Genomic DNA, 63,096 nt, shown 5'->3' on the forward strand with positions numbered 1-63,096 from the left:
TTCACCGGAAAAGTATAATTAGTACTACACACTAAACATACCAATCGGTACTACACACGGAACACACCATCGGACTGCTTGTAGCGCACATGATATCATACACAAGTAAACACGCTGCAGGACTGTTTGTATCGCACATGATATCACACATCTTAAGCAAGCACATATCACATACTTGTTTTTTTGCTTGTATCAAATCGATATGCAATATCAAGATCAGATTGCGACATCCCAAATAACAACTCCTTAATGTCACTTAGGCACTTGATAGAACACAAGTTGTATAAAACACATTTAAACATGTTTAAAGTTGTATAAAACACTTAAAGTTACATTTTTTAAAAGGTTTGAAAAGGAATGTGTGTGAAATGCTAAGTCCATGTATAAGTGGTATGTGTGTGTGTGTGTGTGTGTGTGTGTGTGTGTGTGTGTGTGTGTGTGTAATAAGAGACAGATGGGACACAGGATGCTTGCATGTTTGGCAGTAAAAACAAACCTATATAAAACACATTTAAAGCAAAACATGTGTAACATTCCAAGTGTGTGTGATGAGAGACTTTTAAAGGTACATTTAAAGTTGTATAAAAGACCTTCAAAGTTACTTTTAAAGTTGTATAAGACTTTAAAAGTTATATATAAAGTTGTATAAAATACTTTTAAAGTTACATTTGAAGAAGTTTAAAAATGTATTGTCTTTGCATTGTATCAGTGTGTGTGTGTGTGTGTGTGTGTGTGTGTGTTCTTGTACTTCTACCCTTCTTGAGACATGAAGAAGGAAAAGTATCTTCCATATGAGGAGGTGTGAACAAGTGATGACATAAATCATGGTCCCAATAACGTTGCATCTAATAGAGAATGTCTCATTTGCACCCCTGCTGGTGACATCTATCAAAATGAGGGTGGTCCCAAAAAGGAGGGATTTTTCTAATTGACTGTGTGTCGCTTTTAAAAGTGCTCCCCCTCTGGTCAACATATGAAATAACAAGTGTGTGTAAGAAATTGAAATGCGCCCCCTTTGGTCAAAATGAATTTTAAAAAAAATATATATGTATATAGGGACATACTATAATAACTTGAAGTAAATAATGAAGATTAAAAACCAATTACAAACAAAAAATTTACGAAAAGCAGTCTTTTTCTCACAGTGTCAACTTTTTTCTTATAAAATTGGGGGGAAAAATTCATATTCTTTCTTTTTCTGTAATATTGCAATATTTTCTCGTAAAATTATTAGTTTTTTTTATTTAAAATGATTACTTTTTAATGCAAAATGGTGATATTTGTCATATAAAATTCTGACTTTTATCACATTATTGCCAAATATTTTGTTGTTGTTCTTGTAAATTAGTGACATTTTTGGAGTAAAATTATGACTTTTGTCATAATTTTGCCAAGTAAAATTCCGATTATTATTATAATATTGCCAACATGTGAAAGTTTTCTCATAAAATTCTGACTTTTATCACATTATTGCCAAATATTTTGTTGTTGTTCTTGTAAATTAGTGACATTTTTGGAGTAAAATTATGACTTTTGTCATAATTTTGCCAAGTAAAATTCCGATTATTATTATAATATTGCCATCATTTGAAAGTTTTCTCATAAAATTGTGACTTTTGTCGAGGAAAATTACGACTCTTTTCATAAAATTGCCAGAACGTTAAGCTTTTTTTGTAAAATTTTGACTGTTATTGAGTAAAATTCCAACTTTTATCATAATATTGCACAAATTGTAAAATTTTGACTTGCGTCAAGTAAAATTCTAAGTTTTTCTTGTGAAAAAGCATTTTTATATTTGCATAGTAGGTATATGTTATTAATGTTGTGAATACACATCTTTATATATCTAGAAAAGGTGGTCCTAAAGAGGTAGGCATTATTCTCAGGTCTATACAAGGTAACAAATACAAGAACGTGTGTGTGTGTGTGTTTGTGTGTGTGTGTGTGTGTGTGTGTGTGTGTGTGTGTGTGTGTGTGTGTGTGTGTGTGTGTGTGTGTGTGTGTGTGTGTGTGTGTGTGTGTGTGTGTGTGTGTGTGTGTGTGTGTGTGTGTGTGTGTGTGTGTGCGTGTGTTTAGTGATGAGAGACAGATGGCACGCAGGATATTTGCATGTCTGGCAGTACGTCAAGGCCTGTAAGACATCAATGTGCAGTACAGCAAGTACATGTTGTACTTTCAATAATGTACAGGAAACTAAAGAACAAAAATAAAAGTCCTGAATGTTTGCATGGTGACAAATTATATTTCTTTTATTCTTATCATCCTAAGAAAATATGTGTTGAATGCTAGGGAAATATTGTTAAATAAGATAGAATTATTAGTACAGAACAAAAGGCGATCATAATGTATTTTTGCTTGAATGCTCTTCAACATTCATTATATTGATGATAATAATAATAATAATGAAAGTGTATTCACTTCCATGTAAACCTGAAAAACAAAACCAAGCAGTATACTTTAAAACAACTACAATACTTCTTGTATATTTTAAAACTACTACAATACTTCTTCTTAACAAGAAGTATACTTTAAAACAACTACAATACTTCTTGTATATTTTAAAACAACTACAATACTTCTTGTGAACAACAAGTATACTTTAAAACAACTACAATACTTCTTGTGAACAACAAGTATACTTTAAAACAACTACAATACTTCTTGTGAACAACAAGTATACTTTAAAACAACTACAATACTTCTTGTGAACGACAAGTATACTTGAAAACAACTACAATACTTATTGTATATTTTAAAACAACTACAATACTTCTTGTGAACAACAAGTATACTTTAAAACAACTACAATACTTCTTGTGAACAACAAATATACTTGAAAACAACTACACTACTTCTTGTGAACAACAAGTATACTTTTAAAATATACAAAAAGTATTGTAGTTGTTTTAAAGTATACTTGTTGTTCACAAGAAGTATTGTAGTTTTAAAATATGCAGGAAGTATTGTAGTTGTTTCAAACAACTACAATACTGTTTACCAAAAAGTAATGTGGTTGTTTTAAAGTATACTTGTTTATGAAAAATATTGTATACTTGTTTACAAAAAGTAATGTGGTTGTTAACAAGTATACTTTAAAACAATGTAGTTGTTTTGAAGTAAACAAGTATACTTTAAAACAACTACAATACTCTTTGTAAACAACAAGTATACTTGAAAACAACTACAATACTTCTTATATATTTTAAAACAACTACAATACTTCTGGTATATTTTAAAACAACTACAATACTTCTTGTGAACAACAAGTATACTTTAAAACAACTACAATACTTCTTGTGAACAACAAGTATACTTTAAAACAACTACAATACTTCTTGTGAACGACAAGTATACTTGAAAACAACTACAATACTTCTGGTATATTTTAAAACAACTACAATACTTCTTGTGAACAACAAGTATACTTTAAAACAACTACAATACTTCTTGTGAACAACAAGTACACTTGAAAACAACTACACTACTTCTTGTGAACAAGTATACTTTTAAAATATACAAAAAGTATTGTAGTTGTTTTAATGTATACTTGTTTACAAAAAGTAATGTGTTGTTAACAAGTATACTTTAAAACAATGTAGTTGTTTTGAAGTAAACAAGTATACTTTAAAACTACAATACTTCTTGTGAACAACAAGTATACTTTAAATTTTAAAGTATACTTGTTCTTCACAAGAAGTATTGTAGTTGTTTTAAAGTTTAAAAAAACTACAATACTTCTTGTGAACAACAAGTATACTTGAAAACAACTACACCACGTCTTGTATATTGTAAAACAACTACACTACTTCTTGTGAACAACAAGTATACTTTTAAAATATACAAAAAGTATTGTAGTTGTTTTAAAGTATACTTGTTGTTCACAATAAGTATTGTAGTTTTAAAATATGCAGGAAGTATTGTAGTTGTTTCAAACAACTACAATACTGTTTACCAAAAAGTAATGTGGTTGTTTTAAAGTATACTTGTTTATGAAAAATATTGTAGTTGTTTTAATGTATACTTGTTTACAAAAAGTAATGTGTTGTTAACAAGTATACTTTAAAACAATGTAGTTGTTTTGAAGTAAACAAGTATACTTTAAAACAACTACAATACTCTCTGTAAACAACAAGTATACTTTAATACAACTACAATACTCTTTGTAAACAACAATTATACTTTAAAACAACTACAATACTTCTTAACAACAAGTACTCTATAAAACAACAACAATACTTCTTGTAAACAACTATTATACTTGAAAACAACTACAATACTTCTTATATATTTTAAAACAACTACAATACTTCTGGTATATTTTAAAACAACTACAATACTTCTTGTGAACAACAAGTATACTTTAAAACAACTACAATACTTCTTGTGAACAACAAGTATACTTGAAAACAACTACAATACTTCTTGTATATTTTAAAACAACTACAATACTTCTTGTATATATTAAAACAACTACAATACTTCTTAACAACAAGTACACTGTAAAACAACAACAATACTTCTTGTGAACAACAAGTATACTTGAAAACAACTACAATACTTCTTGTATATTTTAAAACTACAATACTTCTTGTGAACAACAAGTACACTTTTAAAATATACAAAAAGTATTGTAGTTGTTTTAAAGTATAATTGTTTATGAAAAATATTTACGTTGTTTTAAAGTATACTTGTTTACAAAAAGTAATGTGGTTGTTTTAAAGTATATTTGTCGTCTACAAAAAGTATTGTAGTTGTTTTAAAGTATAATTGTTTATGAAAAATATTTGCGTTGTTTTAAAGTATACTTGTTTACAAAAAGTAATGTGGTTGTTTTAAAGTATATTTGTCGTCTACAAAAAGTATTGTAGTTGTTTTAAAGTATAATTGTTTATGAAAAATATTTACGTTGTTTTAAAGTATAGTTGTTTACAAAAAGTAATGTGGTTGTTTTAAAGTATATTTGTCGTCTACAAAAAGTATTGTAGTTGTTTTAAAGTATAATTGTTTATGAAAAATATTTACGTTGTTTTAAAGTATACTTGTTTACAAAAAGTAATGTGGTTGTTTTAAAGTATATTTGTCGTCTACAAAAAGTATTGTAGTTGTTTTAAAGTATACTTGTTTACAACAAGTAATGTGGTTGTTTTGAAGCAAACAAGTATACCTTAAAACAGGGGTCACCAACCTTTTTGAAACCAAGAGCTACTTCTTGGGTACTGATTAATGCGAAGGGCTACCAGTTTGATACACACTTAAATAAATTGCCAGAAATAGTCAATTTGCTCAATTTACCTTTAACTCTATGTTATTATTAATAATTAATGATATTTACACTTAATTGAACAGTTTAAAAGAGGAGAAAACACGAAAAAAATGACAATTAAATTTTGAAACATAGTTTATCTTCAATTTCGACTCTTTAAAATTCAAAATTCAACCGAAAAAAAGGAGAGAAAAACTAGCAATTTCGAATCTTTTTGAAAAAATAAAAAAAATAATTTATGGAACATCATTAGTAATTTTTCCTGACTAAGATTAATTTTAGAATTTTGATGACATGTTTTAAATAGGTTAAAATCCAATCTGCACTTTGTTAGAATATATAACAAATTGGACCAAGCTATATTTCTAACAAAGACAAATCATTATTTCTTCTAGATTTTCAAGAACAAAAATTTTAAAAGAAATCCAAAAGACTTTGAAATAAGATTTAAATTTGATTCTACAGATTTTCTAGATTTGCCAGAATAATTTTTTTGAATTTTAATCATAATAAATTTGAAGAAATATTTCACAAATATTCTTCGTTGAAAAAACAGAAGCTAAAATGAAGAATTAAATTAAAATGTATTTATTATTCTCTACAATAAAAATTTTTTTTTACTTGAACATTGATTTAAATTGTCAGGAAAGAAGAGGAAGAAATTTAAAAGGTAAAAATGTATATGTGTTTAAAAATCCTAAAATCATTTTTAAGGTTGTATTTTTTCTCTAAAATTGTTTTTCTGAAAGATATAAGAAGCAAAGTAAAAAAATAAATGAATTTATTTAAACAAGTGAAGACCAAGTCTTTAAAATATTTTCTTGGATTTTCAAATTCTATTTGAGTTTTGTCTCTCTTAGAATTAAAAATGTCGAGCAAAGCGAGACCAGCTTGATAGTAAATAAATAAAATTTAAAAAATAGAGGCAGCTCACTGGTAAGTGCTGCTATTTGAGCTATTTTTAGAACAGGCCAGCGGGCTACTCATCTGGTCCTTACGGGCTACCTGGTGCCTGCGGGCACCGCGTTGGTGACCCCTGCCTTAAAACAACTACAATACTTTTTGTAGACGACAAGTATACTTTAAAACAACCACATTACTTTTTGTAAACAAGTATACTTCAAAACAATTACATTACTTTTTGTATGCAACAAGTATACTTTAAAAACAATGTAAATATTTATATAAAACAACAAGTATACTTTAAAACAACTACAACATTTTCATTAACAAGTATACTTTAAAACAACTACAATACTTTTTGTAGACGACAAGTATACTTTAAAACAACCACATTACTTTTTGTAAACAAGTATACTTCAAAACAACTGCAATATTTTTCATAAACAAGTATACTTTAAAACAACCACATTACTTTTTGTAAAGAAGTATACTATAAAACAACCACATTACTTCTTGTATACAACAAGTACACTTTAAAAACAACATGAATATTTATTGCAAACAACAAGTATACTTTAAATCAACTACAATACTTTTTGTAAACCAGCATGTTGTGATTTAAATTAGGATTTTTCTTACATTGTAATTTTGAGTACATTTTGCTTTGTTTAACTTGTGTATTTCATCACCGGGGTATTATGGGTTATTATTATTATTATTATGATTATTATAGAGTAAAGGGTTTGTTTACCTTGTGCATTTCATCATTGGGGTATTATGGGTTATTATTATTACTATGATTATTATAGAGTAAAGGGTTTGTTTACCTTGTGTATTTCATCATCGGGGTATTATGGGTTATTATTATTATGATTATTATATTTGTTTACCTTGCGCCTTTCATCATCGGGGTACGTCCAGTAGGAGATGCAGTACCCTGACAAGACGCACCATCTTCTGTGCCAGGCTCCAAAACCGCTAAAGTCCTCAAACATTGTCTGCAAAAAGAACAAAAGAGCATTAATGAGTCAATGCAAGAGAAATGAAGTCTGAGATAAACATTAGCAGAATTTACAGTAAATGACTTGATGTAATAAAAATAGTTAGTTGGAGATGTGCTCATGCATTTTCAAGATTCAGTTTCCAGTGCACTTTTGCATAAAGTGCACATGCTTCATTTAATCCATCTTCCAAACATGACGTTGTTGGTGATATTAATTTCACACTGTCATCTGGAAGTGCAACAATTCATGTAAAATTGCAAATAACTGGAATATTGTGGATTCATTTAAACCACATTCCTTTACTTATGCTCAGAATGTGAAACTGGGCTGTTGTCTCCAAACTGTAGCAAAAAGGGCCAATTTTTACTGACCCTTGGCAAAAATGTGAATTATTAATGAGCTATTCTATTAGCTATGACAGCAATTAGTTTTGTCAGGAAGAACACAAAGCTGAGGTGTCGATGTTTTTTTTCCAGGCACATTGATTGTTTTTATCATCTTTATTATACAAATTGTATCAAACTTGCCTCCATTCTAACTTTGGACATGTAAAATAAAGTTTTTAAGAAAAAGTTTGGACAAGTAAAATAGTTAGAACATGTAAAATAAAATACAAGTTAAATTAAGTAAAAAAAAAAAAAAAGGATGGTCATATTGAATAAAGTCAAATGAACTAAAAAGAAGTTTGGAATTGTAAACTAAAATAAATAAATATAAATAAAGTTTGGACTTGTAGAATACAGTTTTGAAAAGTTTGGATATTTAAAATAAAGTTAAAATTAAAAATGTTTAGACATGGAAAATATGACTAAATAAAATAAAGTATAAATAAAGTTAAAAACAAGTTTAGACATGGAAAATAAAGTATAAATAAAGTTAGAACATGTAAAATATAGTTAAATAAAAGTTTTTTAAAAAGTTTGGAAATGTGAAATAAAAAGTATAAATTAAGTTTGGACATGTAAAATAAAGTTGAAATAAAATGTTTGGATATGGAAAATATGACTAAATAAAATAAAGTATAAATAAAGTTAAGACAGGTAAAATCAAGTTTAAATTTTTTTTAGACAAGTAAAATAAAGTATAAATAAAGTTAGAACATGTAAAATAAAGTTTTTAAAAAGTTTGGACATGTAAAATAGAGTATAAATAAAGTTTGGACTTGTACAATAAAGTGTAAATAAAGCTAAGACATGTAAAATAAAGTAAATAAAAAGTTTAAACACGTAAAGTACTTTTAAAACTTTTAAAAAGTTTTAAAAAAGTTTGGAGATGTAAAATAAAAAGTGTAAATTAAGTTTGGAAATGTAGGATAAAGTTTTAAAAAGTTTGGACATGTAAAATAAAGTTAAAATAAAATGTTTAGATATGAAAATATGACTAAATAAAACAAGGTATAAATAAAGTTTTAAAAAAGTTTAGACACGTACATTAAAGTATAAATAAAGTTAGAACAGGTAAAATAAAGTTAAATAAAAGTTTTAAAAAAGTTTAGACACGTAAAATAAAGTATAAATAAAGTTACAACATGTAAAATAAAGTTAAATAAAAGTTTTAAAAAAGTTTGGCCATGTAAAATAAAAAGTATAAATAAAGTTTGGACTTGTACAATAAAGTATAAATAAAGTTTAGACATGTAAAATAAAGTTAAATAAAAAATGTTTGAAATTGGACAAGGACAATACAATAAAATGCAATAAAGTATAAATGAAGTTTGGACATGTAGAATTAAGTTTTAAAAAGTTTGGACATGTAAATGAGAGTATAAGTAAAGTTTGGACATGTACAATAAAGTTAAAGTAAAAAAAAAAAAGTGTGGACATGTAAAATTCCTGGGGCCGTACTTATCAAGCTTCTTAGAGTGCCATTTTACACTTAAGTCCTGAGAATTTGCGAAATTTAGTCCTACTCTCAAACTTAAGAATAAAAGCTTTTTATCAACGTTCTTAAGTCTAAGAATCACTCCTACTCTCCACGATATTTAAGAGACCTTCAGAGGTGTCTTAAGTGGTTAGGAGTTGCCAGCAGGGGATGGCACTGAGGCGAGAGAGACGTGCGCGAACGTTCAGGGAACGGAACAATGTTTTTTTTTTTTTGATGACGAGCAGCTGATCAAACGGTATCGTTTAGACAGAGCGGATATTATTTTTGTCACAGATTTAATACTTTTCGATTCCTTGTTGATTTCTGCATGTGTCTGCAGTGGGCTAGTATATATAGAGCCACCCACACCAGTTTCAAATTAGTTGCCTAATAAATGAATTGGAAAGAAAATGTTATGACAGTAGCGTATGTGTGTGGCCGTGAGGTGAGTGACGTCAGTGAGTGTAAGGGCGAGAGAAGAGAAGAGAGGGAGCGGTAGCGTGAGTGCCGGCGGGGACTAGTTTGTTTTGTATTATTTTGTAGTTTATTGTCAAAATATACACTCCCATTGTCCAATTAAATATTTCCAAGATATTTCTTTATTCTTAGACAACGGATTCCCTTCCGTGATTGGTCATTTCTATGGACACAGAAATGACGTCACCTAAAATTCCATTTACGGCACATAGTAATGTCGTAATTCAGCTCTGAGTGTGACACTTAAGATTCAGTCCTACACTTCGCTGAAAGTGTGAGTAAGACGCTTGATAACTAACTTTTAAGTGCAGCTTTCAGCGAAGAATTTATTTACTCTTAAGTCAACTCTTAGCAGACTTCTTACGAGTAATTCTGAGAAGCTTGATAAGTACGGCCCCTGATCTATTGTGTTCATTTTAAAGATGCAGCATAAGATCCTACAACCAAGTTAGCTCCAAACATCAACATAAGGTCTCGTTACAAAAGCGTATGATTTCACTCGCATTTTTACGTCATTTCGATCCCAATTCTCAAGCATCTCTTACGAGTACATGTGCGCACATGAGAGGCATGATTGACAGCCTGAACGCCAATCATCTTATTTGCTGTGTTTTTACAAGGTCTAACCAATATAGCAATTATTTATTACATCTGTCCTCTTAAAGTGATACTGCTAATATACCGCATGTTCCAAGTCTTGTATCAAATGTCACCTTCTGCAACTTTTATCAAATAAATGGAGAGCATTTCAGGGCTTGCACTCACCAGGAAGCCTTTTTCCTCCACGTTGCATCCAACCTCACATTGCATCTTCAGGTAGACGTGTCCTTCCAGAGGACACAAGAACGGCACCTTGAACATAAGCAGACGTACTCGCTTATTAAAAGCATTTCTTTTTTATTTGCTCTTTCATCATCATTTGCTCTATTATTAGAAATGTCCACACAATGCTGGTGATGAAATACAAAACCAACATCAGTGAAGTTGTCACGTTGTGTAAATGGTAAATAAAAAGAGAATACAATGATTTGCAAATCCTTTTCAATTTATATTCAATTGAATAGACTGCAAAGACAAGATATTTCATGTTCACACTGAGAAACTTCTTTTTTTTTTTTTTGCAAATAACCATTAACTGAGAATTTAATGGCAGCAACACATTGTAAAAAATGAATTTTTACCAGTGTGATACATGGCCTTTCATTTTAACAACACTCAGTAAAGGTTTGGGAACTGAGGACACATTTTTGAAGTGGAATTCTTTCCCATTCTTGCTTGATGTACAGCTTAAGTTGTTCAACAGTCTCCCTTCTCATATTTTAGCCTTCATATTGCACCACACATTTTCAATGGGAGACACGTCTGGACTACAGGCAGGCCAGTCTAGTACCCGCACTCTTTTACTATGAAGCCACGCTGTTGTAATACGTGGCTTGGCATTGTCTTGCTGAAATAAGCAGGGGCGTCCATGATAACGTTGCTTGGATGGGACAGACAACGTGGAGAAAATTATAACTGGGGATCTGAACACAGATATTCAACGCAAAGATGCGCCTGTCTTCAGATCCTTCAGCAAGTTTTGTAATCTGCACGGTCTTTCCCAGCTAATAGCGCTACCTACAAGGGTGTGTGATTCCACCCAATCAACCATAGATCTCATTCTCACTTCAGACCGGCCTAAAATAAAAAATAGTGGGGTCATGATCTGTGGTCTTAGCGACCACTATCTAACCTTCTGCACCCGCAAAATAGCTTAACCTAAAGCCAATGGCCACATAACAGCCCAATCCAGATCCCTCAAAAAATACTCCAATGACAATTTCAATTTAAAATTAGATGAGTGGGACTGGTCCCCTGTGCTCGCGAGCAACCTGGTCGATGTTGCTTGGGTTCGCTTCAAAACGGCGTTCCTAAAGATACTAAATGACATGGCTCCCGTGAAAACAGTCAGGATCAAAGCCCGCTCGGAACCATGGATGAATCCGGACCTATTAGCTGCCATAAAAGACAGAGACAGGAAATACTCTGAATACCAAAAATGTAAAACAGAAGTAGATAAACAACCCAATAATATCAACCTCAAATTACTCCTTTCAACTCTCAAAAAGCAATGCAATAAATTAAGAAATAAGTCAACCAACCTGACTAAATCCTTAAAAAAAAATTACATTAACGACAAAATAGAGGAAAACATAAATAAGCCACGTGAGCTCTGGAAAATTCTCAACAACCAGCTTCCTGGTTGCAGCCAGAAACTTAAAACAAGACTCACCAACATCAGCATCAAGGAGGGTGACTCCCTCATTACAGACAAAATGGAGGTAGCTAGCAGACTTAACATCTTTTTCACCAGCATAGCCGCAACCCTTGTCAACAAGCTGTCCCACCACTCTGGTCGCTTTGGTGTAGAACACATTAAAGCCTTCTACAGAAAGCTAGGAGTATCCAACGATGATTTCAAATTAGAAATGGTCACAGCTGATGAGGTGTTTAAAAAATTGAGCGCGCTCCACCCTAACAAGGCCACCGGCCTTGATAATATTCCCTCCAGATTCCTCAGGGACTCTGCCTCCATCATTGCCCCGATCATCGCGCACATAATAAACCTATCAATTACACAAGGCCAAGTACCAAAAGATTTTAAGATTGCAAGAGTAACTCCCCTCTTTAAAAAAGGAAGCAAATTGGAACCTGGCAACTACCGACCTGTTTCTATTCTCAGTTCCATTTCGAAAGTAATGGAAAAAATTGTTTATGAACAGGTCGATAGTTACCTTGCCACTAATAAACTCATGTACAAATTCCAATCCGGCTTCAGAACTAACCACTCCACTGACACATGCCTTCTCTATCTGAGCGACCACATCAAACATGAGGTGGACGCGGGCAAATACTGCGGCATGGTCATGCTGGACCTTCAGAAGGCCTTTGACACCGTTAACCACGCTATACTGTTGGATAAGCTCAGAGCAATCGGATTTAACAAAAACTCATGGAGCTGGATGCAATCTTACTTGGAGGGGAGGGAGCAGGTGGTAGAGGTGAACGGCACCGTGTTCCCCCCCCTCTCGGTGAGCTGTGGAGTCCCCCAAGGCAGTATATTGGGACCTTTACTGTTCCTAATATACATAAACGACATGTCATCGGCATGCGACTGTGAATTGTTTTTGTTTGCGGATGACTCGGCCTTGCTGGTATCAGACAAGGACAAGGTGGAGAAAATCCTCAGTGCTGAGCTCTGTAGAACTAGCACCTGGCTCGCTGACAACAAGCTATCCATACACTTGGGTAAAACAGAATCCATCCTGTTTGGGTCCCACATCAACCTCAAGAAAGTCAATGACTTCACCATAAAAGTGGGTGACATTGTTATCACCAGGAAAGATGAGGTCACCTACCTAGGTTCCATTCTAGAGGCTAACCTTTCCTGTGATAAAATGGCAACCAAGGTAATCAAAAAGGTTAACCAACGAACGAGATTTCTCTACAGAATCTCCTCTCTGGTCAACAAAAGCACCTTGAGGATTCTGACGGGAACTCTCGTTCAACCCTTTTTCGATTACGCATGCACCTCCAAAACCCTCAAATCTAAACTCCAAACATCTCAGAACAAGCTAGTCAGGTTACTACTAGACCTCCACCCCAGATCCCACCTCACTCCTACCCACTTCTCCAAAGTGGGCTGGCTCAAGGTGGAGGACAGAGTTAAACAACTAGCACTGAGCCTAGTCTATAAAATCCACTACACCTCCCTGATACCGAAGTACATGTCAAACTACTTCCTTAACGTAAATGACCGCCATAACCACAACACCAGGGGGAGCTCCACTAACCACGTTAAACCCAGATTCCGAACTAACAAAGGTCTTAACTCATTCTCTTTCTATGCCACATCAATGTGGAATGGACTCCCAACAGGTATAAAAGAAAGGGCATCTCTATCCTCCTTCAAAACCGCAATAAAAGTTCACCTCCAGGCAGCTACAACCCTAAACTAACACCCTCCCCGGATTGCTAACAATCAAATGTAAACAATCAAATGCAGATACTTTTTCTTATGCCTTCTGATCTCTCTCTCTCTCTCTCTCTCTCTCTCTCTCTATGTCCACTACTTGATGTCCATATCCTAACACCCCCCACCCCCCTCCACACCCCTGATTGTAAATAATGTAAATAATTCATTGTGATGACTGTATTATGATGATAGTATATATGATAGTATATATCTGTATCATGAATCAATTTAAGTGGACCCCGACTTAAACAAGTTGAAAAACTTATTCGGGTGTTACCATTTAGTGGTCAATTGTACGGAATATGTACTTCACTGTGCAACCTACTAATAAAAGTCTCAATCAATCAATCAATCAATGGCAACATATGTTGCTCCAAAAGCTGTATGTACCTTTCAGCATGAATGGTGCCTTCACAGATGTGTAAGTTACCCATGTATTGGGCACTAATACACTCCCATACCATCACACAAGCTGGCTTTTACACTTTGTGCCTAGAACAATCCGGATGGTTCTTTTCCTCTTTGGTCCGGAGGACACGACATCCACAGTTTCCAAAAACAATTTGAAATGTGGACTCGTCAGACCACAGAACACTTGTCCACTTTGCATCAGTCCATCTTAGATGAGCTCGGGCCCAGCGAAGTTGTTTCTGGGTGTTGTTGATAAATGGCTTTGGCTTTGCATAGTAGAGTTTTAACTTGCACTTACAGATGTAGCGACCAACTGTAGTTACTGACAGTGGTTTTCTAAAGTGGTCCTGAGCTCATGTGGTGATATCCTTTACACAGTGATGTTGCTTTTTTGATGCAGTGATTGAAGGTCACGGGCATTGCCGCTTACGTGCAGTGATTTCTCCAGATTCTCTGAACAATTTGATGGTGAAATCCCTAAATTCCTTGCAATAGCTTGTTGAGAAATGTTGTTCTTAAACTGTTCAACAATTTGCTCAGGCATTTGTTGACAAAGTGGTGACCCTCGCCCCGTCCTTGTTTGTGAATGACTGAGCATTTCATGGAAGCTGCTTTTATACCCAATCATGGCACCCACCTGTTCCCAATTAGCCCGTTCACCTGTGGGATGTTCCAAATAAGTGTTTGATGAGCATTCCTCAACTTTATCAGTCTTTTTTGCCACCTGTGCCAACTTTTTTGAAACATCTTGCAGGAATCAAATTCCAAATGAGCTATAATTTGCAAAAAATAACAAAGTTTACCAGTGTGAACATGAAATATCTGGTCTTTGCAGTCTATTCAATTGAATATAAGTTGAAAAGGATTTGCAAATCGTTGTATTCTGTTTTTATTTACCATTTACACAACGTGACAACTTCACTGCTTTTGGGGTTTGTACATCACATAGAAAACAAATGTTACTCATAATGTGAAAGATGCGTATAAATGGTAAATGTGCTTTTTAAAACAATGTACATGTAACCTAAATTGATATAAAATCATAGAAGTGCTGACATTTATCGAGTTTATTTTTAGCATATTGTGACAAAAACGTCACGTCAGACTTTCGTAACAATTTTTATGCTAAAGCTTGTGGTATTTTGCTTGTTTTCTAAGAATTCATTGACAAATATAGTAAGGGAATTGGACTTGTAATATTTATTCAAGTGTTAAAAGGATTTAGAAGGAAGCATGAGCTAGTGACAACATTGAGAGTGTTCTTGGGAGCTATTGTGTCAAAGATACTTGAGAGCGGGACAAATATGGAAGAAGAAAGGCTGCATTACCTTCTCTAAGGGAAACTTGCTCTTCCCAAAGGACGAAAGTGTGAGCTTGTGAGATCCAACCAGGACAAAGTTGCTGCTTCGAACGGCGTTAGGACCTCCTGGACTGGCAACAACTAGGAAGAAACAATTTGCTTTCATCAGTCAGAAATCCTTACGGTCAATAATTAGGAATCAAAAGAAGTCGATCACAATCAATGAGAGGATTCAAGATAATGAATCAAATGGAGTAAAAAACACAGCAGATGTAATCAGGTGAAACAATTATTACAATAAATACATTACTAAGACGATAAATGAAAACAAATGAATAGAAAACAAAATAGTTGAACAAACTAAAGTGATTAAATATGAATGAAAACAAATAAATCTCGGTGTATAGAAGAATATTTTGCATTTTCTTCATTTGTTGGACGTACCTGGTGTTTGGCTGCTTTTCTGGAAAACAAAAGACATTTGCATGTGTCAGCTGATTATTGATTTGATTGACAAATACACATTAAACATGTTTTTGTTGCCATTCAGTGGATGAACATGCCACTAAACACACAGAGGTTATCTCTAGAGCAGTGCTTGTCAAACTTTTTTCACAAAGTAACACCCATCTTAAAGACCCACTTTAAAATAATGCCGTACATGCTAGTATTAATAAACAATATCAATATTTAGAAACTTTTTGATTGATTGGTTGAAACTTTTTTTAGTAGATTGCACAGTGCAGTACATATTCCGTACAATTGACCACTAAATGGTAACACCCCAATAAGTTTTTCAACTTGTTTAAGTCGGGGTCCACGTTAATCAATTCATGGTACAAATATATATTATCATCATAATACAGTCAAATATATACTATCAGCATAATACAGTCAAATATATACTATCAGCATAATACAGTCAAATATATACTATCAGCATAATACAGTCATATATATACTATCAGCATAATACAGTCAAATATATACTATCAGCATAATACAGTCAAATATATACTATCAGCATAATACAGTCATATATATACTATAAGCATAGTACAGTCATATTTACTATCAGCATAATACAGTCAAATATATACTCTCACCTTAATACAGTCAAATATATACTATCAGCATAATACAGTCATATATATATACTATCAGCATAATACAGTCAAATATATACTATCAGCATAATACAGTCATATATATACTATCAGCATAATAGTCAAATATATACTATCAGCATAATACAGTCATATATATACTATCAGCATAATACAGTCAAATATATACTATAAGCATAATACAGTCAAATATATACTATCAGCATAATGTAGTCAAATAAATACAATCAGCATAATACAGTGAAATATATACTATCAGCCTAATACAGTCAAATATATACTATCAGCATAATACAGTCAAATATATACTATCAGCATAATACAGTCATATATATACTATCAGCATAATACAGTCAAATATATACTATCAGCATAATACAGTCATATATATACTATCAGCATAATACAGTCAAATATATACTATCAGCATAATACAGTCATATATATACTATCAGCATTTTACAGTCAAATATATACTATCAGCATAATACAGTCATATATATACTATCAGCATAATACAGTCAAATATATACTATCAGCATAATACAGTCAAATATATACTATCAGCATAATACAGTCATATATATACTATCAGCATAATACAGTCAAATATATACTATCAGCATAATACAGTCATATATATACTATCAGCATAATACAGTCATCACACAAGTTAATCATGAGAGTATATACATTGAATTATTTACAAGGTCGGGTATGCAAAACCAAAATGACTCCGTACATTAGGCGCACCGGGTTATAAGGCGCACTTTGAGGGGAAAAAAATAATTTTAAGTGCGCCTTATAGTCCGGAAAATACGGTAGTTGATACTGCAGATGAAGTGTCCTATATTCCTGTTATTTCTTGTAAGGGAATCATGTATGAATGAATGATGGATACAAACAAGCAAGTAAACAACAATTAATGGCCAATGCATGCACATCTTATTTGAATGAAATGCCACCAGCACTTTAGGTTAAATTAACAAGATGAAACATTTTCTGCTCACATTTAAACAATTCAAGAAGTTAAAAAAAAAAGAAAAAAAAAGTACACCAACCAACATTTTAGGAGTAGATTTACCTGCTAAATGAAGTTCCCCGACCTGGCCATACAGCATCTGTTCTCCGCACAATGAAGGACAGCGTGCCAGGTGTGTGGAAGCACGTATGCTCCCTCCTTCCTGTTGATTGATTGATTGATTGAGACTTTTATTAGTAGATTGCACAGTACAGTACATATTCCGTACAATTGACCACTAAATGGTAACACACCAATAAGTTTTTCAACTTGTTTAAGTCAGGGTCCACGTTAATCAATTCATGGTAAACCTGTGCGATGCCGTACATGCTAGTATTAATAAACAATATCAGTATTTATAAACCTGTGCGATGCCGTACATGCTAGTATTAATAAACAATATCAGTATTTATAAAGATGTGCGATGCCGTACATGCTAGTATTAATAAACAATATAGATATTTATAAACCTGTGCGATGCCGTACATGCTAGTATTAATAAACAATATAGATATTTATAAACCTGTGCGATACCATACATGCTAGTATTAATAAACAATATCAATATTTATAAACCTGTGCGATGCCGTACATGCTAATATTAATAAACAATATCAGTATTTATAAACCTGTGTGATGCCGAACATGCTAGTATTAATAAACAATATCAGTATTTATAAACCTGTGCGATGCCGTACATGCTAGTATTAATAAACAATATCAGTATTTATAAACCTGTGTGATGCCGTACATGCTAGTATTAATAAACAATATCAGTATTTATAAACCTGTGCGATGCCGTACATGCTAGTATTAATAAACAATGTCAGTATTTATAAACCTGTGCGATCCCGTACATGCTAGTATTAATAAACAATATCAGTATTTATAAACCTGTGCGATGCCGTACATGCTAGTATTAATAAACAATATCAGTATTTATAAACCTGTGCGATGCCGTACATGCTAGTATTAATAAACAATATCAGTATTTATAAACCTGTGCGATGCCGTACATGCTAGTATTAACAAACAATATCAGTATTTATAAACCTGTGCGATGCCGTACATGCTAGTATTAATAAACAATATCAGTATTTATAAACCTGTGCGATGCTGTACATGCTAGTATCAATAAACAATACAGATATGTATATTTTGTTAGTTTGTCAGAAAGAAGTCGTCTTACCTTAAGATATTGTCGGCGTATGTAAGTGACAACTTGCACACATCCAGGAAGACATCCTTAGAATTGTCACATAATTGAGTGACTGCTGGCGACAAAGTCATTTTTCTTCTTTTAATCGCCTTTTCTGTCAAATGTTGACTGCTTCGCTGCTAGCTCGTTAGCTAATAACTACAAGCTACTGCGTCTTCCTGTGGTGATGAATCAACATGTTGGTGCGCAGTGGCGCCACCTGCTGGACTGGAGGCTCTACTTTTTTGTTATTATTGTACAATGATCATATTTATTATTATAGGATGACAATACACTTCCACAACAATACGATATTTACCTCCAATGTTTTACATCACGATTAACAATGCATGTAATAAATAAATAAAAAGAATAAACAATTCTCGTACAAACAAAACCTGTTAAAGAAAGTAAGACAAATTACTACAATAATTGTCTTTATAATCAATTTTTCAACTTTTAGTCTAAAACACACAGTACTTCATTAAAAAAGTACTTCTAAGTTCAAACACACAGTACTTCATTAAAAAAGTACTACTAAGTTAAAACACACAGTACTTCATCAAACAAGTACTACTAGTCTAAAACACACAGTACTTCATCAAACAAGTACAATCAGGAGAAAACAGTACTCCATCAAACAAGTACTTGTATAGTCTAAAAAACATAGTACTTCATCAAACAAGTACTACTAGTCTAAAACACACAGTACCTCATCAAACAAGTACTACTAAACTAAAACACACAGTACTTCATCAAACAAGTACTACTAAACTAAAACACAAAGTACTTCATCAAAAAAGTACTACTATGCTAAAACACACAGTAATTCAGCAAACATGTACTATTAAAATAAAACCCAGTACTTCATCAAACAAGTACAATCAGGCTAAAACATAGTACTACATCAAACAAGTACTTGTATAGTGTAAAACACACAGTACTTCATCAAACAAGTACTTGTATAGTGTAAAACACACAGTACTTCATCAAACAAGTACTTATATAGTGTAAAACACACAGTACTTCATCAAACAAGTACTTGTATAGTGTAAAACACACAGTACTTCATCAAACAAGTACTTGTATAGTGTAAAACACACAGTACTTCATCAAACAAGTACTTGTATAGTGTAAAACACACAGTACTTCATCAAACAAGTACTTGTATAGTGTAAAACACACAGTACTTCATCAAACAAGTACTTGTATAGTGTAAAACACACAGTACTTCATCAAACAAGTACTTGTATAGTGTAAAACACACAGTACTTCATCAAACAAGTACTCTGTTGACACAATAATTCCATCTGGTGTTTAGTGAAGTAGAAAATATTTATTAGCTTACTTTAGATGACAAAATGGTGTAAACAATTAAGAAAATAATAAAAAATGTTCCATGAGTGACTTTTATTGCCAAAGTGAATCTAATGTGATTAGATAGTCACACCACAAGGTGGCGCCTTGACTACAAACACTTTTATTTGCTACTAGTCTTGAAAAATAACATTAGACTGTCATTCCAATCATTTCACATAAAGATGGAAATATTCCACCAAGTCAGAGAAAAGGTAGTAAAACATCAAAGGTGGTGGAAACATCTACCTGTGAACGCAGGCCAGCAGGGGGCAAAATACTCCATGACGTCATCCACTACAAAATGCACATGCACGTGATGATGTCATCATGTACATGTATTTTGTATGTAAGAAAATGTAAGAAAATGCATATTTTCAGATTTTTTTTTTTTGCTAAAATGTCGTAAGGGGGGACCCTTACAAAAAATTCCAAAAACCGGACTTGCTTCAGCAGTACAATTCTGGTGCTGTAGTTGTAGGAGATGTCTCAAAACGTCATCAGGAGTCCCGACTAAACCCGTAAATGTAAGAAAATGTAAGAAAATGCGTATTTTCAGAAAAATTTTTTTTGCTAAAATGTCGTAAGGGGGGACCCTTACAAAAAAATCCAAAAAACGGACTTGCTTCAGCAGTACAATTCTGGTGCTGTAGTTGTAGGAGATGTCTCAAAACGTCATCAGGAGTCCCGACTAAACCCGTAAATGTAAGAAAATTTAAGAAAATGCATATTTTCAGAAAATTTTTTTTTTGCTAAAATGTCGTAAGGGGGGACCCTTACAAAAAATTCCAAAAAACGGACTTGCTTCAGCAGCACAATTCTGATACTGTAGTTGTAGGAGATGTCTCAAAACGTCATCAGGAGTCCCGACTAAACCCGTAAATGTAAGAAAATTTAAGAAAATGCATATTTTCAGAAAAATTTTTTTTTGCTAAAATGTCGTAAGGGGGGACCCTTACAAAAAATTCCAAAAAACGGACTTGCTTCAGCAGCACAATTCTGGTGCTGTAGTCGTAGGAGATGTCTCAAAACGTCATCAGGAGTCCCGACTAAACCCGTAAATGTAAGAAAATGTAAGAAAATGCATATTTTACGGAAACATTTTTTTGCTAAAATGTCGTAAGGGGGGAACCTTACAAAAAATTCCAAAAAACGGACTTGCTTCAGCAGTACAATTCTGGTGCTTTAGTTGTAGGAGATGTCTCAAAACGTCATCAGGAGTCCCGACTAAACCCGTAAATGTAAGAAAATGTAAGAAAATGCATATTTTCAGAAATTTTTTTTTTGCTAAAATGTTGTAAAAAAATTCCAAAAAACAGACTTGCTTCAGCAGCACAATTCTGGTGCTGTAGTTGTAGGAGATGTCTCAAAACGTCATCAGGAGTCCCGAATAAACCCGTAAATGTAAGAAAATGCATATTTTCAGAAATTTTTTGCTGTTCGAGATAATGGACAGTTTCCTCAAAGAACACGACCTTAAATGGGAAAACTGTGTGGGCTTTTGCTCTGATGGCGCACAGACCATGGCAAAGTCAAGAAACGGGCTGCAGGCTCTAATAAAGAGGGTTGCGCCAAATGCGCATTGGACACACTGTGTGTCATTCACCGGGAAGCACTCGCGTCAAGGCAGCTCAGCCCCGAACTCAAAGAGGTTTTAACAGTGGCAGTGTCAAGCCTGCAACCCCCATTTGAAAAGCTGTGCAGTGCAAAACAGGCTCATTGCAGCCACTAATGCTGGAGTACTGTAAAACTCATGTTCACTTGCCCTGTCTTGCCAAATGCATAGCTCCTCCTTTTTTTTTTGCAAAGATTGCAAAGTGGCACTTTTATTTTTATTTATTATTGAACTTAATGCAAGTTATTTGGGTTTATTATTGAACTTGATGCAAGTTATAACACTTTTATTTGATTTATTATTGAACTTGATGCAAGTTATAACACTTTTATTTCAATCAATCAATCAATCAATCAATGTTTATTTATATAGCCCTAAATCACTAGTGTCTCAAAGGGCTGTACAAGCCACAACGACATCCTCGGTGTCGAGTGGGTCTGATATAATATTGTGAAAGTCCAACACATCAGCGAAAGTCCAGTCCATGGTGGGGCCAGCGGGAACCATCCCGAGTGGAGACGGGTCAGCAGCGTAGAGATGTCCCCATCTGATGGGCAGGCTAGCGGTCCACCCCGGAGCAGAGTAGAAAAGAAAAGAAAAGAAACGGCAGATCAACTGGTCTAAAAAGGGAGTCTATTTAAAGGCTAGAGTATACAAATGAGTTTTAAGATGAGACTTAAATGCTTCTACTGAGGTAGCATCTCTAACTTTTACCGGGAGGGCATTCCATAGTATTGGAGCCCGAATAGAAAACGCTCTATAGCCCGCAGACTTTTTTTGGGCTCTGGGAATCACTAATAAGCCGGAGTTCTTTGAACGCAGATTTCTTGCCGGGACATATGGTACAATACAATCGTCAAGATAGGCAGGAGCTTGACCGTGTAGTATTTTATACGTAAGTAGTAAAACCTTAAAGTCGCATCTTAGGTGCACAGGAAGCCAGTGCAAGTGAGCCAGTATAGGCGTAATATGATCAAACTTTCTTGTTTTTGTCAAAAGTCTAGCAGCCGCATTTTGTACCATCTGTAATCTTTTAATGCTAGACATAGGGAGGCCCGAAAATAATACGTTACAGTAATCGAGACGAGATGTAACGAACGCATGGATAATGATCTCAGCATCGCTTGTGGACAAAATGGAACGAATTTTAGCGATATTACGGAGATGAAAGAAGGCCGTTTTAGTAACACTCTTAATGTGTGACTCAAACGAGAGAGTTGGGTCGAAGATAATACCCAGATTCTTTACCGAGTCGCCTTGTTTAATTGTTTGGTTGTCAAATGTTAAGGTGGTATTATTAAATAGATGTTGGTGTTGAGCAGGACCGATAATCAGCATTTCCGTTTTCTTAGCGTTGAGTTGCAAAAAGTTAGCGGACATCCATTGTTTAATTTCATTAAGACACGCCTCCAGCTGACTACAGTCCGGCGTGTTGGTCAGCTTTAGGGGCATGTAGAGTTGGGTGTCATCAGCATAACAGTGAAAGCTAACACCGTATTTGCGTATAATGTCACCTAGCGGCAGCATGTAAATACTAAAGAGTGCAGGGCCAAGAACCGAACCCTGGGGAACTCCGCACGTTACCTTAACATAGTCCGAGGTCACATTGTTATGGGAGACACACTGCATCCTGTCAGTAAGATAAGAGTTAAACCAAGACAAGGCTAAGTCTGACATCCCAATACGCGTTTTGATACGCTCTAATAAAATATTATGATCAACAGTATCGAAAGCGGCGCTAAGATCAAGAAGCAGCAACATAGATGAAGCATCAGAATCCATCGTCAGCAATAGATCATTAGTCATTTTTGCGAGGGCTGTCTCCGTAGAGTGATTTGCCCTGAAACCGGACTGAAAAGGTTCACAGAGATTGTTAGTCACTAAGTGTTCATTTAGCTGCTGTGCGACAATTTTTTCGAGAATTTTCGAGATAAACGGTAGGTGGGACACCGGCCGGTAGTTTACCATGAGGTCAGGATCGAGGTTAGGTCTTTTGAGTAGAGGATGAATAACCGCTTTTTTGAATGCTAGAGGAACAGTACCAGAGGAAAGTGATAGGTTTATAATATTTAACACTGATGGACCTAATAAAACAAAAAGTTCCTTGATAAGTTTCCCAGGAATTGGGTCAAGTAAACATGTTGTTTGTTTTGTCCCATTTACACATTTTAACAATTCCTCCAATGTTATTTCATCAAAGAGAGAGAAACTATTTTGGAGGGCAATGTCCGTCGTATATACAGTCATATTTGTGTTAATAGAACCCAGTTGTGGCTGGGATGCATTGTCTTTAATCTCTTTTCTGATGAGTTCAATTTTCTTATTAAAGAAATTCATAAAGTCATCTGCCGAGTGGGTGGAGCTACTGGGAGGAGTCCCTTGTTGGGTTAGCGATGCTACTGTACTAAACAAAAATTTAGGATCATTTTTGTTGAGGTGGATGAGATTTGAGTAATATTTAGCTTTAGCTGAGGTAAGCATGCGTTTATAAGTTATTAAACTATCACTCCATGCTTGATGGAAAACCTCAAGTTTAGTCGCACGCCATTTGCGTTCCAGCTTTCTACATGATAATTTCTGGGCTTTAGTTTCTTCTGTAAACCATGGGGTACGCCTTTTAGGGGCCCTTTTTAGCTTTAGCGGTGCTACAATATCAATGGTGTCGCGCAGGGCGTCGTTAAAGTTGTTAGTGAGGTTATCAATAGAGCCCACATAATTTGGGAAAGGTGCCATTACTGAAGGCAGTAGGTCAGTAAGAGTCGTCGTTGTGGCAGTATTAATGTTGCGGCTGCTATAGTAGTTATTATTATTATTATTAGTTTGTTGACAATGAGTCCGAACTTCGAATTTTATAAGGTAATGATCGGACATTACTTTAGTGTACGGGAGTATCGTAACTTTAGAGGTGGTGACACCCCTGACAAGCACTAGATCTATCGTATTACCGTTGCGATGCGTGGGTTCATTTATTATTTGTGTAAGACCACAGCTATCAATTATAGTCTGGAGCGCCACGCATGGAGGGTCCGATGGGGTATTCATATGGATGTTAAAGTCTCCCATTATGATTATATTGTCGGCGTGCGTCACTAGATCAGCAACGAACTCTGAAAATTCATTGATAAAGTCCGAATAGGGCCCAGGGGGGCGGTAGATGACAGCCAGGTGGAGAGGCAGCGGTGTGACAAACCTCATAGTGAGCACCTCAAACGAGTTATATTTATTATTTAGGTCCGAGGTAAGGCTAAAGTTTTTGTTGTATATTAGTGCAACACCCCCACCCCTTTTAATGGGGCGGGCAATATGCGTTCCCGCATAGCCAGGAGGAGACGCCTCACCCAGCGCAAAAAATTCGTCTGGTTTGAGCCAGGTCTCGGCTAAACCAACGACATCAAGATTGTTGTCTCTGATGACTTCATTAACTAATAACGTTTTGGAAGACAATGACCTTATGTTTAAAAAGCCCATATTATAGGTAGTGGGCTGTTTTGAGGAGTTTTTGTTGAAAGTATCCGTAGTAGCAATATTAATAATGTTACGTTTATTATGCATAGTGCACTTTAAATAATTTCGACCATATCTAGGAATTGATATGACAGGAATTTTTAGATTGTTTGCCACCTCAGTAAAATGCATGTCCACCTCTGACGCAGAAAAAACATTATGTGAGTTGTATATTATTCTAGAAGAATTGCTATGTGTGCAGGGATTATCCAGCCTGGCGCTGGCTAGTTCTAGCTTAACAGACTCCTTATTAGCGCTTCTTTGTGGATTAGCATTTAGCTTTTTCGTTAGCCCCGCTAACAACAAAGCATTTAGCTTTGTTGTTAGCCCCGCCCGACACCCCCGCTTCTGCTTCCGAGCGCACCGCTTACGTCTCTTTCGCTGACCGTCTCCGCTGGAAGTCGACGCCGCTGCTTCAAAGGCCACTGCTGGATGTAGCTCGCGAAGAATTCCCAAGCTAGCGAGCAGGTCCATCGTACACGCATCTATCAGCCCAAAATGGCCCGATCTCTCCACATCCAGAATTGTAAGTCGGTCGTAAGTGATCACGGAGTGAACACGCTGTGAGCCAGCCATGAAATTGACTGAATTGAGGGGTATTTTTGCCCTCACTTCCAGGAGCGCTCGCACGAAGCCGCTGCTCTGAAGCGCAGCCATCTTGGAAGTCCCAATTATTGATTTATTATTGAACTTGATGCAAGTTATAACACTTTTATTTGATTTATTATTGAACTTGATGCAAGTTATAACACTTTTATTTGATTTATTATTGAACTTGATGCAAGTTATAACACTTTTATTTGATTTATTATTGAACTTGATGCAAGTTATAACACTTTTATGTGATTTATTATTGAACTTGATGCAAGTTATAACACTTTTATTTGATTTATTATTGAACTTGATGCAAGTTATAACACTTTTATTTGATTTATTATTGAACTTGATGCAAGTTATAACACTTTTATTTGATTTATTGTTGAACTTGATGCAAGTTATAACACTTTTTTTGATTTATTATTGAACTTGATGCAAGTTATAACACTTTTATTTGATTTATTATTGAACTTGATGCAAGTTATAACACTTTTTTGATTTATTATTGAACTTGATGCAAGTTATTACACTTTTTTTTATTTATTATTGAACTTGATGCAAGTTATAACACTTTTATTTGATTTATTATTGAACTTGATGCAAGTTATAACACTTTTGTTTTATTTATTATTGAACTTGATGCAAGTTATAACACTTTTATTTGATTTATTATTGAACTTGATGCAAGTTATAACACTTTTATTTGATTTATTATTGAACTTGATGCAAGTTATAACACTTTTATTTGATTTATTATTGAACTTGATGCAAGTTATAACACTTTTGTTTGATTTATTATTGAACTTGATGCAAGTTATTTTATTTGATATTGAACTTGATGCAAGTTATACCACAGCTGCACAGTTATTTTATTTATTATTGAACTTGATGCAAGTTATACCACAGCTGCACAGTTATTTTATTTATTATTGAACTTGATGTTATTTTATGTTATTGAATGTATACAACTTGATGTTACTTGATGTTCAATAAATTTGAAAATGTTAAGCTTGGCATTAGCGTTCTATTGGGGCGATGGGGGCAGGTCGGGCTTGAAAACTCCCCCTTGTCCAAAGTGGGGGATGACAAAAAAAAGTTTGAGAACCACTGGATTAGATGAGTGTGTGGCAAACTGAGCAGTAAAAAGGCCTGAATGGTTGATTCATTCATTATTTTATTTTCAAATGTATTAGCCTGTGGAAAAAGTTATTTACCTCAGAAGGCTGCAAATAGAAAAGAGGCATTCAATTTTTTATTTAAATTTTATTTAATATGCCTTTAATGTTTTTTTGTTTGTTTTTTGAAAGTTGATTTTGCACTATTAAGTGATATAAGCGTTGCTTGTTCCACATTCAGTGTTATATATATATATATACATATATATATATATATATATATATATATATGTATATATATATTTAAAAAAAAAAAAAAATATATATATATATATATATATATATATATATATATATGTGTATGTATATATGTGTATATATATGTATATATATATGTATATATATATGTATATACATATATATATATGTATGTATGTATATATATGTATATATATGTGTATATATATATGTATATATATATGTATATATATATGTATATATATATATATATATGTATGTATGTATATATATGTATATATATGTGTATATATATATGTATATATATATATATATATATATATATATATATATATATATATATATATATATATATATATATATATATATATATATATATATATATACATATATATATATATATATATATATATATATATATATATATATATATATATATATATATATATATATATATATATATATATATCTTTTTCCATTCCAATTCGTAAAGGTTTTAGTGTATTTTTGAATGATAAAAGATCTGTATCAGTGGTCTGTGGGTTCATCAAAATCTTCTCAGTCACGGGTTTTACCATTTTCATTTAAAACGGTAATACGAACTGTCGATGATCGTTACATCCCGAGCTGCAACGTAACAACATGTGGGAACAGTGAAGTGCTGTGAATACTTTCTGCATGCATGTCAAGTATTATGTCGTTTTTTTGCAACTAAAAACACATCAAAATGGGGGAGAGGTCCGCAAAACCAAATCGGACTCTTTTTAACGATGGACACGCCAAACTGGACTTGGAAACAAAGTCTGTGGAAGTGGATTATTTTTATTGAGCCTGAAAGGTGATTTTGAGTCTGGTTGCAACACGGCAGGGTTGCCAGATGCTGGTCTTTGTTGCAGCACGGCAGGGTTGCCAGATGCTGGTCTTGTTGCAACACGGCAGGGTTGCCAGATGCTGGTCCTGTTGCAACACGGCAGGGTTGCCAGATGCTGGTCCTGTTGCAACACGGCAGGGTTGCCAGATGCTGGTCTTTGTTGCAACACGGCAGGGTTGCCAGATGCTCGTCTTTGTTGCAGCACGGCAGGGTTGCCAGATGCTGGTCCTGTTGCAACACGGCAGGGTTGCCAGATGCTGGTCCTGTTGCAACACGGTAGGGTTGCCAGATGCTGGTCCTGTTGCAACACGGCAGGGTTGCCAGATGCTGGTCTTGTTGCAACACGGCAGGGTTGCCAGATGCTCGTCTTTGTTGCAGCACGGCAGGGTTGCCAGATGCTGGTCTTTGTTGCAGCACGGCAGGGTTGCCAGACGCTGGTCTTTGTTGCAACCCGGTAGGGTTGCCAGATGCTCATCTTTGTTGCAGCACGGCAGGGTTGCCAGATGCTCGTCTTTGTTGCAGCACGGCAGGGTTGCCAGATGCTCGTCTTTGTTGCAACACGGCAGGGTTGCCAGATGCTGGTCCTGTTGCAACACGGCAGGGTTGCCAGATGCTGGTCCTGTTGCAACACGGAAGGGTTGCCAGATGCTGGTCCTGTTGCAACACGGCAGGGTTGCCAGATGCTGGTCTTGTTGCAACACGGCAGGGTTGCCAGATGCTCATCTTTGTTGCAGCACAGCAGGGTTGCCAGATGCTCGTCTTTGTTGCAGCACGGCAGGGTTGCCAGATGCTGGTCTTGTTGCAACACGGCAGGGTTGCCAGATGCTCATCTTTGTTGCAGCACGGCAGGGTTGCCAGATGCTCGTCTTTGTTGCAGCACGGCAGGGTTGCCAGATGCTGGTCTTTGTTGCAGCACGGCAGGGTTGCCAGATGCTGGTCTTTGTTGCAACACGGCAGGGTTGCCAGATGATCGTCTTGTGGCAACACGGCAGGGTTGCCAGATGCTGGTCTTGTTGCAACACGGCAGGGTTGCCAGATGCTGGTCCTGTTGCAACACGGCAGGGTTGCCAGATGCCGGTCCTGTTGCAACACGGCAGGGTTGCCAGATGCTGGTCTTGTTGCAACACGGCAGGGTTGCCAGATGCTGGTCTTGTTGCAACACGGCAGGGTTGCCAGATGCTCGTCCTGTTGCAACACGGCAGGGTTGCCAGATGCTGGTCTTGTTGCAACACGGCAGGGTTGCCAGATGCTCATCTTTGTTGCAGCACGGCAGGGTTGCCAGATGCTCGTCTTGTTGCAACACGGCAGGGTTGCCAGATGCTCGTCCTGTTGCAACACGGCAGGGTTGCCAGATGCTGGTCCTGTTGCAACACGGCAGGGTTGCCAGATGATCGTCTTGTGGCAACACGGCAGGGTTGCCAGATGCTGGTCTTGTTGCAACACGGCAGGGTTGCCAGATGCTCGTCTTTGTTGCAACCCGGCAGGGTTGCCAGATGCTGGTCTTGTTGCAACACGGCAGGGTTGCCAGATGCTCATCTTTGTTGCAGCACGGCAGGGTTGCCAGATGCTCGTCTTGTTGCAACACGGCAGGGTTGCCAGATGCTCGTCCTGTTGCAACACGGCAGGGTTGCCAGATGCTGGTCTTTGTTGCAACACGGCAGGGTTGCCAGATGATCGTCTTGTGGCAACACGGCAGGGTTGCCAGATGCTGGTCTTGTTGCAACACGGCAGGGTTGCCAGATGCTCGTCTTTGTTGCAACCCGGCAGGGTTGCCAGATGCTGGTCTTGTTGCAACACGGCAGGGTTGCCAGATGCTCAGCCAACTCTCCACAATCCTCTTTCACGCTCCAGCGGCTCTTTAGTGGCCGCCGCGCCTCACGCACACACTCGAGTGGCCTTTTGTTGCCCCTCATGCAAATTGTTTACTTGTCCAACGTCCCGAGTCGGCCATCTGCCCTCTGGAGCAGCAGCTGGGAGGACAATAGGTCATCACGCCACTCTTCTTCTCCGTCATGCTGCTTCTTCAGCAGGAAGTCTGCGCCACGACTTCATTTCCCTGCCGGCGGAAAGACGCACAATCATCTCGCGTTTTTGTCGACACTTCTTCTGCTGCTCGGGACTTACACGTTGCTGCTGGGCACGATCGTCTCTTGACGACGTTTGCTCAGCCTCAGCTTCCTGAAGAACGTGCTCAGCCTGCGCTTGCTTCTGGACACGCCGTCATGGGCCGTGCTGGGGAACACAGTTACCTTCTTCATCATGCCGTACATGCCGTACGCATGGGGCACGTGGTGTATGCAGTGCATGCCGTACTCGCCGTACTCATGGTACATGTAGTGTACTTATGATACAAGTAGTGTACTTATGGTACATGTAGTGTACTTATGGTACATGTGCTATACGTGGTGTATAAGGTACATGCCGTACTTATGGTACATGCACTACATGTGGTGTATGCGGTACATGTCTTTCTTATGGTACATGTAGTGTACTTTTGGTACATGTGCTACACATGGTGTTGTGGTACATGCCATACTTATGGTACATGCACTACACGCGGTGTATGCAGTACGTGCCATACGTATGGTACATGCACTACATGTGTTGTATGTGGTGTATGCGGTATATGCTTTACTTATGGTACATGCGCTACACCTGGTGTATGCGGTACATGCCGTACTTATGGTACATGCTCTGCACGTGGTGTATGCAGTATGTGCCGTACTTATGGTATATGCACTACACCTGGTGTATGCAGTATGTGCCGTACATATGGTACATGCACTCCATGTGGTGTATGCGGTACGTGCCATGCTTATGGTACATGCACTACACGTGGTGTATGCGGTACGTGCCGTACGCATGGTGCACGTGGTGTATGCAGTACATGCCGTACGCATGGTACATGTAGTGTACTTATGGTACAAGTAGTGTACTTATGGTACATGTAGTGTACTTATGGTACATGTGCTATACGTGGTGTATAAGGTACATGCCGTACTTATGGTACATGCACTACATGTGGTGTATGCGGTACATGTCTTACTTATGGTACATGTAGTGTACTTTTGGTACATGTGCTACACATGGTGTTGCGGTACATGCCATACTTATGGTACAATGCACTACACGCGGTGTATGCAGTACGTGCCATACGTATGGTACATGCACCACATGTGTTGTATGTGGTGTATGCGGTATATGCTTTACTTATGGTACATGCGCTACACCTGGTGTATGCGGTACATGCCGTACTTATGGTACATGCTCTGCACAAGGTGTATGCAGTATGTGCCGTACTTATGGTATATGCACTACACCTGGTGTATGCAGTACGTGCCGTACATATGGTACATGCACTCCATGTGGTGTATGCGGTACGTGCCATGCTTATGGTACATGCACTACACGTGGTGTATGCGGTACATGCCGTACGCATGGTGCACGTGGTGTATGCGGTACATGCCGTACGCATGGTACATGTAGTGTACTTATGGTACAAGTAGTGTACTTATGGTACATACAGTGTACTTATGGTACATGTGCTATATGTGGTGTATAAGGTACATGCCGTACTTATGGTACATGCACTACATGTGGTGTATGCGGTACATGTCTTTCTTATGGTACATGTAGTGTACTTTTGGTACATGTGCTACACATGGTGTTGTGGTACATGCCATACTTATGGTACATGCACTACACGCGGTGTATGCAATACGTGCCATACGTATGGTACATGCACTACATGTGTTGTATGTGGTGTATGCGGTATATGCTTTACTTATGGTACATGCGCTACACCTGGTGTGTGCGGTACATGCCGTACTTATGGTACATGCTCTGCACGTGGTGTATGCAGTACGTGCCGTACTTATGGTATATGCACTACACCTGGTGTATGCAGTATGTGCCGTACATATGGTACATGCACTCCATGTGGTGTATGCGGTACGTGCCATGCTTATGGTACATGCACTACACGTGGTGTATGCGGTACGTGCCGTACTTATGGTACATGCACTACACGTGGTGTATGCGGTACAAGCTTTACTTATGGTACATGCACTACACGTGGTGTATGTGGTACATGCCGTACTTATGGTACATGTAGTATACTTATGGTACATGTGCTACACCTGGTGTGTGCGGTACGTCCCGTACTTATGGTACATACTCTGCACGTGGTGTATGTGGTACATGCTGTACTCATGGTACATGTAGTGTACCTGTGGTACATGCGCTACACATGGTGTATGCGGTACATGCCGTACTTATGGTACATGTGCTCCATGTGGTGTATGCGGTACGTGCCGTATTCATGCATGGTACATTAAGTGTACTTATGGTACATGTGCTACACATGGTGTTGCGGTATGTGCCGTATTTATGGTACATGCACTACCCATGGTGTATGCGGTACGTGTCGTACTTACGGTACATGCACTACACGTGGTGTATGCGCTGTATGTGGTACAAGCTTTACTTACGGTACATGAGCTACACCTGGTTTATGCGGTACATGCCATACTTATGGTACAGGCACTACACGTGGTGTATGTGGTAGGTGCCATACTTAATGGTACATGCACTACACCTGGTGTATGCGCTGTATGCGGTACAAGCTTTACTTATGGTACATGCGCTACGCCTGGTTTATGAGGTACATGCCGTACTTATGGTACATGCTCTACATGTGTTGTACGCAGTACGTGCCGTACGTATGGTACATGCACTACATGTGCTGTATGCGGTACATGCTTTACTTATGGTACATGTGCTACACCTGGTATATGCGGTACATGCCGTACGTATGGTACATGCGTGACATGCAGTGTATGCTTTACTTATGGTACATGCGCTACACCTGGTGTATACGGTACATGCCGTACTTATGGTACATGCTGTACTTATGGTACATACACTACATGTGGTGTATGCGGTACATACCTTACTTATGGTACATATAGTGTACTTGGGTACATGTGCTGCACATGGTGTTGCGGTACATGCCATACTTATGGTACATGCACTACACGTGTTGTATGCGGTACATGTGGTGTATGCGGTATATGCTTTACTTATGGTACATGCACTACACGTGTATGCGGTACGTGCCATACATATGGTACATGTACTACACGTGTTATATGCGGTACACGTGGTGTATGTGGTATATGCTTTACTTATGGTACATGCGCTACACCTGGTGTATGCGGTACATGCCATACTTATGGCACATGCTGTACTTATGGTACATGCACTACGTGGTGTATGCGGTACATGCCGTACTTATGGTGCATGTAGTGTACTTACAGTACATGTGCTACACATGGTGTTGCGGTACATGCCATACTTATGATGTACTACACGTGCAGCCTTAATATGTCAATCATTCATAATATTGATTATGATGCATTATTATTTTTGGAGCAATGACAGTTAAAAAACAAACACTAGAGTTCTCAGGGACCCAAAAGGGTCCCCAGGAATAAAAGCATATCTTACAAAGTAAATGATGTACCATTCTGCTGCCGCCGTCTCGTTTCCGGTGCCGCCTTCCGGCGAGTGGTCTTCGCCGCCGTGGTCTATCTGCTCCCACACGCCGCTGTCCACCCACAGCGCCTCCTGCAGGCTGAGGCCCGCCCGGATGCAGGTGACCCGGCGACACAGCGGGCAGCCCACGGTGAGCAGCCCGCTCTTGGCCCGCGTCTGCAGGGTCTCCAGGCAGGGCTGGCAGAAAGTGTGTTGGCAGTGCAGCTGACGCGGGATGCGCTCCGCCCGCGAGAACGCCAGCAGGCACACGCAGCAGTCGCCCTCGCCGCACAGAACCATGGCGGGGGGTGGAGAACCACGCCTCTGTGGGGTGATGTCATTCCAAAAACTCAGCATATTCACTTTTGTTGCTTGACAAATAATACCTGTTAGCATGCTAACGTTAGTATGCTAGTTTTTTTATTAGCTCATTTTGTAGTACTTGATGCATGCTAGCATTTCAACTACATTTTTCAGCTACCGCAGAGTAATATATTTTGGTACTTGACTCGCTACAGTTAGCATTCTAATATTAGCACGCTAGCTTTTTTTTGTGCTAATTTTGCAGGCATACACCTCAGCGTCAAATATTTTCATACTTGATAAATAATACCTATTAGCATGCTAACGTTAGTGTGTTAGTTTTTTTGTTTTAGCTCATTTTGTGGTACTTGATGCATGCTAGCATTTCAACTACATTTTTCAGTTAGCACAGAGTAATATATATTGGTACTTGACACGTTACAGTTAGCATTCTAATATTAGCATGCTAACTTTTTTTGATAATTTTGCAGGCATACACTTTAGCGTCAAATATTTTTATACTTGACAAATAATACCTGTTAGCATGCTAACGTTAGTATGCTAGGTTGTTGTTTTTTTAGCTCATTTTGTAGTACTTGATGAATGCTAGCATTTCAACTACTTTTTTCAGCTACCGCAGAGTAATATATTTTGGTACTTGACACGCTACAGTTAGCATTCTAATATTAGCATGCTAACTTTTTTTGATAATTTTGCAGGCATACACTTTAGCGTCAAATATTTTCATACTTGACAAATAATACCTGTTAGCATGCTAACGTTAGTATGCTAGTTTTTTTATTAGCTCATTTTGTAGTACTTGATGCATGCTAGCATTTCAACTAAATTTTTCAGCTACCGCAGAGTAATATATTTTGGTATTTGACACGTTACAGTTAGCATGCTAGATTTTTTTTTTTTTGCTAATTTTGCAGGCATACACCTCAGCGTCAAATATTTTCGTACTTGACAAATACCTGTTAGCATGCTAACGTTTGTATGCTAGTTTGTTTTTTATAGCTCATTTTGTAGTACTTGATGCATGCTAGTATTTCTAGCATTAAATCTCTAAATCAACTTCAGATTTATCCGTTGATTATAAGTTAATATTTTTATGTTTTATTTTGTTCAATGCCCATTTAGTCATAAAAAAACTTCGATTTTTATGGCAAAAACACAAAAATATACAGTATTTTCCCCAATAAATGTTTCAAACTGTAATATTTAATTTGAAGTAATTAGAGCCCTAAATAGGTCAATAATTCATAACATTGATATATTTTGGTAGTACAGTTAGCATTTTAGCTCGATTTTTTTTTAATGTAATTTAGCAAGTATAGTTAGCATTTTAGCTCGATTTTAATGTAATTTAGCAGGTATAGTTCGCATTTTAGCTAGATTTTTAATGTAATTTAGCAGGTATAGTTAGCATTTTAGCTCGATTTTTAATGTAATTTAGCAGGTATAGTTAGCATTTTAGCTACATTTTTAATATAATTTAGCAGGTATAGTTAGCATTTTTGCTCGATTTGTAATGTAATTTAGCAGGTATAGTTGGCATTTTAGCTCGATTTTTAATGTAATTTAGCAGGTATAGTGTCATATACTTTGGTATTTCACTAGTGCTAAGAGTGAACAGTGTTATTATTATTAAAATAGTACTGTTAGCATGCTAGCCGTTTTAGCTTATTAAAAAAAAATTGAATTATACCGGTTTTGAAGGTGAAAACTACTGAAATGGCCCCGACATCATTTGATTAGTCAGTCTGTGGGCTTAGTGGAAAAAAGTTTGGGCAAACCTGTTCTACTCGATGTATCGCTTCTTTTTACACTTTACCGGTAAACAGTCTCTCATCCGAGTGGGCTTTGATTAAAAGTGGGAAAAGTCTCCTTCTGACAAAAACAAAATTGAAGGCCTAAAATGTAAACACTTCAAAGTATGAGACCAAAAAAATAGAGCACTTACAGTAAAGTTGAGGAGAAGAAACAAAGATGGTCCTCAGGAGGTTTTGATCCGGGAGTGAGTGGAGGTGGTCTTCACCAGAAGGTGGTGTTGGTAGGGTTGGTGGGGGTGGGACTCCTTTGTTTGTATAAAAGGAGAGCAGGTGGGAACAGTGACATGGGATTATGATGATGATGATGATGTGGGAGGTTTCATGCTTTCCAGAGCAGGAAAGGGCGGGGCTATCACTTTTGAACGTGAATAATACTTTTCACCACCAAAAAAAAAAAAAAGTGGGCTCGTCCGGGATTTGAACCCGGGACCTCTCGCACCCAAAGCGAGAATCATACCCCTAGACCAACGAGCCGCTGTGTATCACTATGTCCCGATCTCGGCTATATTTCGGTCAGTGTGCTGACGGTTACCGGGTACGTTAAGTGACACGCACCGTCACGTATTAGTCAAGGCCAACGGATCTCTTCAGATCCGGTTCCTAATCAGGTTTAACCGAAACGAAGATGACTCCTCAACTGACTTCGTTGGAAAAGGGGCGGGAATAAAATGTCAAAGAAATGGGCTCGTCCGGGATTTGAACCCGGGACCTCTCGCACCCGAAGCGAGAATCATACCCCTAGACCAACGAGCCACGTGTTCTATCCTTGCAATAAATTACGATATAAAAGCATCCATACGTACTAAATGCCCGTGAAATGTGGTGTTTTCGTAAATTCTTGCCTCGAATTTGCTACATTTAAATCTATGTTGGGCTAAAGCTGTACTCCATTATTCTACTTTTTAAAGCTAAGCCTCTTTTAGCTAATCGCTGCTTCCCGAGCCACAAGCTCCTCCTTTACGTACGACGTGATGACGCCACAAGCTCCTCCTTTACGTACGACGTGATGACGTCTCCGTCCTTTTACAAACGCCACAGCGCTCCTGTCAAATAGAGGGTCTTTAAAACATGTTTTTCTTCACAACAGATACTTCTTACACAAAGCTCCTGTTTTCTGGAACATCTTGAACTCACGTGTTTGTGGACATCTTTCAAAGACAGCAGAGCACTCTCGCTATTTAGAGGATCTTTGAATAGTGCCCCCCAACCCCACCTCAATAAGCTCTTTTTAAAGATCTTTGATGTACTTTTTGCAGCACATCTTTAAAAGCAGAACACTCTGACATGTTCTTACAGACATCAGAGATCTTCTGTCAAATAGAGGATCTTTTTTTGTAGTAAATGCTTTTACTTAGCAGGCGGTTCCTGTTACATAGACGATCTTTGACACAAGTTTTTGCAGCACATAGTTAAAAACAGTTGAGTAATTATGTTATGCAGAGGATCTTTGACAACTTGTTAAGCAGAGCACTCTTCTCAAATAGAGGATCTTTGACATGTTTTCCCTAGTCGATTCTTATACATACAATTTTTGTAGGTATGTTTAAAAAGCAGAGCCCTACAGGATCTTTGGCATACATTTTGCAATAGCTGCTTGCAGACAGCAACGCGTTCCTGTGAAATAGAGGATCTTTGAAAAACTTATTTTGTATAGTAGAGCCCAGATCAGGGGTGTCCAAACTTTTTCCACTGAGGGCCGCACACTGAAACATCAAAGCATGCGGGGGCCATTTATATATATATATATATATATATATATATATATATATATATATATATATATATATATATATATATATATATATATATATATATATATATATATATATATATATATATATATATATATATATATATATATATATATATATATATATATATATATATATATATAATTTTAGTGCTCCCGTCAAGCTTGGTCCTGCAGGGGACCCAGAAGGGTCTCAGTCATAAATAAGTTAAAAATAAGTCATTTATATTAAAAATAATCAATGCTTACAATATGTAGATCAACTTCAGATCTATTTGTTGATATAAAATGGTCATGTTTCTTGTTTTATGCCTTTTTTTGTTCAAGAAAACCCTGTTTTTATAAACCCCCCCCCTCCAAAAAAAGATCAAAGTTGTAAGATAATTGCAGTCTTGTATATGTCAATCATTCATGACATTTATTCTGATGCATTATTATTTTTTTGAGCAATGACAGTTAAAAAAACAACAACTCTGAAATTCTCAGGGATCCAAAAGGGTCCCACTGATAAACGTTAATAAGTCATATTTACACAGAAGTCTCCAGATCAACTTCAGATCTGTCGATTATACATTTTTATTATTATTTGGTATTATTTTTCATGCCCTTTTAGTCATTGATTGAAAAGGCAATATTTTTTTAATGACAAAAACACAAAATGTGCAATATTTACCCCCCCCCCAAATAATATTTCAAAGTGTAATATTTTGATGTGAAGTAATTGGAGCCTGAAAAGGGTCAATAATTCATAGTAACACTGATTTTTTTGATTTATTATTATTTTTTGGACAATGATTGTTCAAAAAAGAAAAATAATCCCACTACAGTTCTCTGGGATCCAAAAGGGTCCCACTGATAAATGTTGATAAGTCATATTTACGCATAAGTCTTCAGATCAACTTCAGATCTGTCGATTATAAGTTTTTATTATTATTTGGTATTATTTTTCATGCCTTTTTAGTCATTGAAAAGGTAATATTTTTTTCATGGCAAAAACACAAAATGTGCAATATTTACCTCCAAAAAAATATTTCAAAGTGTAATATTTTGATGTGAAGTAATTGGAGCCTGAAAAGGGTCAATAGTTCATAATAACACTGATTTTGATTCATTATTATTTTTTGGACAATGACTGTTCAAAAAAGAAAAAGAATCCCACTACAGTTCTCGGGGATCCAAAAGGGTCCCCCTGATAAATGTTTAAATTTACACATAAGTCTTCAGATCAACTTCAGATCTGTCGATTATAAGTTTTTATTATATTTTGGTATTATTTTTTAAGGCCTTTTTAGTCATTGAAAAGGTAATATTTTTTTCATGGCAAAAACACAAAATTTGCAATATTTACCTCCAAAGTGTAATAATTTGATGTGAAGTAATTGGAGCCTGAAAAGGGTCAATAATTCATAATAACACTGATTTCGATTCATTATTATTTTTTGGACAAAAAAAAAATCCCACTAATGTTCTTGGTGATCCAAAAGGGTCCCACTTAAAAAATAAAATAAAAAGTTAATATTATTTGTTATTTTCACTTTCAACACTTAAATCTGTAGATCAATAGTATAATAATTTATAATAATAGTTGATAATAACATTGCAATACTTAAAACCAGCAAGCTACGTCATGCACGGCACCCGGATGTTGGGCCATTTGACGCCTGTACTCTTTACAACCAGGCGGGGGCGCTGTTCTTCCAGTTTCCCCCCTCCTTAAATGTGATGTTACTTCATTTAAAAGTAGAACCAGCACCCCCCGCCACCCTGAATGGAACAAGCGGAAGAAAATGGATGGATGTAACTAATGTGGTCATGTTTAATCGTAGCACAATGTGACTTTATGTAGCTTTAAATACTTTTGGTACGATTGTTTGTCCTAAGCCACCTGGCAACACAGGGGGGGCGGAGCCAATGGCTTACACTTGGCAAACAGCGAGCGCCTTCTTTACCAAGTTCCTCCAACATGTCCGCTTTGCGTACCCCGGCGAACATTTGACGAGTTATCGCACATTTATTTAAATGAGCCTCTCTCCGTCATTCTGTCCTGCTTTGAAGCTTCCATGGCGCCACGGAGGTTAGCTTCCGGCTAACTGACCGCCTTTCTTCCCCGAGAAAGACGACTTCCGGCAGTCAAAAGATGGAGGCGCGCAATTTGGACCTGAGGTACAAGACAAGACAACACCCCGCCGATTATTCACTCGACTAATCGATGGCTGTTTTTGGTAGTTTCAGTCTCCTCGCACAAAACAGTTCCGTGTTGTCCGACTGCGAGCCGGAGCTCCAGGAGCTCATGCGGCAGATCGACATCATGATCTCGCACCAGAAGAGCGAGTGGGAGGCGCGGATGGAGGACATGCGGCTGCAGCTGCACAGTGGCCGGGAGGAGATGGCTGCGTCCCGGGTGCTCCTGCAGCGCAAGGACCTGGAGGTGGGACGGCACTTTAAAAAAAAATAAAAAAATGTTTAGGCCCCTTCTACACTAAGGTCACAGGCCTGGAATTTGAGCTTTTTAAGGTCAAGGCAAGTGTTGCCTTAAAGCAGTTTTTGATTGATTGATTGAAACTTTTATTAGTAGATTGCACAGTAGACTACATATTTTTTGCGTTGAAAAAATCCGGAGGCATTGAAGTTTTTTGCACTTTAGTTTTTACACACTGAATTTTTTACACCAATTTTTTTTATACACTGAATTTTTTATACATTTATTTTTTTTACACTACATTTTTATACACTCAATTTTTTTTACACTACATTTTTTTACATTAAATTTTTATGCACCGAATTTCCATACACTGAATTTTTTTTTACACTTAATTTTTATACACAACATTTTTTTACACTGATTTTTTATGCACTGAATTTTTATACATTTATTTTTTTTACACTGAATTTTTATACACTAAATCTTTATACAAGGGTGCAACAACTAATCGATTAAATCGATTATAAAAATAGTTGCCGATTAATTTTGTCATCGATTCGTTGGATCTGTGCGATGCGCATGCGCAGAGGCAATTTTTTATTTATTTTTTATTTTACATTTTTAAATTTCTATATAAACCTTTATTTATAAACTGCAACATTTACAAACAGCTGAGAAACAATAATCAAAATAAGTATGGTGCCAGTATGCTGTTTTTTTTCAATAAAATATTGGAAAGGATAGAAATGTAGTTTGTCTCTTTTATCCGATTATTAATCGATTAATCGAAGTAATAATCGACAGATTGGTCGATTATCAAATTAGTTGTTAGTTGCAGCCCTACTTTATACACTGATTTTTTTCTTACACTGAATTTTTTTACATTACATTTTTATACACTTAATTTTTTTTACACTTAATTTTTTTACATTACATTTTTATGGACTGAATTTTTATACACATAATTTTTTTTTACACTGAATTTTTGTACACATTTTTTTACACTGATTTTTTATACACTGAATTTTTTTATACATTTATTATTTTTTTTACACTGAATTTTTATACACTAAATCTTTATACTAGGCTGCAACAACTAATCGATTAAATCGATTATAAAAATAGTTGCTGATTAATTTTGTCATCGATTAGTTGGATCTATGCGATGCGCATGCGCAGAGGCAATTTTGTATTTATTTTTTATTTTTAAAAATTGTTTTATTTTTTATTTTTTTATGAACCTTTATTTATAAACTGCAACATTTACAAACAGCTGAGAAACAATAATCAAAATAAGTATGGTGCCAGTATGCTGTTTTTTTTCCAATAAAATACTGGAAAGGATAGAAATGTAGTTTGTCTCTTTTATCCGATTATTAATCGAATAATCGAAGTAATTATCAACATATTAATCGATTATCAAATTAGTTGTTAGTTGCAGCCCTACTTTAGACACTGATTTTTATACACTTAATTTTTTTTTACACTGAATTTTTTTACATTACATTTTTATGCACTGAATTTTTATACACAATTTTTTTTAACACTGAATTTTTGTACACATTTTTTTACACTGATTTTTTATACATTTATTTATTTATTTTTTACACTGAATTTTTATACACTGAATTTTTTTTTACACTGAGTTTTTGTACACATTTTTTTACACTGATTTTTTATACACTGAATTTTTTATACATTTATTATTTTTTTTACACTGAATTTTTATACACTAAATCTTTATACTAGGCTGCAACAACTAATCGATTAAATCGATTATAAAAATAGTTGCCGATTAATTTTGTCATCGATTCGTTGGATCTATGCGATGCGCATGCGCAGAGGCAATTTTGTATTTATTTTTTATTTAAAAATTGTTTTATTTTTTATTTTTTTATAAACCTTTATTTATAAACTGCAACATTTACAAACAGCTGAGAAACAATAATCAAAATAAGTATGGTGCCAGTATGCTGTTTTTTTTTCAATAAAATACTGGAAAGGATAGAAATGTAGTTTGTCTCTTTTATCCGATTATTAATCGAATAATCGAAGTAATTATCAACATATTAATGGATTATCAAATTAGTTGTTAGTTGCAGCCCTACTTTATACACTGATTTTTATACACTTAATTTTTTTTTACACTGAATTTTTTTACATTACATTTTTATGCACTGAATTTGTATACACATCATTTTTTTTAACACTGAATTTTTGTACACATTTTTTTACACTGATTTTTTATACACTGAATTTTTTATAATTTTTTTTTTTTACACTGAATTTTTTATACATTTATTTTTTTTTTTTTTACACTGAATTTTTATACACTAAATCTTTATGCACTGAATTTTATTTTTTTTAGGCCCCTTCTACACTAAGGTTACAGGCCTCGAATTTGAACTTTTTAAGGTCAAGGCAAGTGTTGCCTTAAAGCAGTTTTTGATTGATTGATTGAAACTTTTATTAGTAGATTGCACAGTACACTACATATTTTTTGTGTTGAAAAAATCCAGAGGCACTGAAGTTTGCATTGAATTTTTTTGCACTTTAGTTTTTATACACTGAATTTTTTTACACTGATTTTTTTTATACACTGAATTTTTTATACATTTATTTTTTTTACACTAAATTTTTATACACTTAATTTTTTTTTACACTTAATTTTTTTACATAAAATTTTTATGCACCGAATTTTCATACACTGAATTTTTTTTACACTTAATTTTTATACACATAATTTTTTTACACTGATTTTTTATACACTGAATTTTTTATACATTAATTTTTTTTACACTGAATTTTTATACACTAAATCTTTATACTAGGCTGCAACAACTAATCGATTAAACCCGATTATAAAAATAGTTGCCGATTAATTTTGTCATCGATTCGTTGGATCTGTGCGATGTGCATGCGCAGAGGCAATTTTGTATTTATTTTTTATTTAAAAATTGTTTTATTTTTTATTATTTTATAAACCTTTATTTATAAACTGCAACATTTACAAACAGCTGAGAAACAATAATCAAAATAAGTATGGTGCCATTATGCTGGTTTTTTTTCAATAAAATACTGGAAAGGATAGAAATGTAGTTCCTCTCTTTTATCCGATTATTAATCGATTAATCGAAGTAATAATCAACATATTAATCCATTATCAAATTAGTTGTTAGTTGCAGCCCTACTTTATACACTGATTTTTATACACTCAATTTTTTTTTACACTTAATTTTTTTACATTACATTTTTATGCACTGAATTTTTATACACATCATTTTTTTTAACACTGAATTTTTGTACACATTTTTTATACACTGAATTTTTCATACATTTTTTTTTTTTACACTGAATTTTTTATACTTTTTTTTTTTTTTTTTTTACAATGAATTTTATACACTAAATCTTTATGCACTGAATTTTATTTTTTTCAGGCCCCTTCTACACTAAGGTCACAGGCCTCGAATTTGAACTTTTTAAGGTCAAGGCAAGTGTTGCCTTAAAGCAGTTTTTGATTGATTGATTGAAACTTTTATTAGTAGATTGCACAGTACAATACATATTCCGTACAATTGACCACTAAATGGTAACACCCCAATAAGTTTTTCAACTTAATCAATTGTGTTTTTCAACCACTGTGCCGCGGCACACTAGTGTACCGTGAGATATTGTTTGGTGTGCCGTGGGAAATTATGCAATTTCACCTAATTGGTTGGAAAAATATTTTTTGCAAACCAATAATTATATAATCCGCAAACAATGTGTCGTTGTAGAGTGTCTGTGCTGTCTGGAGCAGTGTTTTTCAACCACTGTGCCGCGGTACGCTAGCGCAGTGTTTTTCAACATTTTTTGAGCCAAGGCACATTTTTTGCGTTGAAAAAATCCGGAGTCACTGAAGTTTGCATTGAAGTTTTTTGCACTTTAGTTTTTATACACTGAATTTTTTTACACTGATTTTTTTTTATACAGTGAATTTTTTATACATTTATTTATTTTTCACTAAATTTTTATACACTTAATTTTTTTTTACACCGAATTTTTTTACATAAAATTTTTATGCACCGAATTTTCATACACTGAATTTTTTTTACACTGAATTTTTATACACATTTTTTTTACACTGATTTTTTATACACTGAATTTTTTATACATTTATTTTTTTTACACTGAATTTTTATAAACTAAATCTTTATACACTGATTTTTTCTTTACACTGAAATTTTTTACATCAAATTTTTATACACTTAATTTTTTTACTTTACATTTTTATACACTGAATTTTTATACACAATTTTTTTTACACTGAATTTTTGTATAATTGATGTTCAAACTAGTTTCACTCTATTTAGTATAACTAATGTAAGGAAGAAAAAAAGTCATGTAGGGTTAGGGTTAGGGTTAGTCGGGTCCGCATATTTGGCAGGTGCTAGTTGCTGAAGGATGTCAATTTATGAAATGTAGGTCTAAGTGAGACCTACATAGAGGTTTTTTTTCATGTCTCTACGATATTCGTACTGGGAGTTAGAGGAAGTGTTGTCTGTGGTTTTTTCCTGGGTGCTGCGGCAGCGGAGCAGCATCAGCGCAGCGGGTCTTTGAAGGCTCGTAAAATCAAAACCGTAGCACTTTTCAAAAACGCTTTCGTCAACTTTTAATCAGAAGGGTTCAATCTCTCTCCTGTAGTAGTTTGAAGCCGAAACGACAAACGTGCTCAGAGGAGATAATGTTTGATGTTTGGTGACCGTTTTTTTTACAAAAATGTAGTTTTGAAGGGGAGATTGCAAACTTCCTGTTGATTTTTGCTGAAAGATGTCGTGCTATGAATTGTAGGTCTAAGTGAGACCTACATAGAGGTTTTTGTTTCATGTCTCTAAGACGTTCCTACCGGAAGTTACAAGCAGTTTTGTCTGTGTTTTCCTCTGAGGAGCAGTTTTGTCTGTGTTTTATTCAAAAATTGCGCTAGGAAGGTCGTAGAGACATGAAACAAAAACCTCTATGTAGGTCTCAATTAGACCTACATTTCATAATTTAACATCCTCGAGCAAAAACCAACAGGAAGTTGGCAAATCCCCCTTCAAGACAAAAAATGACTAAAAACACTAATTTTTGCCTCTTTGAGCTATAATTTGACCCCTTTAAAACACTTCAAAACTCACCAAACTTTTCACACGCATCAGGACTGGTGGAAATTGCGATCTAATAAAAAAACCGAACCCCAAAACTGTCAAAGCGCTTTGAGTACTGTTGCGTTGACCAGCATTCCTCCAATGGGGAATTCAAATTGCTAGTCTCTCCCAGATTCTTTTTATGGCAATAAGATGATGTTTATATTCAATCACCAGGCAGAAGTTGGTATTTTGTGGTTTATACTCCAAGCTTAGAGGACAAACGTGAGACCAATATAGTACACCAGCGTTCCCTCGCCCGGTCTAGCTCGGTCTCCCCTCAAACCCCTGGAAGTCCCGTGATCTTCCCTCTGTCCCTCGCCCCCACTCCCGTTGTTTAGACTACTCCGAGTTATCTCTACTCTGACACATTCCAATCTAGAAGGCCGACACCTTACTATGAGACTCAAAAGAAGGAAGAATACTAGCTATTCTTTATATGACTATAGGAGTTTAGAAAGAAGTAACACTTAAATATGGATATGATTCTGATCTGCTTCCAACAGTACCTTGAAGGTAGAAAAGCGCTTTACAAGTATAACCCATTTACCATTTATTAATTTATGTGTTTTTATCAATTTATTGGACGAAAACAATTACGTTACAATTGTCCAATAACAAGTCAAAGGCTCGTTGTTCATGCTTGCTTTGCAACTTCTGGTTTCTTTCGATGAAAAAGACAAAAATGAGTGAACACATTTTTTGTTGATATCGATTACGCGTATATCGCGATATATGATAATGATATAATTTCATCGCCAAGCTTTGAATTCTGGATGGATCGGCTGATCCCTTCTGCTACGTCTTGTTATTCTCTGGCAGTCCAAGTGTGTTAATTAGAGTTCCGATGCCATTTACTGTACGGAGTTGTCACGACAAGCTACGTTGACAGACAGTCCCATTATAATGTGTTTAGGAGTGTGAAATGACACAATGTTGCTGTCGTAGATCAACGTGCTGCGCAAGCAACTGGAAGACGCCCCGAATGGCCGACAGGCACTGGCGACCAAGTACGAGAAGCAACTACAAACTGTCAGCGAGGAGGTGAGAGGAAGCTCGTCAATATCTCTTCATTTTCAGCCAGTATGGGACGATACTGTGTGTGCGATATCAAGTGCGACACAAAAGGTCCTGCAGCGTGTTGACTTGTGCAAAGTTAAACATCTAAATGTCCTCCAATAAGCACGCAGTTTCTTCTATTCTAGTCAAGTCATCTACAAAAGGTAAACACGCTAGGCTATAGCAGCTACACAACAGCCAAGCACACATACGTCATAATAAGTGAACAATATTGCAGTGTAAAATGTGTCAATACAAACAAGTATCAAATTATTATAGTTGCATAGTACTAACACAAACAAAGTCTCCAAGGCAGTATTAAAAGTATCCAGTAACAAAGGTGTCCGCAACATTTAGTTTACTGCATTTACGTCATGGGTTATTGTGCTAAGAATTACCACTCCACTTCAATTTAAAGAAAGTCCATTCCAGACGGTTGATGATAAGTAAGTTAGTGTTTTTCATTGTTCTTTTTGACTGGTTTCACTCCCATCAAACCTTTTCTAACATTCCACACTACAAAATGATAAAAGTGTGTGTGATACCTGCTGATATCGGTGTCGACCTTTACTCAAGGCTCCGATATTGTAATGGAAGTGACATTTTTTATACATTTATATTTTTTTTACACTGAATTTTTATACACTAAATCTTTATACACTGATTTTTTTCTAACACTGAATTTTTTTACATAAAATTTTTATACACTGAATTTTTTTACACTGATTTTTTTATACACTGAATTTTTTTACACTGATTTTTTTATACACTGAATTTTTTATACATTTATTTTTTTGGACAGAATTTTTATACACTTAATTTTTTTTTTTTTCACTGAATTTTCTCTACATAATTTTTTTTTATACACAAGGTAAACATGCTAGGCAATAGCAGCTACACAACAGCCAAGCACACATACGTCATAATAAGTGAACAATATTGCAGTGTAAAATGTGTCAATACAAACAAGTATCAAATAGTTATAGTTGCATAGTACTAACACAAACAAAGTCTCCAAGGCAGTATTAAAAGTATCCAGTAACAAAGGTGTCCGCAACATTTAGTTTACTGCATTTACGTCATGGGTTATTGTGTTAACAATTAGCACTCCACTTCAATTTAAAGAAAGTCCATTCCAGACGGTTGATAATAAGCAAGTTAATGTTTTTCATTGTTCTTTTTGACTGGTTTCACTCCATCAGACCTTTTCTAACATTCCACACTACAAAATTATACAAGTGTGTGTGATGCCTGCTGATATCGGTGTCGACCTTTACTCAAGGCTCCGATATTGTAATGGAAGTGACATTTTTTATACATTTATATTTTTTTTACACTGAATTTTTATACACTAGATCTTTATACACTGATTTTTTTCCAACCCAGAAATTTTTTACATACAATTTTTATACACTGAATTTTTTTACACTGATTTTTTTTTTACACTGAATTTTTATACACTAAATCTTTATACACTGATTTTTTTCTAACCCAGAATTTTTTTACATACAATTTTTATACACTGAATTTTTTATACATTTATTTTTTTTGACAGAATTTTTATACACTTAATTTTTTTTTTTTTTACACTGAATTTTCTTTACATACATTTTTTCATACACAAGGTAAACATGCTAGGCTATAGCAGCTACACAACAGCCAAGCACACATACGTCATAATAAGTGAACAATATTGCAGTGTAAAATGTGTCAATACAAACAAGTATCAAATAATTATAGTTGCATAGTACTAACAAAAACAAAGTCTCCAAGGCAGTATTAAAAGTATCCAGTAACAAAGGTGTCCGCAACATTTAGTTTACTGCATTTACGTCATGGGTTATTGTGCTAACAATTACCACTCCACTTCAATTTAAATAAAGTCCATTCCAGACGGTTGATAATAAGTAAGTTAGTGTTTTTCATTGTTCTTTTTGACTGGTTTCACTCCATCAGACCTTTGTATAACATTCCACACTACAAAATGATAAAAGTGTGTGTGATACCTGCTGATATCGGTGTTGACCTTTACTCAAGGCTCCGGTATCGTATCAGAAGTGAAATTTTTTATACATTCATATTTTTTTTACACTGAATTTTTATACACTAAATCTTTACACACTGATTTTTTTCTAACACGGAATTTTTTTACATACAATTTTTATACACTGAATTTTTTTACACTGATTTTTTATACACTGAATTTTTATACATTTATTTTTTTTGACAGAATTTTTATACACTTAATTTTTTTTTTTACACTGAATTTTCTTTACATAAATTTTCTTATACACAAGGTAAACACGCTAGGCTAAACTTAATTTTTTTTACACTGAATATTCTTTACATAAAACTTTTTATACACTAAATCTTTATACACTGATTTTTTTCTTACACAGAATTTTTTTACATAAAATTTTTATACACTGATTTTTTTATACACTGAATTTTTTATACATTTATTTTTTTTGACAGTTTTTTATACACTTAATTTTTTTTACACTAAATTTTCTTTACATAAAATAAATTTTTAAACGCACGCATTTTGCTAACACATTTTTTTTCTATGAAATTGTCAGCATAATGTGATGTAAAAAAAAAATCAGTTCATAAAATTCAAACGCAAAAAATTCAGTGAAAAAAAATGCTTCCATAATAAAAATACAAATGAACCTTCATAAAAGTTAATCCAAAGATTTCTGCGCCAAAAGTAAAAAATAAATATTAATGTATTATTTTTAACGCCTTTCGGTTTCCCCGAGACCTTTTAGTCTGATTTTGTTAAAACTGTCTTTGTTCACAAAATAATAAGGAATGAAAAATGTGTTATTATACATTTCTCTACAGTATTTAGTACTCCAATTACTTCACATCATACATTCTACATTCAACGATTTTCGGGATGAAATATTGCATATTTAGTGTTTTTGCCATAAAAACGGGGTTTTCTTTGCCAAAAATAAAACTTTATAGATCTGAAGTTGATCTGTAGATATTTTAACGTTGATAGTAAAAAGATTAGAATTTAAGACTTGTTTTCAACACTTTTAATGACTGGGACCCTTTTGGGTCCCAGGGACCGTTTAACAATCACCAAAAATTAAGGGGAGCTCCAATGGTTACCATAAATATTGGATTGGTTTTGAAAAAGAAAAATACCAAAATGGCCCCCAGCATGCTTTTATTTTGAAGTGGGCTGGTCTATGCGTGTCAAATGTCCCTCCACTAGATGGCAGTAGCTACATCATTACCACCTTTCGTGCAGCAGAGGAAGTCATTAAGTCTCATTTCATATATGTGCTTTGGCTCAATAAAGTTTGAGGGACAACATATTTACGTCTTTATCACTTCAGGCTGAGTTAGTCGACCAAATTCATAAAGGGGACCACAAAAAATGTCAATATTGAGAAAATCTTATAAAATACTAAACATACATTTCTTTTTGCAATCAAAGAATGATTTTGTCATTGAATACGATAGTAAACATACTAGACAACTTGTCTTTTAGTCGTAAGTAAACAAACAAATAGTGTCATTTATCATGCTATTATTTTGTCAACATTATGAGGGACAAACTGTAAAAATGTATTATTAATCTACTTGTTCATTTACTGTTAATATCTGCTTATTTTCTGTTTTAACATGTTCTATCTACACTTCTGTTCAAATGTAATAATCACTTATTCTTCTCTTCTTTGATACTTTACATTAGTTTCGGATGATACCACACATTTAGGTATCGATCCGATACCAAGTAGTTACAGGATCATACATTGGTCATATTCAAAGTCCTCATGTGTCCAGGGACATATTTACTGACTTTATAAACAATAAATAGAAAGACAAAAGATTTTGTGCTAGTAAAAAATATCGATGTAAACATTGTATTATCAACGATAGACAGCTCTTTCACTTGGTATCGTAAGAGTGGATGTTTGTATAGAGCCACCCATTTGTTTACATTCAGGAGCGCTACCTTTTGTTAGCGGTGACGCCAGTGAGCTATTGTATCCTCCTATGGTGTGTAGTGAAGCATGTTTAGCTATTCCTCATCCTGCAGTGATAATAATACTTGTAAGAAACATACTTTATTTGTCGCCATGGAGACGAAGATTAGTCATTTGGAAGTAGCTAAAACTAGCCAGCGAGCTATCTCAGACTCTGCAATGCATTGCTTCACCTTAATCATTAGTTTTAAAGCCCCCCCCCCCACACGTACACACACATTCTTGTATTTCTTACCTTCTTGAGACCTGAGAAAAATGCTTACCTCTTTAGGAGCACCCTTTCTAGATATATAAAGATGTGTATTTACAACATGAATAATATATACATACTATGCAAATATAAAAAACCTTGTTGTGAAAAATGAGTTGGAATTTCACAAGAAAAAGGTCACAATTTCACAAGTAAAAGTTAGAATTTTGGCATTTTTATAATAAAAGACGTAATTTTACTCAACGCAAGTCAAAATGTTACAAGAAAAACTGAACATGTGTGCAATATTATGATAAAAGTTGGAATTTCTCTCAAAAACAGTCACAGTTTTACAAGAAAAGCTTAAAATTTTGGCAATTTTATGAAAAGAGTCGTCATTTTACTCGACAAAAATCACAATTTTATAAGAAAACTTCAAATTTTGGCAACATCGTAATAACAATCGGAATTTGACTTGGCAAAATGATGACAAAAGTCATAATTTTATAATAACTCAAAAAAAATTCACCATTTTACAAGAACAACAAAAAAATTGGCAACATTGTGAAAAGTCAGAATTTAATATGAGAAATGTCACCATTTTGCATTAAAAAGTAATAGTTTTACATAAAAAAGTAATAATTGTACGAGAAAATATTGCAGTATTACAGAATCCGAAAGTACATGAGAAATTGTTCCCAATTTTACAAGAAAAACGTCGACACATTGTGAGAAAAAGACTGCTTTTAGTACATTTATTTTTTTGGTGAATTTTTTTGTTTGTAATTTGTTTTTAATCTTCATTATATACTTCAAGTTATTACAGTATGTCTCTATATACATTTAATTTTTTATTTTTAAACTTTGGCCAAAGAGGGCGCATGTCAATTTCTTACACACACTTGTTATTTCATATGTTAACCAGAAGGGTAGCACTTCAAATGTTTACACACACTTGTTATTTCATATGTTGACCAGAGGGGGGAGCACTTCAAATGTTTACACACACTTGTTATTCCATATGTTGACCAGAGGGGGGAGCACTTCAAATGTTTACACACACTTGTTATTTCATATGTTGACCAGCGGAGGAGCACTTCAAATGTTACACACACTTATTTCATATGTTGGCCAGAGGGGGAGCACTTCAAATGTTTATACACACTTGTTATTTCATATGTTGACCAGAGGGGGAGTACTTCAAATGTTTACACACACTTGTTATTTCATATGTTGACCAGAGGGGGAGCACTTAAAATGTTTACACACACTTGTTATTTCATATGTTGACCAGAGGGGGGAGCACTTCAAATGTTTACACACACTTGTTATTTCATATGTTGACCAGAGGGGGGAGCACTTCAAATGTTTACACACACTTGTTATTTCATATGTTGACCAGAGGGGGAGCACTTTTAAAACTGTCACGCAGTCCTTCCATCCATCCATTTTCTACCGCTTGTCCCTTTTGGTCAATGTGAAAAATCCCTCCTTTTTGGGAGCACCCTCATTTTGATAGATGTCACCACAAATGAGACATTGTCTATTCGATGCAATGTTATTGATTCATGTCATCACTTGTTCACACCTCCTCATATGGAAGATACTTTTCCTTCCTCATGTCTCAAGAAGGCTAGAAATACAAGAACACTATTGAAAATAATAAAGGAAAAACAAAAAGTGAGATGGCACTGAGGAGTTGAGGAGAAACGTTACCTTTGAGGCGTCCACACTGGAGATGAACTAAAATGAACGCCATCTAAAAAATAAAAAATATTAAGTAATATAATTATAAATATTACATGAATAAGTGAATAAAAACATAATGTTAGTACTTTATTAGTACTGATACCCTAGGCCAGGGGTCACCAACCTTTTTGAAACCAAGAGCTACTTCTTTGGTAGTGATTAATGCGAAGGGCTACCAGTTTGATACACACTTAAATAAATTGCTAGAAATAGCCAATTTGCTCAATTTACCTTTAACTCTATGTTATTATTAATAATTAATGATATTTACACTTAATTGAACGGTTTAAAAGAGGAGAAAACACGAAAAAAAATGACAATTAAATTTTGAAACATAGTTTATCTTCAATTTCGACTCTTTAAAATTCAAAATTCAACCGAAAAAAAGAAGAGAAAAACTAGCTAATTCGAATCTTTTTGAAAAAATTTAAAAAATAATTTATGGAACATCATTAGTAATTTTTCCTGATTAAGATTAATTTTAGAATTTTGATGACATGTTTTAAATAGGTTAAAATCCAATCTGCACTTTGTTAGAATATATAACAAATTGGACCAAGCTATATTTCTAACAAATCATTATTTCTTCTAGATTTTCCAGAACAAATTTTTTAAAGGAAATTCAAAATACTTTGAAATAAGATTTAAATTTGATTTTACAGATTTTCTAGATTTGCCAGAATAATTTTTTTGAATTTTAATCATAATAAGTTTGAAGAAATATTTCACAAATATTCTTCGTCGAAAAAACAGAAGCTAAAATGAAGAATTAAATTAAAATGTATTCATTATTCTTTACAATAATTTAAAAAAAAATTACTTGAACATTGATTTAAATTGTCAGGAAAGAAGAGGAAGTAATTTAAAAGGTAAAAAGGTATATGTGTTTAAAAATCCTAAAATAATTTTTAAGGTTGTATTTTTTCTCTAAAATTGTCTTTCTGAAAGTTATAAGAAGCAAAGTAAAAAAATGAATTAATTTATTTAAACAAGTGAAGACCAAGTCTTTAAAATATTTTCTTGGATTTTCAAATTCTATTTGAGTTTTGTCTCTCTTAGAATTAAAAATGTAGAGCAAAGCGAGACCAGCTTGCTAGTAAATAAATACAATTTAAAAAATAGAGGCAGCTCACTGGTAAGTGCTGCTATTTGAGCTATTTTTAGAACAGGCCAGCGGGCTACTCATCTGGTCCTTACGGGGCACCGCGTTGGTTACCCCTGCCCTAGGCTGATTCTATTTAGCTATTTCTTTTGCATTTGGCACATAACACAAGTATAAATCGTCCGTTCCCGGGTCAAACTGCAAGCGATTATCGTACGGACGTTTGGTGGCAAGACTTGCCAAGTGAAACCACGACATTGTTGTGTGTTTTGGTCCCGCAGTGCGACAAGTTGAAGAGCAGCTACCACAAGCTGCAGCGCAGACATTACAAGAAGTTTGGCGCGGAGGAGTCCGACCAGGCGGAAGTGCGGCTGCTGAAGGAGAAGCTGGAGGTAGGTGAGGCGCACCTGGCCCTGCTCTCTGCTGCCACCTGCTGGTCCCTCTGCCCACAGGAGTACAGTGGCAGCTGTGTGAAGTGGGAGCAGCAGCGTGTCGAGTACCACAAGCAGCTGGCCCTCTCCGAGGTCCAGAAGGAGAGTCTGACTGAGCAGCTCACTCACCTCAAAGTAAAATCACTTTTATTATTATTATTATTATTATTATTATTATTGTTGTCCATCCATCTTCTTCCCTTTATCCAAGATCAGGTCGCAGTCAATGTTAATATTAGTATTATTATTAATATTATTATTGTTAATATTATAGTTTATTATTAGTAATATTATTTGTATTATAGTAATATTAGACTTAATATTGATGTTTGTATTATTATGAATTATTATTGTTTTATTAGTAGTAGTATTTTTATAATAGTATTATAATTAATATTAATATTGTTAATTTTTTTGTTTTGTTATTATTGTCCATCCATCTTTTTCCGCTTATGCGAGATCGGGTCGCAGTTAATGTTAATATTAGTATTATTATTAATATTATTATTATTATAGTTTTATTATTTGTAATAATATTTTTATTATAATATTATTATGGTATTTGTATTATTATTGATATTATGGTTTTATTATTATTTGTATTTTTTTTATAGTTTAATATTTAATATTATTATTATTATTTTTAGTTATTATTGTCCTTCCATCCATCTTCTTCCGCTTATCCGAGATCAGGTCGCGGTTAATATTAGTATTTCTATTAATATTATAGTTGTATTATTAGTAGTAGTATTTTAATTATAGTATTATTAGATTTATTATGGATATTTGTAATATTATTATTATAGTTTTATTATTAGTAGTATTTTTATTAAAGTATTATATTTAATATTAATATTATAATTTTTTATAGTTATTATGATCCATCTATTTTCTTCCGCTTATCCAAGATCGAGTCGCAGTTAATGTTAGTATTAGTATTATTATTAATATTATTATTACTAATATTATAGTTTTTTATTCGTAACAGTATTTTTATTATAATATTATATTGATATTTATATTACTATTAATTATTATTATTAATATTATGGTTTTATTATTATTAGTATTTTTATTATAGTTTTATATTTAATATTAGTAGTATTATACTTTTTTGTTGTTATTATTGTCCATCCATCTTCTTTTGCTTATCCGAGTTCAGGTCGCGGTTAATGTTAATATATTAGTATTACTATTAATATTATAGTTTTATTATTAGTAATAGTATTTGTATTATAATATTATATTTAATATTGGTATTTGTATTATTATTAATATTATAGTTTTTTTTATTAGTAGTATTTTTATTTGTTTTATTTTTAATATTAGTATTACTATTAATGTTATTTTTAGTTATTATTGTCCATCCATCTATCTTCTTCCGCTTATCCGAGATCGGGTCGCGGTTAATGTTTGTATTGGTATTATTATTAATATTATTATTATTGTTAATATTATAGTTGTATTATTCGTAATAGTATTTTTATTATATTATTATTATATTTTATACTAATATTCATATTATTATTGATTATTATTATTATTATTAATATTATAGTTGTATTATTGGTAGTAGTATTTTTATTATAGTATTATATTTAATATTATTATTATAGTTGTATTATTAGTAGTAGTATATTTATTTTAATATTAATATTATTATTATTAAATATATTATAGCTGTTTTATTATATTTAATATAATATTTAATCTTTTTTTTTAATTTTATTGAAGACTTCCATATATACAATGTTGCCATAGGAGCATTAAACAGCTGAGTAGCAACATTTTAAAGCGCCTGCAGAGCTAAATAATCCTGCCGCTTAATAATATTTAATATATCATTAACGTGCCTCTCACACTTATGAAACTCATTTAAATGCAAATTTTCACATTAAGAATCAAGTATTGTTGGGTTGCGTCTTGTTAAAGCGTCTTCCTGCTGGAAACCGTCTCATGATACAAGCAATTTATATCGGCCGATATCAAAGATCGACCGATTATCGGAAATGATATTTGTCTATTTGACATGTATCGGTTTTTTTGGAAACATTTTTTTTCACAACATCAGCAGCACACACCACTATTTAATGAACACAACAATGACAGTAGGGAAGAGATTCATAAGGCCCCATTCCTGGGTGGATCTCGCGTGAGAGGAAGAGGGGGTGGTTTAATAATTTCGCAATGCAGTCTGCTGAAAACGACTGAAATTGCCACATTTTAGGATATTCAACATCTGGCGGCTAATTCGTCACGTTTCATGTGTCAGGTTAACCGTTTCCTAGTTTGAACTGTTATTGACTACTAATAGTTAGTCATCCCGAGTCCTGATTGGCTCACGTCCTCCCCCGCAGGCCGAGGCGGCGTCGCTGGCGTCCCTGGAGAAAAGCTACCTGTCCTCGCTGAGGCACCTGGAGGAGGAGAACCTGCAGCTCAGGCGCCAGCTCGCCGAGACGCGCCGCCAACTCCAGCTCGCCGAGGGCGGGACCGCCCACGCCGCTGCCGGCCAATCGCGGCCGGCTCGGGAAAGGTGCGACGCTAACGGCGAGGCGGCGACTTCCTACGAGGGCGAGATCCAGAGGCTGTTCACGGAGCTGAAGACTTCGGAGCGCTCGCGGAGCCGCCGTTGTTCCGGCCCGGATGGCGACCGGAGAACCGCCGGGGGGAAGGCGGCGGCGAGTCCCATCGAGCACGTTCCCGAGGGGCGGAGCTCCAGCTCGGAGGACGCGCTGAGCTCCAGAGAGGGATCGACGCCCTCCCCGATGGTGAGGCTCCTCCCACATTTTGCTTGCCTTTTGCCATTTTAGTCTTTAAAGCGTCAATTATGACCCTGGGTCAAAACGAGCAGTTCCAGCTGCAATAACACTCCCAAGCTAACAAGCTAAATAGTTTACAAGAGCGGCGGTGGCGCCCGTGCCCATGTGGCCAACGCCTTCAGATACATGCCAGTGTGAGGCGATAGAAATGATATCAGTGCTTTTGTTGATGACACTTTCTAGCTGCAAATGTGACCGCTAGCGGCTAACGTCCCTCCACAGTGCAAAGCCGCGTCCGCGATAGCAGCTAACTAATCCTGTCTTCATGGCAGCAAGTAACTACGAGGCTGCAGGTCACAAGAACACATGCTAACTGCTAAGAATGGGCTCTGAAAAGGCTAACTTGTTTTTGCTAACTTTATAGCCGTTGACCTTTGTGTCACATAACTCGTCACATGCTAAACTTTTGTCTTAATTTTGCAGCCCTTCACTGGGTCATATAACTTGGTACTTGACACATGCTAACATTTTTTTAAGCTAATTTCGCAGCAGTTTACCTCAGGTTCATATGACTTGGTACTCGAGGCATGCTAAATGTTGGCTGCAAAATTAACTTAAAGAGGTAGCAACTAACATTTAGCATGCCTCATGTACCAATTTATATGAACCTGAGGTAAACTGCTGCAAAATTAGCTAAAAAAAAAGTTAGCATGTGTCCAGTACCAAGTTATATGACATTGAAGTAAATGGCTGCAAAATTAACTCAAAACGATAGCAACTAACATTTAGCATGCCTCATGTAACCAAGTTATATGAACCTGAGGTAAACTGCTGCAAAATTAGCTAAAAAAAAAGTTAGCGTGTGTCCAGTACCAAGTTATATGACATTGAAGTAAATAGTTGCTACCTCTTTAAGTTAATTTTGCAGCCATTACTTTAATGTAATATAACTTGGTACTGGAGAATTGCTAACTTTTTTTTAGCTAATTTTGCAGCAGTTTACCTCAGGTTCATATAACTTGGTACATGAGGCATGCTAAATGTTGGCTGCAAAATTAACTTAAAGAGGTAGCAACTAACATTTAGCATGCCTCATGTACCAAGTTATATGAACCTGAGGTAAACTGCTGCAAAATTAGCTCAAAAAAAAGTTAGCATGTGTCCAGTACCAAGTTATATGACATTGAAGTAAATGGCTGCAAAATTAACTTAAAGAAATAGCAACTAACATTTAGCATGCCTCGTGTAACCAAGTTATATGAACCTGAGGTAAACTGCTGCAAAATTAGCTAAAAAAAAAGTTAGCATGTGTCCAGTACCAAGTTATATGACATTGAAGTAAATAGTTGCTACCTCTTTAAGTTAATTTTGCAGCCATTACTTTAATGTAATATAACTTGGTACTGGAGAATTGCTAACTTTTTTTTAGCTAATTTTGCAGCAGTTTACCTCAGTGTCATATAACTTGGTACTTGACACATGCTAACTTTTTTTTTTTAGCTAATTTTGCAGCAGTTTACCTCAGTGTCATATAACTTGGTACATGAGGCATGCTAAATGTTAGGATGCTAACTTTTTTAGCTAACTTTGCAGCCGTTCACCTCAGTGTCATATAACTTGGTACTGGACACATGCTAACTTTTTTTTTTAAGCTAATTTCGCAGCAGTTTACCTCAGGTTCATATAACTTGGTACATGAGGCATGCTAAATGTTGGCTGCAAAATTAACTTCAAGAGGTAGCAACTAACATTTAGCATGTTAGCATGCTAACCTTTAACATGCTAACTTTAGAATGCTCGCATTGCTGCAGTTTTTGGTGGGTAAACGGAGGTGGGTGGCTTGATACAAATATCAACATGTACAGTATAGTGTTTTGTATCGATACCAATATTTTGGTACCGGTACCAAAATTATTTCGATACTTTTCGGTACTTTTCTAAAAAAGGGGACCAGAAAAAAATTGCATTATTGTAACAAAAAATGTTAGTGTACATGAAACTTATGTTTATTATTGTAATTTAGTCCTTAAATAAAATAGTGAACATACTAGACAACTTGTCTTTTAGTAGTAAGTAAACAAACAAAGACTCCTAATTAGTCTGCTGACGTATGCAGTAACATATTGTGTCATTTATACACCTATTATTTTGTACACATTATGAGGGACAAACTGTAAAAATTGATTATTAATCTACTTGTTAATTTACTGTTAACATCTGCTTATTTTCTGTTTTAACATGTTCTATCTACACTTCTGTTAAAATGTAATAATCACTTATTCTTCTCTTCCTTGATACTTTACATTAGTTTTGGATGATACCACAAATTTTGGTATCAATCCGATACCAAGTAGTTACAGGATCATACATTGGTCATATTCAAAGTCCTCATGTGTCCAGGGACGTATTTCCATAATATGAATAAAAAAAACCCCGAAAGAAGATGATGTGGTGCCAAAAAATATCGACGTAATCATAGTAGTATCGACTAGATACGCTATTGTACTTGGTATCATCACAGTGGATGTCAGGTGTAGATCCACCCATGGTGTTTGTTTACATTGTGATGCCGGTGAGCTACGGTGTGTAGTGAAGCATGTTTAGCTATTCCTCGTCCTCCAGTGACTCACTTTATTTGTCGCCATGGAGACGAGGATTAGTGATTTAGAAGTAGCTAAAACACTGTGGATGGACGTTAGCCGCTAGCTAGCTAGCCATGTTTTAAAGCACCTCTTCCTGAGGGTGTTTCAGTGTTATAACTTCACCTTTATCTTTACTTTTTACACCAAAATGCGTCCATTCTCCCTTTTCTGTCTCCACACTGTGTCTGCTTGTAAGTACTCTGTGTGTGTGCGCTGCCGAACATGCTCCTCTGCTGGTAAAACCAGCAATGACGTGACGACGGGGGCGCGGGACCGGTACTTTTCAGAGGCGGTATAGTACCAAATATGATTTATTAGTATCGTGGTACTATACTAGTACCGGTATACCGTACAACCCTAGTACAGTATCAGTGTATGGTCGATACCACAGTGATTAAATGGATATTTGTTGTTATTGTTTGCAAACTAAGACACCGGACACAGCCGCACTTTAAGGGGACAAAAACTTTGTGCACCATTGCCTTTTATTTTTTCACATCAAAGAAAATAATGAAGATATTTTATTGACTTTGTTACATCCGATGTTTTTGTTTGATTGTATTTGTAATCAAAAATGTAACAGGTCAAGTATCAGCACTGGTATTGGTATCGGCTCGATGCCTGAGTTCGTAGTATGGCCAAAGAATGTAAAGTATCAAGCAGAATAATTTGAAGATATTAACAAGTGGAGTAATAATCCATCCATGATGTAATCATGCGTATTCCGCACCTGAGTCTGCTCTTTTTGTGGGCCGCCAGGAGCCTTTGCCGGCGTTTTCCGCCGACGACGTGGTGTGCCACTTCCTGGAGCACGAGAGCGCTCTGTCCAAGGAGCTGATGCTCACGCTGGACTCTCACATCCTCAATATGACGGAGAACCACGCCAGGACCGCGTCCCAGCGCCTCATGGCGGCGTCTGCTCCCGGTCCATCATGAAGGTGACCCTTTCCCTATTTTAACCCTTTTTTTTTTTTTTTTCCTACAAAGACACTCTCCATCGCATTTTAAAGGTGTGGACATTTTGTGGTAGTCACGGGAACTTGGCACGGCGCTAGTCCTTCTTTGGAGGAAGCACAATGTTTTAATGTTTGACTATTTTTAATTGAGATGATTGGGGCAAACGTATAAGCCCCTCCCCCTTTTCCCGTGGCAGGTGAGCTGGATTAGTCAACATCACTGGAAAAAGTCAAAAGCATATCTGAGCCGTTCCTCATTTTGCAATGCTATAACCACAAAGGTGGATATATTTTATTGACCTACACATATGTGATGTGTGCAGAATAGGCTTTTACTATTTTTATTTTTTATTTTTAGAAATAAAAACTAAAGCAAACCCCCCCCCAAAAAACTGGTGTATTTAATCACTTTCAGATACAATGAGACCATGCTCGTGTCTGCGGTGATCACTTTGGAAAATGTTTGAACTTTTTGATGTTTGACAAACTGATGCAATTTATTCTCTGCTATATTAGTAGTGCTTGAGAGCAGAACTAAACATGAAGAAAGGACAATAGATGACATTAGAGTGTTATTTTGTGGCTGCTATGCCTAAATATAACTTTAAATAAACTAACGTCATATTAAGTCTTCGTAATAATTATTGTTATTGTTGGTCATAACAAACCAAAAGCTTGGTCTAATTTTCGGGAAATTAATTCAATACCTGACACCAATTAACAGCGATAAACAAGGATTTACATTACGTACAACTTGTGTTTTAAGCTGATTTTGACATATCAAAGTACTGCAATACTGCATTCTGTCACGATACAATTCCAAGCCACACGCTATAACCACAAAGGTGGATATATTTTATTGACCTACACAATTGTGACGTGTGCAGAATAGGTTTTTACTTATTTATTTATTTTTGTAGAAAAATAAACCTAAAAAACTGGTGTATTTAAACACTTTCATCATCTGGTGGAATAAAATGAGACCATGCTCGTGTCTGCAGTGATCACTTTGGAAAATGTTTGAACTTTTTGATGTTTGACAAACTGATGCAATTTATTCTCTGCTATATTAGTAGTGCTTGAGAGCAGAACTAAACATGAAGAAAGGACAATAGATGGCATTTAGAGTGTGTTATTTTGTGGCTGCTATGCCTAAATATAACTTTAAATAAACTAACGTCATATTAAGTCTTCGTAATAATTATTGTTATTGTTGGTCATAACAAACCAAAAGCTTGGTCTAATTTTCGGGAAATTAATTCAATACCTCACACCAATTAACAGCGATAAACAAGAGTTTACATTACGTACAACTTGTGTTTTAAGCTGATTTTGACATATCAAAGTACTGCAATACTGCATTCTGTCACGATACAATTCCAAGCCACACGCTATAACCACAAAGGTGGATATATTTTATTGACCTACACAATTGTGACGTGTGCAGAATAGGCTTTTACTTATTTATTTATTTTTGTAGAAAAATAAACCTAAAAAACTGGTGTATTTAAACACTTTCATCATCTGGTGGAATAAAATGAGACCATGCTCGTGTCTGCAGTGATCACTTTGGAAAATGTTTGAACTTTTTGATGTTTGACAAACTGGGATGCAATTTGTTCTCTGCTATATTAGTAGTGTTGGAGAGCAGAACTAAACGTGAAGAAAGGACAATAGATGCCATTAAGAGTGTGTTCTTTTGTGGCTGCCATGCCCAAATATAACTGCAAATAAACTAACGTCATATTAAGTCCTCGTAATAATTATTGTTATTGTTGGTCATAACAAACTAAAAGCTTGGTCTAATTTTCAGAAATTAATTCAATACCTACACCAATTAACAGCGATAAACAAGGGTTTACATTACGTACAATTTGTGTTGTAAGCTGAATTTGACATATCAAAGTACTGCATTCTGTCATGATACATTTCCAAGCCACACGCTATAACCACAAAGGTGGATATATGTTATTGACCTACACAATTGTGACGTGTGCAGAATAATTTATTTATTTTTGTAGAAAAATAAACCTAAAAAACTGGTGTATTTAAACACTTTCATCATCTGGTGGAATAAAATGAGACCATGCTCGTGTCTGCGGTGATCACTTTGGAAAATGTTTGAACTTTTTGATGTTTGACAAACTGTGATGCAATTTATTCTCTGCTATATTAGTAGTGTTGGAGAGCAGAACTAAACGTGAAGAAAGGACAATAGATGACATTAGTTTGTGTTATTTTGTGGCTGCTATGCCTAAATATAACTTTAAATAAACTAACGTCATATTAAGTCCCCGTAATAATTATCGTTATTGTTGGTCATAACAAACTAAAAGCTTGGTCTAATTTTCAGAAATTAATTCAATACCTGACACCAATTAACAGCGATAAACAAGGATTTAATTTACGTACAACTTGTGTTTTTAAGCTGAATTTGACATATCAAAGTATTGCATTCTGTCATGATACATTTCCAAGCCACACGCTATAACCACAAAGGTGGATATATTTTATTGACCTACACAATTGTGACGTGTGCAGAATAGGCTTTTACTTGTTTTTATTTTTTTTTAACGAAAAATAAACCTAAAAAACTGGTGTATTTAAACACTTTCATCATCTGGTGGAATACAATGAGACCATGCTCGTGTCTGCGGTGATCACTTTGGAAAATGTTTGAACTTTTTGATGTTTGACAAACTGTGATGCAATTTATTCTCTGCTATATTAGTAGTGTTGGAGAGCAGAACTAAACGTGAAGAAAGGACAATAGATGACATTAGTTTGTGTTATTTTGTGGCTGTTATGCCTAAATATAACTTTAAATAAACTAACGTCATATTAAGTCCTCGTAATAATTATTGTTATTGTTGGTCATAACAAACTAAAAGCTTGGTCTAATTTTCAGAAATTAATTCAATACCTGACACCAATTAACAGCGATAAACAAGGGTTTACATTACGTACAACTTGTGTTTTTAAGCTGAATTTGAAATATCAAAGTATTGCATTCTGTCATGATACATTTCCAAGCCACACGCTATAACCACAAAGGTGGATATATGTTATTGACCTACACAATTGTGACGTGTGCAGAATAATTTATTTATTTTTGTAGAAAAATAAACCTAAAAAACTGGTGTATTTAAACACTTTCATCATCTGGTGGAATAAAATGAGACCATGCTCGTGTCTGCGGTGATCACTTTGGAAAATGTTTGAACTTTTTGATGTTTGACAAACTGTGATGCAATTTATTCTCTGCTATATTAGTAGTGTTGGAGAGCAGAACT

The 63,096-nt window shown here is 35.1% G+C and overlaps 3 protein-coding genes and 2 non-coding genes across 6 annotated transcripts in view; 1 reads left to right on the plus strand and 4 right to left on the minus strand.

Annotated features, from left to right (window-relative positions):
• Nucleotides 1-18,745, minus strand: part of LOC133644157 (asparagine synthetase [glutamine-hydrolyzing]-like) — a 70,851-nt gene extending 52,106 nt beyond the window's left edge. The window contains exons 1-6 of the mRNA XM_062038494.1: nucleotides 18,574-18,745; nucleotides 17,448-17,547; nucleotides 15,681-15,699; nucleotides 15,265-15,377; nucleotides 10,276-10,362; nucleotides 7,057-7,164 (exon numbers count right to left, since the gene is read on the minus strand). The gene's annotated coding sequence lies outside the window, so the exon portion shown is untranslated. The remainder of the gene's footprint in view (nucleotides 1-7,056; nucleotides 7,165-10,275; nucleotides 10,363-15,264; nucleotides 15,378-15,680; nucleotides 15,700-17,447; nucleotides 17,548-18,573) is intronic.
• A 10,272-nt stretch (nucleotides 18,746-29,017) lies between these two features.
• On the minus strand, nucleotides 29,018-36,514 carry LOC133644124 (RING finger protein 208-like). The gene is made up of 4 exons (XM_062038446.1): nucleotides 35,703-36,514; nucleotides 33,423-33,757; nucleotides 30,023-30,130; nucleotides 29,018-29,954 (listed from the first exon to the last, which is right to left on the minus strand). Exons 2-4 carry the CDS (start codon nucleotides 33,731-33,733, stop codon nucleotides 29,909-29,911), a joined length of 465 nt encoding a protein of 154 aa, XP_061894430.1. The 5' UTR covers nucleotides 33,734-33,757; nucleotides 35,703-36,514; the 3' UTR covers nucleotides 29,018-29,908.
• trnap-ugg (transfer RNA proline (anticodon UGG)) lies at nucleotides 35,974-36,045 on the minus strand. The gene has a single exon. It is a non-coding gene; the product is annotated as a tRNA-Pro (tRNA).
• Nucleotides 36,253-36,324, minus strand: trnap-cgg (transfer RNA proline (anticodon CGG)). The gene has a single exon. It is a non-coding gene; the product is annotated as a tRNA-Pro (tRNA).
• A 2,728-nt stretch (nucleotides 36,515-39,242) lies between the features above and the next one.
• Nucleotides 39,243-60,505, plus strand: LOC133644086 (centrosomal protein of 63 kDa-like). Of its 2 annotated transcripts, XM_062038409.1 has the most exons (7): nucleotides 39,243-39,484; nucleotides 39,548-39,749; nucleotides 45,857-45,952; nucleotides 53,297-53,407; nucleotides 53,468-53,581; nucleotides 55,804-56,214; nucleotides 59,607-60,504. In XM_062038409.1, the coding sequence occupies exons 1-7, from the start codon at nucleotides 39,459-39,461 to the stop codon at nucleotides 59,781-59,783; spliced, it is 1,137 nt and encodes a 378-aa protein (XP_061894393.1). In that variant the 5' UTR covers nucleotides 39,243-39,458; the 3' UTR covers nucleotides 59,784-60,504. The 2 variants fall into 2 exon arrangements, with proteins under 2 accessions (XP_061894393.1, XP_061894394.1); XM_062038410.1 differs by lacking the exon at nucleotides 45,857-45,952 and having other exon boundaries at nucleotides 59,607-60,505.
• Nucleotides 60,506-63,096: the final 2,591 nt, after the last annotated feature.

Source organism: Entelurus aequoreus, linkage group LG27, assembly GCF_033978785.1.
Source record: "Entelurus aequoreus isolate RoL-2023_Sb linkage group LG27, RoL_Eaeq_v1.1, whole genome shotgun sequence".
Classification (NCBI taxonomy): Eukaryota; Metazoa; Chordata; class Actinopteri; order Syngnathiformes; family Syngnathidae; genus Entelurus; species Entelurus aequoreus.

Coding starts and splice junctions, on each gene's coding strand:
- LOC133644124 (XM_062038446.1), bottom strand. CDS start 33,733: ATGGTTCTGTGCGGCGAGGGCGACTGCTGCGTGTGCCTGCTGGCGTTC. Junction 30,131..33,422: donor GAGACGGCGGCAGCAGAATG/GTACATCATTTA, acceptor TGTGTTCCCCAG/CACGGCCCATGACGGCGTGT. Junction 29,955..30,022: donor ATCGTGCCCAGCAGCAACGT/GTAAGTCCCGAG, acceptor TTCCGCCGGCAG/GGAAATGAAGTCGTGGCGCA.
- LOC133644086 (XM_062038409.1), top strand. CDS start 39,459: ATGGAGGCGCGCAATTTGGACCTGAG. Junction 39,750..45,856: donor TGCAGCGCAAGGACCTGGAG/GTGGGACGGCAC, acceptor TTGCTGTCGTAG/ATCAACGTGCTGCGCAAGCA. Junction 56,215..59,606: donor GATCGACGCCCTCCCCGATG/GTGAGGCTCCTC, acceptor GTGGGCCGCCAG/GAGCCTTTGCCGGCGTTTTC.